General features: G+C 40.9%; 1 protein-coding gene across 1 annotated transcript; it reads right to left on the bottom strand.

Moving 5' to 3' along the window:
* Window positions 1-12,202: 12,202 nt before the first annotated feature.
* On the bottom strand, window positions 12,203-68,873 carry nmd3 (NMD3 ribosome export adaptor). The gene is made up of 16 exons (XM_034168298.1): window positions 68,784-68,873; window positions 68,419-68,496; window positions 66,387-66,521; window positions 66,141-66,237; window positions 56,510-56,590; window positions 51,645-51,773; window positions 49,990-50,080; window positions 43,330-43,408; window positions 41,595-41,691; window positions 34,216-34,333; window positions 28,787-28,932; window positions 25,432-25,544; window positions 25,251-25,323; window positions 24,942-25,048; window positions 13,799-13,869; window positions 12,203-13,590 (listed from the first exon to the last, which is right to left on the bottom strand). Exons 2-16 carry the CDS (start codon window positions 68,460-68,462, stop codon window positions 13,457-13,459), a joined length of 1,515 nt encoding a protein of 504 aa, XP_034024189.1. The 5' UTR covers window positions 68,463-68,496; window positions 68,784-68,873; the 3' UTR covers window positions 12,203-13,456.
* Between the last annotated feature and the right edge of the window lie 3,216 nt (window positions 68,874-72,089).

Raw genomic sequence — 72,089 nt, 5'->3', positions numbered from 1 at the left:
CAAGCCATAGTTAAGGCTTTAATTTCTGCCAGTTGGGCTGAACAAGGCTGATCAATTCCTTGGGACTCCAGTAATTCAAAGGTCTCGCCATCCGTGTTTAGTTTAACAATCCCCATACCCGCATGCAATCCCGCGGCATCCCGAAAGCATGAGCCATCCACGAACAGGGTTAGATCTGCATCTATGGCGTGATTATACAAATGTTCTCTGGCTCTCAAAAATTTCTCTGTCTCTGCCACACAGTTATGTGGAGTACCATCTAACGGTGTGGTCAATTTGGTGGCGGGATTCACCGTGTGACAACGTTGTATTGTTATTTCTGGAGCGGACAACACAACTTCATATCCAGTGCGTCTAGCTTGTGTTAAGACAAAACGTTGACTGGTTAGCAGGGCATGTAACTGATGCGACGTGTACAACGTTACTGCATGTCCCATGATTATGGATGATGCTTTTGAAATGCAAAGGCAGCTGCTGCTAGACCCTGATAGCATGGTGGCAATCCTGTTTCAATGTTGTCAAGCTTTGTACTATAATAGGCCAATGGTTTGTTTTCCTTCATTTGTTTCCTGCATTAGTACAGCACAAGCATATCCAGCTTTTTCAGTAACATACAAATGGAAGGTTTCCCATAATCTGGGTTACCTAACGCGGGAGCAGATTGCATGTCTGTTTTTAGGGCCTCAAAAGCTCCCGTTGCCTGATCTGTCCAGACGAGGAGAGCTGCATTGCTTGTTTGCCCCACTGCTCTAATCATGGCACGCAAAGGTGCAGTTTTTATAGCATAATCACAAATCCACGGCCGACTGTACCCTGCCATCCCAAGGAATGAAAGCATCTGTCCCACTGTTTGGGGTTTGGGAGCCTTGATTATAGCCTCCACTTGGCTTGGGGCTATACATCGCGTGGTCCCACACAACTGTCTTCCCAAGTATTCTACTTGTTGTTTGCAGAACTGCAATTTGTCCTTACTTACTTTATGACCTCCATCTGCCAATGCATGCAATACAATTAATGAATCTTTTTCACACTGTTCTTGAGTCTCTGATGCAATAAGGAGATCATCCATATATTGCATCAATGTACTGGGTATGTCAAGGTGTTGTAAATCTTCAGCCAGGACTTTGTTAAAGATGGCTGGGGACAGGTTCAGTCCCTGAGGTAGCCGTGTATACGTTAGCTGTTGTCCCAGAAATGTGAATGCAAACAAATGTTGTGAGTCTGGGTGCACAGGCACACTGAAATAGGCTGAACACAGATCGATTACTGTGTACCATTTTGCTCCAGCAGGGATGCTTGATAGTATAGTATGCGGATCAGGTACTATAGGTGCATCCATTTCTATAATTGCATTGATAGGACGCAGATCATGTACCAGCCGATACTCTTTGGTATTGTTTTTAGGGATAGGGTAGATAGGAGTATTGCATGGGCTTGCAGTTTTTATTAAAACTCCAGCTGCCATTAGTCCCTTGATTACTGGTTTTATGCCTTCAATAGCCTGAGGTTTTAATGGATACTGCCTTTGGTGAGGCAGTTTTGCTCCCGGTTTTACTTTTATTTTTACTGGTAAGGCTGTTTTTACTAGTCCTACATCCGTTTTGCTTTTGGACCACACCACTGGTGGTATTTGCTCTAACAATTTCTCTTGTTGGGCCGATAACACCATCTGTCCCTCTGGTCTAGGATTGAGCTCCACTTTTTGAGCTATAGCCTCATCATTTACTTTTAAATTAATTCGTATAAACTGCTGGTCTTTTGACAGATGTACTTGTGGACTTTCCATGTTTTGCCATTCTTCAACTTCTGAGGCTGTCTTTACCATTGGACCTAGGTCATGGGATTCGTACTTTTCTGAGACTAAAAGGGTCACATGAGACATGGCATTCGGCACTTGATACCATTGTTGTTCAGCTGAAGTTAGCTTGACAGAAGCTGCGGCCCCTTGGGGGCCTAAATAAATTTCTGTGGTGGTTATGTGAAACAGCCGTTGATTCATCAATGCATCCCAGCAGCATGCATAGTCAGTTTGTTCTTGTTTGGCATCGAACATCAGGGTGACATGTAAAGGTAAACTAGGTGTATATACTGCTTCATAGTGTTGTTCGGCCCAGGGCTTCCATTTTTCCCATTGCAGTTGAAGATTTGAATTTTCTGGTTGTAACTTCAGCCAGTATACCATGGGTTGCACAGGTCGGACCTTGTTTTCCATGTCCATAAGCACCATAATGTTGGCGAGTGCTTCGTCAGGAAAGTGTATTTGCAGTCCTTGATGGGTACACACTATCTGGGTTTGTAGCTTACATAAAATGTCTCTTCCCAGCAAATTCACAGGTGTATTTTGTGAGTATAACAGGGGTGCTTCAATTGTTTTTCCTGCAATCGTTACAGGAAGTGGGCGTGTAAAAGGTATTATTTGAGTCTTCCCAGAGAAGCCGATGGTCTTAATTACAGACCCAGAGAGGGGGAGATGAGCGCCCATTTTCCCTATGCAAGAGTATGTTGCCCCTGTATCCACCATGAAAGGGAAATCTCTGTTTTGTATATTAACAGTGACGGTTGGCTCTTCCTTAGGTATCATCGAAATAGCCAATGCCACCGTTTCCCCCTCTGTCTTCTCTAGGCCTCCCTATTGCCAATAGGCAGAGGGTCCAACCCAAGGTCGGGCCGGACAATTTCTCATTCGATGTCCAGGTTGTCCACAGCTCCAACACTCATTAGAGGGTTGATCCCCTATTGGGGGTGTTGGTCCCATAGGCGGTCCCGCTTGACTGTTCCTGGGAGCTGAGTTTTGGAATCTGCTTCCAAATGAAGGTTGGCGAGATCCTCTTCGCCACCCTCCTCTTTGACCTTGAAAGTTCCGTGACTCTCCTCTCCACCCATGACTGTAGGTGGGTCCATTTCCGGGTGTGCCAGTGCTATGGTAGTGATAGTGATGCTCCACTGGTGCCGAGACTTCTCCTGCAGCAGTGCTCCCTGCTGCTCCTTGGGGGCTCTGTGTGGCTGTTACCACAGGTGCCTGTAAGGTGGCAGCAGTGTTTGCCGTAGGGCCTGTGCTTGCCGACTCAGAAGGAACAGGGGTCATCATTGGTGCCTGGGTCTTTGTTTTTTCTTTCTTGACTTTGGTTAGCTCTCCCAACTGCATCTGCACCAATTTTTTCGTCAGGGATTTTGCTGCATCTTCTTGTTTTTGTTTTTCTTTCTTGTAGATTTCAAGATGGTGACAAATATGCTCAGAGTATAAAGCCCAATTCATTTTCGATAGTCCCACAACTCCATCTAGGGCTTTCTGAACCTCATCTGGTAGAGCCTTTTTTACAGTTATTTTAAACAGGATTTCAGTTGCTGGAGAATGGTTCCATGCATTTCCTGTTTCCTCCGCCCATCTCTTCTGGAATCGGTGCAGGAACTTCTTTGGGCACTCTTCAGGTGTCCACTCCTCATCATCCAATTTAGAGGGATCCAAGACCTCAGGGTACTTTCTTCTCAGTCCTTCCCACATGGAGTTTCTATAGCGATTAAAGGGGACTTCATCATGTTGATTAGTGCCCATCATTTGTGTTAGTCCAACCTTTCCTGCTAATTCTTCAGTGTCATGTTTTCCCATGACATGCATTAGCAAGGCTTTTATGTCACCTAAAGACAAGGTTACCCCTGCAGTGCCTTCTTCTAAGGCAGTTATCCATCTCCCAGCTCCTTGGGTGATGTCTGGCAGTCTGTTGGCCAGCCCCACCATGTCTGTCCAGCTCCATGGGGTATACACATGATGACCATTTCTAACCACCAATGGGCATATGAGGTCTTCGTCCTCCTCTTCTTCTGTGGGGGCTCCATACTGTCTTCCAGATCGAGTGCGACTGACTGGTTCCAGGCAGTCCATCCAGTCGGTTATATTCTGTTCTAAAGCCGCTATGTCTTTGGCTACACATCGTTGTCTTTGCCTGAGTCGGGCCTCTTTTGCACTCTCAATGATGATCTCACCAGAAATCTTTCGGGTGGGTGGCTGTATAATGTGATTCCCTTGATTGGGCGTCGACTGTTGTAATATTCTTCTTTCCTCGGTGTCCCTATGTCTTTGTATTCTTTCCTTCGCTAGCCGAAGTTGCTCAGCTAGTTCTTCATTATCTCTTCTGGCCAGATCCAGTGTGTCACAGAAGCTCTTGTGCCACTCTTCGGAGCCTCTATAGCCTGTGAAGGTCCAGTCGGCTGACTTATGGTGGAGGGGACGGTTTTCAGTGGACCTCGATGTGCAGGCGGAGCCTTCAGGTCTCTCTCTTTATCCTCGTCTGCCTCCGTGTCACTGTTATTTGTGGCCCCCCCTGCTGGTCGTGGTGTGCGACCACTTACTTTCGGACTTGGAGACCTTGTTATGATCCATTGACAGACTGAGGACCTGTCTCCTTGTGGCTCTCGAGCTTTTAGTGTCAGTGTGAATTTGCCCTCCACATCCTGCCTTGGTCCTCTTCACGAGTTCCTAATACAAATTGTCCAGCTGTCTTCCCCATATCATGACGTTTATATGGGGGTGGCTCTGCTTCCCAGCTCGGTGCACTGGCTTTAGTCTCTTTGGATCTTTCCTCTGTCATTTTTTCTCTTTTCTGCTGTAGCCTCTGTGCTTCTGCTTGAACAAGGCCAAAACTTCTTTTTCTTCAGTGCGTTTTTTGTTGTTTTTACGTTCTTCTGCTGATCTTTAATTTCTTTTTTCTGTATTTCTACCGCAATGCTTCACACATCACCGGATCAAATGATCCCACCAAAGGCCATTGCCTGCCCCCATGTGACCTTTTGTGCCACTTTCTCTTACATTGGTTGGCCTTAGTGCGTTTTTCCTGGATATTTTCTTAGTACTAAGTCTAGCGGGTACTTTCCCGACCTTGACCTTGAGAGTTACCCATGTAACCCTGACAAACGCTATGTGAGGTGTTTCTATGGTGTTCTGGTAGTCCCTCAGGGGCTGTCCTTATCCAGACCAATAACTTGCTGGCTGTAACACCTATTTTGTATTTTAACCCTTAAAAGGATTAAATTTCCAACTGCTATGCCTGTCTTCTTTTCTTTAACTAAATATGAAAATTTACCTGTTTCCCACCGAACCTTCCTTGGGACCACAGTCAGAGTCAACCTAGGAAACAGTTCTTCACCTGGATCGGTTGGTAGTGTTACTAAATGATTTAATGGTATGCTAAGTTCTTTATTAGGGTCAGCACAAAGCAGCTCCAGCCACGGGGTTAAACCCTGATGCCACAGACGTCTTATCAGCAGCCCCCAATTAATTAGAGGGAATTGTTCTTTCTTTTGCTTCAGATTGATTACCTTAGTAATCTGCCATAATTTCTGATTGATCTCTTGTTCGTCCTGCCAATGTTCTGCTCCTACCCTGTCAAAATAGGTCTTTCCAGCCAAAAATGTGTCCCTGATTCCCTGGGTTTCGATGTCTCCGTCAGTCAAGTAATGTTCTGGGAGTATTATTTCATCATCACTTAAGTCTCCCATCAATGACTGTCCCAAGCATTGATCAGTCTGTCAGCTTTTCACCTATAATCTAAGCTTTATCTCTTTTGATTTATAACCAATTTTATTTATTTGATCCTCTTACAACCCTAACACTTCCTAATGTCTTGCTCCCGACTTTCTATTTCCCTTCTAATTTTTTTTAACTTTCTGCTTCTAGTCTTTTCTGCTATATTGTTTATTAGTTTCTCTCTTGAAATAATATCTACCTTCTCTGTATTACATAGCACTCTTCTCCTGTCTTTTTCTTCACTGTCTCGGTTTCACACTTTCCTCTCTGCCTGTCATGCACCTCCCAAGTCCTCCTGTTGGGTCTAAATACCTCCCCCTCGTACTCTTTCACATTAATCTTGTATGTCAGCCAGCCTGCAAGTTCTCACAGCTTTACACAGATTACTCTCCACTCTCCCACACACCAATCTTCAAAAGCTTATACACAAAATTATTAAAAACAACTTTCTATATATCTCTATCTAGACTTCTGCCACTTTTCACTCTGCGGCTTTAAACAAACCTTTTTATTCACTTAACACCAATGTGTTCTGTTTAAGCATGTATCTCTTCTTCACTTAGACAGCTTCTCCGGCGCTGTCAGCAACTTCATATATTACTTTTTCAAGCCCTCTTTGAGCGTACAATATTTCATTTACTTTCTACGCCTTACCGCGCCCTCGCGTGCGTATCCTGTGCTTAATATATTATTTTCCACCAGCTCCTTTCTGAGCATACAATATTTCATTTACTTCTACGCCTTACCGCGCCTCGCGTGCCGTATTCCTGTGCCTTTCTGCACTTCTTCTACCTTTTTTCTTCACTTACTGAGCTCCTCATGAGCTTAATGTGCCTTTGCACTGAAAATATTCTTTTTCTTGTCTTATAAAAAACTCATATTACTGTGTACTTAATTACTTATTCTTCTCCCACGCCCCACAAGCGTGTATCTGGTGCCTTACTGCACTATTTTCTGCTTCATTAATTCTCATGTATTCTACACTAACTCTTCATTTATTTTTTTTTTATTTTTTTTATAGTTTTTCTCTTTTCTTAAAAAATGACGTCCTTTATTGAGCTCTTTTACTTACTGTCAGCGGTGCCACTTTGCACTTTCCTCTTTAAATCTCTTTATCATGTACGGTATTTTCTACTGCGCCCCCTCAGGCGCTTATCTTGTGCTTTCTCTGCACGTATTCTCTTTTAAACTCTTTTTTCTCACTTATTTCACTTCAGTCTCTGTTAAACTCTTATAAATAACCTTGTATTACCTTGTATCTATTTGTCAGTATACTCCCCTAAATTAACCCCTACAGCGCATGCTATCAGCCGGCACGTTAGTAACAAATTTCAACACCAATTATTCTCCAAGCATTCAGGTTAGTTCTTCACGCACTCTTTTTCCGCACCAGCGTTCATGAACATTCCTGACCTTTCACTCATACAGACATTCTTTTTCCCGGGAACACACACACCTTCTGAGCATTTTATCTACAAGGCCTGATAATTTTCAATCTTATCTTTTTTTAGTCTCTTATCAATTTTCTTAGTCCAGGTTCTTTTGGGTAAGAGGCAATTAAAAAATATCACCTGTCAACTTGGGCGGAAATCCCGACTCACTCCTCCAGATCGTGCAGAAATTATAAAAGGTTTCTGCTTACCTTTTAGTCGTGATCACTGTTATTTACGGTCTGGAGGGATGAGCTGGACTGCCCCAGGCTGCCGGAATGCCCCTGGACCCTCCTGAAGCTGGCTCGCCAAGTTCTGTCGTGGCTCGTCTTTAGTCTTCTCGGGATGTCTTCTTTTAGATAACACAAACTAATTGCAAGTGATATGCTAGAAAAAGACACAACACTTTAGAATAATTCAGCCTTAAGCAAGATAAAATGCACAGAGTTTTTAAGTTTATTTAAGCCTTCGACACAAAGCTTAGACAAACTGAGTCCTCTAGAGAGACTGAATATGACAACCGCGCTCGTCTATTTATTGGAGACCCGCGGGCATCGCTCCTCCTTCGACTTTTTTATTTATTTCATTCCCAAGACATGGTTTTCTATTGGAAGCGTCCTCTAGTGAACCCTAAGCAGGTGTTAGGCCATTATTTCAATGTGACAAACGCTCCCATTAAAACATGAAGGATTTACAACTGATTTTTTTAAAAGACCTTCAGCCACAGGTGCAGCTGGCCTGAGGCCCCCTCCGCACGTGGCCTCAGCCACACGTGCAGCTGGCCTGAGGCCCCCCCCGCACGTGGCCTGCGGGAAAGCACCTAAAAGGCCTTGGAAAGCCCCTGACAGACTAAATGACTAATAGAGCCCTTTTTTTGGGTTGAACACCTGCTAGTTCAACCAGAGGACATACAGTTCGGATCAGGACACTTGATAGTTCATCACAGTTCAAATATGGACCTAAAAATTCTTCTACAGCACCAATTCTGAAGTTTTAATATTAGCACACACAGATGCCCAAAGGGATTATGGGTAGACTGAGCCTCTGCTCACACTGATTGGTTGACTCATTCATTCTATGTAAAAACCAACACAAGTTAATGTAACGTGTGTGTTGGTGTTTACAAATAAATGTGCTTTTGTAAAATATGTCAGTTTTTCATTTGTAAAAAAAAAAAGGCATTTGTAAAACCAAAAAGTCTGATTGTTGTGATTCAGGTGGACAACCTTGTGATATAACTGGGCGCCATTGCCACTGCCATCCAGTATGGGTCAAAATGCATTAAACACTGCCATCTACTGGCACCTGGTTATATCGTGGGCAAATTCATGGTGAAATTTACAACAGAATGGGGAAGGAATTCAAGAACAGATACGTGTAGAAGCCATGGCTGTGGATGGTGCCAAAACTTTGTTGTTACTGCAAATTAGTGTGGACTAACTTGAAACAGACCTTCAAATAATTTCCAAACACCTGTGGAAAATATCATAATACAAGTAGAAATACAAAATGATCAAAATGGTAATATAAAACCAGAAATAAAGGATACACAGAACGTGTGGCTGGAGATACAAGCATGGGACACTTCAGGAATTTGCATTTATAACAAATGATGAATTTTATAATTAAAAGCTAGAGTCAGCGTATAGGTTCTGTAAATGCACGATCACATATGGTGCTTGGGACTTAATGAAGATGCATTTCTGCAGATTAGTGTGGATACATTCTTTGACCCCTTTTAGCAAACCAAACTGGCTAGTTTGATGTTTGAGAACAACAACAAAAAAAACAAACCCCACATCTATGAAATGTTTGCCTTTTTCTCACCGATGATGACACCTGGTTATTTGATTTACTGTCTCCATATGGCTGCACACTTCACCTTCACCACTTGGAATAACATTAACAGCTAAAACAAAAACACAAAGAAAATGTTAAATTTGTTGTTTTTAAAAAACAAACTGCTGTGAAAAAGCAATGAAGCTCCTACAGTGTCCTTTCTTGAAGTATTATCACCCGTCAGAACAGGGTTTGCAGACTTTGCAGTTCTTGAACACAACAACACGATCTATTATTGATGTGTAAACATGGGCAGCGCCTCCACTGCACACCACAATACACGGACACGGACACACACACACACACACACAGGCATTACAGCTCCATGGAAGAATGAAGACTGACGCTAGGCATGACTGAATTTATCGAGCAAATATTTATCAGGTCTTGTACCCCACTGGTCAATGGAAATTCCCATTTTGACCTGTATTAAACTGATTTGACTGTCCAGTACTATTATTTCACAAGCCAGATGTTTAGACTCCCCGGCCCTCAGGTGTTTTAGGTTGTCAATGCTATTTTTTTATGACACGCTACATGTTCCAATAATCAGAAAGTCATACAGTAACAATATAAACGACTGGGGAAATGCTGCTAGAGGCAAAGCATTTCGGGTCACAAGGCCTCAGTGTGTGAACATGCAAAAAGGCCGTTGGAAAAGTAGGTCAAAGAAGGGTGGGGGGGGCAGTACTACTCCATAGTGATGGTTTCTCCCCTCTACACACACCCAGAGGGATTCACTTCCCCACGTAGATCTGATTACTGCCAAGGACTGTGGAAAAAAAAAAAAGTCTAGCCCTCCTCCCCATACAAACATCTCACTTACACCCAAACAATTTTCATCAAGTAATCAGTTTAAAAAAGAAATTATTTTTGAGGTAAAACATTTTTTAAAACAGTCTGAACATAAGCCGTGATCACCTTTCCTTCACAGTGTGACCATTTAAGGCAGAACAGAATGTGGACCGTATAAAAACAGGGGTTTCTTTGTCATTGTTTTTTCACCAAAGTATAAAATGGTTGGATGTTGAGGCCCCCAGCAGCTGGAGAAGACCAAGGGGATGTGGGGACGGACTGATTGTCACCATGCAAGACCTATGGGTGTTCTGTGTTGTGAAAGCAGTGAAGCGTAGCACCAGCACGTGCTCAGAGACTTAGAAAATAGTTGAGAATAAAGTAAACCTTCAAAATGTAACGTGAACTAGCAAATGAAATAACTGACACACACCTTATGTTGATTGTTACAAGAACTGAAGGTTTTTCTTTTTGTTTTCCTTGCTTTGTGGTTTTGTTTTTTAAAGAATTGCTTTAAAGATTTGTATTTGGGCCATATTTGAAAGGTATAAAATTTAAAAAGTTATTGTTAAAACAAATTCTTGTTTTCACCGACAAATTTCATTTTGCATTATGTAAAAAACTGCCATTTATCAGCAGTTCTTCTGGTTGATTTTAGCATTAACAGGTTCCATGACAACCACCTTGCCAGTACTGCATCCATTATAGCGCAGCAACCACACTGCTTTAACTTTATAATTTTAAGAAATACACAAGTCCATGCAGAAATGTAAAATGGAAATTCTTTATGTTTCTGTTTGGATGAAAGTTTCAAAAGACATTTAGTGAGCGCAGTTGGCAAAAGTCTCAGCTGTACAATAAATCTGAGTCAAAGTGGAGGGAGCCTAGAGTGGCTCATGTGAAATACAAGTTAAATGTTGGCAACAATGTTGAGTCAGTAATATGCACCAGAAAACGGATGTTGCAATTTTTATTGACAAGTTGTCTTGTAAAATCAATTCAAACAGAGACAGACATGCACTGTCTATACTACCTTGTTATGTATGAAACATTGCAGCGGTCAATTTTGTCCAGTGGGCACCGACACCCCCCCATATAACAAGACATTTGAGATGGGCAAAACAATCTACTTTGTGAGCTGAACAATTGAGTTAAACTTCATGAAAACTTGGATTACAAATGAAAAGGTCAAAAGTCACCTCAAGTCATTTTTTCAAAGTCATCAATCACTGACTGGGCAAACTATACTTTTAACGTCTGCCAAAGATGTAATAAAATCATCAGTGGTTATTTATTTATTTGTGTCTGTTAGCAGGATTACATCTAAACTACTGTACAGATTTTAATGAAATTTTCACCAGATACATATTAAGTCGTGTAAGAATCCATTAAATTTTGTTGGTGATCTGGAGCCAGATTCTGGATCTAGTTTCATTTTATATATACTTTCAAAGATTACCTTTAGCAGGATAACATCAAAACTACTGCATGGATTTTGACATAATTTTGGAGGCATATTTTGGAGGTGAGCTGATGTCGCAGACTGAATAGAGACTGACTCTACACCCAAAGCAATCAAAGGGAATAACGGGATTATTAAACGTCAGATGACAAAGTAAAACCTCTTAAATCATTCTAAAGTCAGTTTTAAGCAGAAATTAAGCCGTTTTAAGTCGCTACTGACGGAGAAATGACGGAGGCGCAGTGAATGCATCAGCAGCAGCTCCTCTGGCTGTGGCACTCTGATCACTTCCTTCATCTTTTATTATAAAAATAATGCTGAATTTATGTGGAAATGATTGTAGTGCAAAAGCTTCAGATATCTGTTGCTGAGATAGATGATGACTGGAGTGCAGTTTTAAGCAGAAACGAGGTGATAATCAGTGAACCGCGGCTGAAGCATGTGCAGTGAAAGCAGGGCGGACCGCTTTTTAGGGGCGACTATTCGGTCGGCGACACAGGCTCTGGATCCTGGATCAAGACTGTACTTTATGCAGGCTTTGAAGGATTACGTCAAAACTACTGGACGGAGGTACCTGCAAGTAAGAAATTATTTCAACAAAAATCTTCAAGAGATGTTAGGAGGTGAGTCAGGGTTCATAGAGGGATTTTTAAAATTTTTTTTTTATCATTAACTAAGTCCAGAACATGCAACAAAATGATCTCCAAATTATATAGTGCCATACAATTATATAAACAAGAGAATACAGATTACATAAAGAAGAAATGGGAAAAGGAATCAAACGTAACACTCTCACAGGTGAGCTGGGAGGAAATATGGCAGTTACAATGGCTCTCAACCAGATCAAGCACATGGCAGGAGTTCTGTTGGAAAAATATTGCTAGATTTTTTTTGTCATACCCATACAAAAATGACATCAAGGCAGTGGGGACAGTTGTTGGAGACTTTGTGGGTCTAACGGAGCAAACCACTTCCATATTTTTTGGGACTGCCAGGTAATGATCCCTTCCTGGGAAGAGATCCACCAATATACTTGTATAACAGATGTATTTGGTGTAAACATTCCATTTAAATGTGAAGTTATGTATTTAGGTGATTTATTATTTGAAACATGGAGAGACTAATCAGAGACAAAAAAAAAACAAACAACAAAACTGCTGGCTATACTATTGGCAGCCTGTAAGAAATCCATCACAAGGAAATGGTTAAAAGTAGAACCACCCACCATCGAGGAGTGGATTGAAATTGTTTAAAAGATTTATGTCATGGAGAAGATATTTTCCCTCAAAGTTCAGAAAGAAAAATTTTATAGGATCTGGACCAAATGGACAGAGTACGTGAAACCAATCAGATCTAATTTCATTTAGTAGTACTAATGCTGGGGTGTGGGGCACTTCCCTGTTGTTTGGTTTTTATATTGTTTAGAACTGGAATAATTAATGATCCAAAAAAATCTTAGGAGAGCAATATGGACAAATCATTTGAACTCTCTGAATCCATTTATTTCTGTGTTCTTGAGTGATTAAGTCTGTAAAAATGTTTGTGATGGATATCTGCCTCTCCCAATAAAAAGATGATAATAATAATAATAATAAAACTACTTGACAGACTCGCACCAAATTTGCACCAGATAGATATTAGGGCATGGAAGACTCAAGAGGGACCCTGCAGCTTAACTGGTAAAGGTCAACAAGATAAATAAAGGCAACAAAATTTTTTCAAATATTCGGACTGAGTAGAATACATTTATAGGTTCTGCCAAACATTAACAAGTATTGCACACGAAACTGTCCTGGCTCCTCCACTATCACGACAGTTATTCAGAACAGCCTTAATACCTATTCGTATCTTCAGCAGAAGCCACACAGACATCACACTCCGGCTGAAAACATGCTGAGTATTTGATATTACCCACAGTAGCCAAATGAACACATTTTAAGGCTTTTCCAGCAACAGGTGTCATGCACAACTTTCCTCATCACAGAAGTCCAAAGCTCCCGCTTGTGTATTTCTCCACCAAAGCAACTTGCACCATATTTATTAGAAAAAGCCTACAGTACAAATTAGCTGTAAAAGAAAAAAAAAGTGCATGACGACATACTTGATTTGTGTTAAAGCTATTTCTCTAGTTTTAATTTCTGGTTGCAGAAAGAGGAGAGGAGAGCCCCTGACACACTGCTGGTCAGCTTCATAATGTCCTCCCAGTGTGTGAGGTGTGGAGTAACTGACCAGTTTAGGTGAAAACTGTAAGCAAACAATCAAATGTAAAGTAAATAGTAATTACACCACACTTAGAGGACTGTGGATACTTTGCAAAACAAAACCTCCTCTGCCTTGAACCAGTCATCACTATGTCAGATGAAAAATAGGCGTCTCAGCGCCGACTGTATGATCAGCAAAATCGGCAGGCTATTCCATCATCATGGCAGCTCCCTCCCCTCCTGTGGCATCTGTTAGGCTAAGGTCCTCAAGCATCTCCGTTAAGGAGATACGTGGTGCACCATCATCATCAGTGTCACTCTCCACCGGAATCTTTGATGCATCTGAACAGGGAGAAAATCAAGCATCATTTATTAACTACTGAATGCATCATCCATAATAAACATCTATACAAGATCTATCAGCAGGCATTGACAATAAATCAGACATACTTTGACCATTTAAGATGCAGCAATGGAAACAAAGCAAATATATCAATTGCAGAAAACAGAGTAAACTACTGCAGAAAAGTTGCAGTGTCCAGCTGCTCACCTCTGTAGATGTTTATGTTCCTCCTCAGAGCCTCATCCTCCTCCAAGTCCTCCAAGAATTCCTGGTATTGTCTGAGAACAGAGAGCAGGTCATGGGAGACGATCACAGCACAACACAGACACAGTAGCGGGAAGCCTGCATTCACCATTCAACCTACTAAGTTTGCATAAAGCAGAAGCCATAAAAATTGTCTTCAAAGAAAACCCATCACAGCTCAAGATCTGGAATATATCTGAGTGTCCAGCAGAGGATAGCCAACTGTCGTCATCCACCCACCACTAACAGGATTTAAGACTCTTTAAAGTGCATTCCTCATGGAGCTGTGAACCCCTTATCAGATCCCAAAACCAGATGGTTTTTCATCTAAAAACACAGACCCCAGAAAGGCCTACTTTCCCTAAAGTCCAACAACTGTGCCTTCATAGAACAGTTCCAATAAGACCATACAACAGAAGGATTACCCTCAACTTGGTGGTCACAACGCAGTTTGTCTGGTTAAAATCGATACCAGATTGACAGATTTCACATTTTGTGATGAAATCCAAAAACCAGTCTCTCCCAGTCTGTGGAGCAAGAGTGACCCCTTTTGGGCAAATTGGGGAAGGGTATGTGACTAATGTGTGAGTGTTATAAATTGGAATTCACATTTTAAAAGTGGTACTATTGTTGTTGTGACCAGGAAAAAAAAAACAAAAAAAAAACTAATATCTGATCATTTAACCTCACACATAATTTATATATATCGTGTATTTTACTCCGATCACAGATTGTAGAGAGTTTGTCAAATGTGAGCTTTATCCAGATGACTGTGTTGTGTGATATTGCTAAGGAAAGTGTGTACTAGAGTTTTGTAATACAGGACTTCATTGGTTTTAAGTGGGAATTTAAGAAAGCAGACACTGATTTATTATAAAACTAGACAAAGAAATGCAGAGAAAAACTACAGTACCCAAAATTCTTGGGGGTGGAGCTTTTAACCCTTTAAAAGCATGCGCGGGAACTCACTCTCTTACGCTCTTCTGCTCTTCTTCGCTCTTATGCATCTTTCTCTTGGGTCTTGAGATGCTGCCTTAGATGTCCAAAATTTTTGGACCTTTTTGACCACATGTTGTCTAACTTATTTCTTGTTGGTGCGCGCAAAGTGAGAAATGACCTTTTCCTTTTTCTACAGATAACTTTTTCTCCACTTTTGTCAAGTTAAATGCGCAGGCGTAGTTAACTTCCTTTGACAATTTTTCAAATTAAAACTTTTCTTCTTGAACTCCAAATTCACCTCGCCTCAACGAGGCGAAGCTGAGTTGAATGGTTTGTTCCAGCTTTCACCAAATTAAATATTCGTACCATTGAAAGAATGTAAAAACATTCATTATTTGTTTTATATAACGGCTAAAATACATCGTCATTTGATATTTTATTAATTTATAAACAACAGAAAAGGGACTTACATTTTGGCGTTCCACTGTGACGTAGTCCAGTGATGCTGTACACTGACTTCAAACTTCCATTAAAAAAAAAAACACTGTGTAGTTTCTCAGTCCAGCCAAAAATCACATCAGCGTTTCATGCATCTTCATGCATCCAGAAGCTTACAGTGGAGTGGATTTTGTGCGTGTGTGTGAAGTGGCATGTGGTTTGTATGGTTTTACAGAGGAACTAGAAGCACTCAGAGTGCAAACCTCCGCCAAGGCCATGGGGTCACTGACGCCATAACATCTATACAAGCCGTGGAATCACTGAACCTACAAAAGTCTAACAATGACGTTTGCTCAGTAGTAAAAAAAAAAGTTTCATCTGCTGACTGGATAGCATGTATCCTTAGCGCTTGGCATCACAGTTTATTGCAACTTGTACATTTCCCAGAAGCTACTGTCATCTGAGCACTGATATTGATATTGCATGTGCTTATAGACAAAAACAAATGAGACACAAAATTAAATTTATTATTCAACTAAACTGCAAATATATGAATTTTTTAACATTTATGAAACACTTCTCTAAACAAGGCCATAGGGTCACTGACCCTAAAGAGATTCCCTCCTTGGCACAGTGATCTATTCAACAATTCAGTGTTACAACCAAAACTATGATACATACACTTTTCTTTCCTTTATATTTGACATGCTTGACCATGAAAACATACCACTAGAACTTGGAAACACTTTTATGTCTTTATTAGTTCAAAAGTTATTGTATAAAAACGATTTTTCGGTAATGGCGGTTTTCTTCTGGATCTAGCTCCATAACATTTGAAGCTACATCAAATCTGATGACACCTTACTGAATCAGTACAGATTCAGCTACAATTTGGTGTTAGTTGTGCATCTCTAGCTTCATTTGTCACCTCACACTGACACATTTTCTATTTTCCCTATATTTTTGCATATTCTGGATCACCAGATCCGGAATCCGGATCCGATCATCACCAAACTTTGTTTGATAGAACATTTGACTATGTTACACCCTAATTTTTTTCAAGCCTTTCTGCCTTGTTTTTGTGGAGTTAGAAACTAGAATGTCAAAATTCCCCCTATCCCGCAATGGTGAAGAATCCTTTAAAAAATTCCTGGATCCGGATCGTGATCCAGATCACCACTAAAATTTAATCACTTGTTCCTCTTGTCATTTCCAACCACTCCACAAAATTTCATCAAAATCCGTTCAAAACTTTTTGAGTTATCCTGCTGACAAACAGACAAACAAACAAACGCGACCGAAAACATAACCTCCTTGGCGGAGGTAAATTAGACCCGACCTGCAGGACTTACGACTGGATGATTAAAGACTGATTTAATATTTTCTATCAACTGACCCTAAAATCACTGATATAACCTTGTTATAATATCATTCAGTCATAGGTGGTGTTATTCAAGGTAAAATTATCCACAAGTAATAATTTCAAAATATCCTAAAACACATCTTCCTGCTACACAGATACACTGACAGAGCTTCTAAACACACCACGCTGATCACTGGAATATGACACTATCATTTTAGATGTCAATACAGCCTTGTATTTCTCAAAGAGAACTCATCCCCATTTATTCAGATTTTGTATTTATTCTTTTCCAGCTGTTCATCCAGGTCACGGTGGCAGAAAAGCAAGCAGCTCGTCCCACACTTCCCAATCCTCGGCCACATCCTGGGATATATTATCTCTCCAGCATGTCTTGGGTCTTCCCCAGGGCCTCCTCTTGGATGGACATGTCTGGAAGACGTCCTTAGGGAGACAACTAGGGAGCATCTTCAACAGATGCCCGAACCACCTCAACTGGCTCCTTTCGATGTGAATAAGTAGCGGTTATACGCCGAATCCCTCCCGGATAGTCACGCTTCTCACCCTGTCCAGGAGTGTAAGCCCAGATATCCAACGAAGGAATCTCATTTCTGCCGCTTGTATCCACAATCTTATTCTTTCAGTCAATACCCAAAGCTCATGACCATAAGTGAGGATAAGAGTGTAAATTGACTGTTGAATTGAGAGCCTAGCTTTCCGGGTCTGCTCCATCTTTACCACAACAGACCGGTACAACGTCCTTAAAATTTCAGGTGCTGTCCCAACCCATCTATCAATCACCCACTCCAATTTACTCCTTCACTTGGAGCAGTAACTCTCCCCGGACCCAGAGGGCACAATCCACCTCTTTCTGACAGACAGCCATGGTCTCAGACTTGGAGGTGCTGATTCTCATCCCAGTCACTTCGCACTCTGTCTCAAACCTAATCAATGCACATCGGAGGTCAATGCCTGATGAAGCCAACAGAACCACATCATCTGCATTTCAAGGTTCTGGATGACCCCCTGCCTAAGGCACCAATGACTGCATGCTCATCTCAATAATGCACTCTGTTTTTGATGCTGCTCTGGTTTTTCTGTTTACTGTTTATTTAGCTTGGTAAAAACTTTGTAACAACCTCGTAACTGTTAGAATAGCCTAAGCAGTGGGTTACAGGGCTGTGAAATGAAAATTGTGAAATCCGAGGAAAATTTACAGGGGGTCGAGCCGGGGTTTAGTGCCCGGGGGGGGGGGGGGGGGGGGGGGGGGACTGGACTGTCAATGATAATGTTGAAATAACAGAATATGATGTGGAAATAGGACCTGGAATGATTTTCCTTTTAATTGTAAACCGAATTAACTCAGAACAATTAAACTACATGAAATTCATGAAGACTGAAAAGACTTAAAGTATTTCAAAAACCACAGCTAAAGCTTGTAGAATATTTTGAAAATCAGGGTAAAGTATCACTAACATACCTTATTGTAAAAATGTCACATATTGTGTAAATTCCTGTAAATCCAGTGTCTTTTTCCCCATGAAAAGTCTACATTAATAAAAACTCATTTATATCCTAGTGTAAATTCCTGTAAATCCAATGAAATAAAGTCTAGATTAATAATAAAAAAGTCACATAATCTTGTCTAAAATCCTGTTTGAACAGCACAATGTTTATTTTCCACAGAGAAAAATTGTTACCATATTTTTTTGATGGCATAGTTCGCTATTCCCGTTTATCTTTCAGGTGTGTTTATGAAGCCAGCAACTATTCCACGGATTCTTGTCCTTACCAAACCGTCTTTCTCGCCATCTTTGCTCTGTCTGATGTCGTTCTGTGACACAGACATGCTGCAAAATTCTTCTTTAGCTTCAGCGTCTTGCAGGAGCCACACAGCGTCACTGCAGCAACCAACCAGTCCCGCTTTATGACAACTGTCGTAACAGCTACGCTTTGAGTGGCATTTTTCCTCTGCAAAGTTCTGTGGATCAGAGGACACAGATTTGTATCTGTAACACACAGATCAGTGTCCGCGGACTTATAAAAATTGCACAATGTCGTAAAAAGGAAACACTTTGCGATAGGCATTTTAAAAACTCAGTGACGATCACAATTACAGAGTACAACACTAAAACTCTCCCCCTTCCCATGATAAAATCCACGGAATTCCTCAGATCCGCAGAGTTTTCACAGCCATGGGGTCACCTCTCTGAGTATGGTCTGCTTGAGATTTCTTCCTCAACATTATCAGAGGGAGTTTTTCCTTTCCACTGTTGTCTGTGTGTTTGCTCTAGGGGTTGGTAAGGTTAGACCTTACTCATGTGAAGCACTCTGAGGCAGCTTTGTTGCAATTTGGGGGTGAATAAATTAAATAAATTGAAATTGATATGCAAAAAGCAGAGACTCAATTCTGAGGTTACAAAACTGGACACCCTCCAATCCCTGACTTTGCCTTGAAATCCTGTCCATGAACATCACAAACAGGACTGGTGACAAGGGGCAGCCCTGGCGGAGTCCAATACCCACCGGAATCAGGTTTGATGTAATGACGAGAATTCAGACACAGCTCCTACTTTGGTCATATAGAGACACGATCGCACATTGCAACAAATCAGGTACCCCACACTCCCACCCCTTACAGGATACCCAGATAATGGACTAATTTACCACAATCCTCACAGAGTTTGAGTTGAAGGAAGAGCTGCGATCAGCTATTATGCGCGCGTGATCAGAACCAGAAAACAAGTGAACCTGGACGTTATTCTCTGGCCGAGTGGAATGTGAAAATGATCTCTGGCTGTGGATCCGAGTGAGGACGAGTGGACCGTTCCATGGCTGGCGATCACAATTGCGATCGCGTGTGTGAGGAATCATTTTTGTTGTGGACTAATTTGGAAATCTTTTAAAAAAAATTTTTTCATCTTTTGCTTTGTGTTCTTTTCAATGGAGCTTTCAATGAAAGTATGATTTTTTTTTTTTATTTTTTCTTTGAGAGAGTCTGTGGATATGGTGTGTTTGTGTATGTGTGCTGTAGGAGCTGTTTTAACCCCCAATTTAGATGGACCTCTGGCTGAATCTGAACAATATATAATCAGTATTAAGCTTTTAGACTCAATTGTCATAAAACTATCAATCTCTATAAGGAACTCCTTAAAAGAGAATTAATGTTAATAATCCCTTAAAAAAAACAGCTGACATGCGGGTTAAATGGCTGTTATGCTGTTTCAACTCGCATGTCAGCTGTTTGCCACCGCTTAACAGACGTGGAAATGTCTCTGTGCTGACACAGATATACATATTTATTAGATTTTTCATAGTTGTATACAACACTACTTAGTGTTTCTAACAGGCTGCGTTTATGACTAATTGCCGCAGGTGCATAACACAACATCACACTTGTGTAAACTTTGGAATTAATCTGTGCCTCTGTTCTTAATGTTCACAAATCCATTCCATTGAGGCGCACGCTGGGACGCTTCTAGTAACTCCGTCATCTGTTGGAAACACTCAAGTGGTGCAAACAAAGTACTCAAGTACTTTGTTTTGAGAAGTCTCCGTAACTGTTTGCTGTGAATGCCGTATATTTTGAAACCGGTCACAGAAGTGCACAAAGTAATCCTGGTGGATCATCAGATGGTCACTAACAGCCTAAATCTAAATTGTTATGATTTCAGTATGACATGTCCTTTAAACAATCTGGTTAGAAACTCCACTATCATTTCTCCTAGACATTTCCATGCCTCCACTGGAATGGTACTTGCAGACATTTCACTATGGCAAGCTAATATCAAAACAAGAGCAACCAGAGATTTCTGACATCCACCAATCCGGATCCAGATCACCTCCCGAATTTAAAGGAGCCTTACATGGCCTAATATCTATCTGTGGTGCAAATTTCCTCAAAATTCCATGCAGTAGTTTTGACGTAATCCTGCCAACAGACAGACAGAAAAACAAATTAACGCAGGTGATTTTATTAAGTCTTTGGCGGCTGTAATTATTTCAAAACTGCTCGCTGATTAACAAAAACTTTAATTTCAACACAACATTGCCCTCGCCCTCACTCGTAAACAGGATGCTGTCTGCAAGTGTACATTGTACATTTAGTCTTCATACAGCTTTACACACTATTATGTACACATGCAAAGGTTACATAAATGCGAGATCAATGAAGTACCAAGATCAAAGCCATGACTAATCTCAGAGGACTTCAAAAGTGCTTCAGTTACAACTGTGTGCTTTTTCTTTGCTTTTATGCAATACTGTACTGACGACCAGATTTGTGTGTTTTGTGTGGAGAGTTGTGGTCATTCATGGACACAAAGTTGCTACTCACTGTGTAGTGTCTTTGACAGTGGTGGGGCTGGCGGGGGGGTTACCTCCTATAATTGGAGTACCTACATCCCGAGAGTGGCAACAACTAGTGATTTGAAGCCATATAGTTTTCTGGCTTATTCCATTGCAGACTGTGTTTCTGCATGACAACTACATGGCAATACCCATCTTACTCTCACTTAAAGCTAGGGTAGGTAACTGTGTTCAAAAACACTGTTATATTGGGTGAAATGGTCTGTCTATCCGAACAGTAGTCAATACATTATGTATTCAGAAAAAGGGGGGGGGGGGGGGGATCAGACGTCTGTAGCAGCTTTAGGATCGATAAAACTCTGACCAGTATAAGCCCGGCGGTGCGCTCTCAAAAAACCAATCAGGTGCCTTCTTGTCTAGTTCTTCCTGCTAGCGTCACCAGGCTCAACGCCCCCCTCTGTCCTTCCCTCCTCCATGCCGTGCACACTCATCTCGTTTCATCAAAGAAGTTTAATTCGATACAATGGCAGAGGGAATACAGCTGAAATGACCACTTTCACCGGATTGTGCCATGTCAGATTAATCATTTTCTCTGCAAATTGGCCGTTGAAAACGGCTGTAATCACTTCCTGAATCACAGAGGACCACTCCAGCTTCAGCCGTTCGCACGCACCTAACAAGCTGCAGAAAGCATTTTGAGCCATCTAAAAAGGTAATTATTTGTCATGTTTACATTGTCATGGCTTGGTAAACCAGTTGTGTGTTCTTTTCTTCTTGTGTGCAGCTGTTAAAGTATGTTTGTAACAGATTTAACTTTTGTTATAATCCTTCAGACGAGCTGTGCTCTGATACGATCCGCTGACGTCACCACTCGCTCCGTTCTCTTCTTCTTTACTCCACTTGATGAGCTGAAATGTTCCAAAAAATCTTTCATGCATAAATGTCGTGCTAAGTGGTGCAATCTGCTCACCAACACGATGTGCAGTGCTTTCTGCAGCTTGTTAGGTGCCCACGAACGGCTGAAGGTGGAGCGGTCCTGTGTGATTCAGGAAGTGATTATAGCTGTTTTCAACTGCCAGTTTGCAGAGAAATGTTTCTTTATCTCCCCTATTGATATCACTATCGTGCATTTTTCTCCCACCCCTTTTACTCTATTGCACAGCTGTATTAGCACTTCAGAAAAATGTTTCCACAGTACAAGGAAGCCAAATCCAACATCTGCAGTGTTCGCGGGGACATCTTTAGCAGCTGTTGAAGTGTTGTCAGATGAAGAACTGGACAAGTTCTTGTAGGAAAAAAAGCAGATCACAGACATGACACAAAACTAAAGTCATTTCAAATGGCAACTTCCTGGCTTTAAGAAACACTATAAGAAATCAGGAAAAATAATTGTGGCAGTCAGTAACGGTTACTTTTTAGACCAAGCAGAGGGAAAAAAAAAAAAGAAAAAAGGACTCACTCAATTCTGAGGAATAAATTATGGAATCACCCGTAAATTTTCATCCTCAAAACTAACACCTGCATCAAATCAGATCTGCTCGTTAGTCTGCATCTAAAAAGGAGTGATCACACCTTGGAGAGCTGTTGCACCAAGTGGACTGACATGAATCATGGCTCCAACACGAGAGATGTCAATTGAAACAAAGGAGAGGATTATCAAACTCTTAAAAGAGGGTAAATCATCACGCAATGTTGCAAAAGATGTTGGTTGTTCACAGTCAGCTGTGTCTAAACTCTGGACCAAATACAAACATGGGAAGGTTGTTAGTATTTTTTTCTCTTTTTTTTTGGCTTTTTTTCTACAAAATTAAACAACTGAATGAACATCCTCTGAGGCCGGTGATTCCATAATTTTTGCCAGGGGTTGTAATACACACTGTAGCTTTAAGCACGTCCACAATGTTTGACTTGCTAATCATCATAAAAGTGATTTTAATGAATTATTTCTTGTAGGCATTTTGATTTCATCAATAGGACATTCCAAATGTTCAACAGTTCAGTATTTACAAACCTGAGAATTTTCCATTTGTCTTCAAGTTATATCTTTGTAAATTCTATTCAATGGGTTTGGGACATTTGGTCAGACAAAACATTTACAGTGAGGAAATAAGTATTTGAACACTGCGATTTTGCAAGTTCTCCCACTTAGAAATCATGGAGGGGTCTGAAATTTTAATCTTAGGTGCATGTCCACTGTGAGAGACATAATCTAAAAAAAAAACAAAAAATCCAGAAATCACAATGTATAATTTTTTAATAATTTATTTGTATGTTACTGCTGCAATTAAGTATTTGAACACCTGCCAACTAGCAAGAATTCTGGCTCACACAGACCTGTTAATTTTTCTTTAAGAAGCCCTCTTATTCTGCACTCTTTACCTGTATTAACTGCACCTGTTTGAACTTGTTACCTGTATAAAAGACACCTGTTCACACACTCAAGCAATCACACTCCAACCTGTCCACCATAGCCAAGACCAAAGAGCTGTCTAAGGACACCAGGGACAAAACTGTAGACCTGCACAAGGCTGGGATGGACTACAGGACAACAGGCAAGCAGCTTGGTAGAAGACAACAACTGTTATGATTATTTATTAGAAAGTGGAAGAAACACAAGATGACTGTCAATCTCCCTCGGCCTGGGATTCCATGCAAGATCTCACTTTGTGGGGTAAGGATGATTCTGAGAAAGCTCAGAACTACACAGGAGGCCCTGATCAATGACCTGAAGAGAGCTGGGACTACAGTCACAAAGATTACATTAGTAACACATGATGCTGTCAAGGTTTAAAATCCTGCAGGGGAGCAAGGTCCCCCTGCTCAAGCCAGAACACGTCCAGACCCGTTTGAAGTTCACCAGTGACCATCAGATGATACAGAGGAGGCATGGGAGAAGGTCATGTGGTCAGATGAGACCAGAATAGAGCTTTTTGGAATCAATTCCACTTACCATGTTTAGAGGATGAGAACAACCCCAAGAAAACCATCCCAACCGTGAAGCATGGGGGTGGAAACATCATACTCTGGGGACTCCAAAGGGGACAGGACGACTGCACCGTATTGAAGGGAGGATGGATGGGGTCATGTATTGCGAGATTTTGGCAAACAACCTCCTTCCCTCAGTAAGAGCATTGAAGATGGGTCATGGCTGGGTCTTCCAGCATGACAATGACCCCAAACACACAGCCAGGGCAACTAAGGAGGGGCTCCGTAAGAAGCATTTCAAGGTCCTGGAGTGGCCTGGCCAATCTCCAGACCTGAGCTCAAAAGAAAATCTTTGGAGAGAGCTGAAACTCCAAACCTGAAAGATCTAGAGAAGATCTGTATGGAGGAGTGGACCAAAATCCCTGCTGCAGTGTGTGCAAACCTGGTGAAAAACTACAGGAAGTGTTTGACCTCTGTAATTGCAAACAAAAACTACTGTACCAAATATTAACATTGATTTTCACAGGTGTTCAAATACTTATTTACAGCAGTAACATACAAATAAATTATTAAAAAAAAAAAAAAAATCATACATTGTGATTCCCAGATTTTTTTTTTTTAGATTATGTCTCTCACAGTGGACATGCACCTAAGATGAAAATTTCAGACCCCTCCATGATTTCTAACTGGGAGAACTTGTAAAATCGCAGGGTGTTCAAATACTTATTTTCCTCACTGTACTTATGTCAAGAATTTTCATCCAAAATAATTTCCCAGATAATTATATATGCTTGACCGAAAAAACGCATATCAAGAAAACAATCAATTATATAGGCTGCTACTTAGTTTAGCTTCATCCCTATCTGCTGTCCACCAAATCCACACAAGCTGAATGAAGAGCTGGTGAGAGCCTCGTTCTTCTGCTTATTACAGAAAAGGGCCCATCCCATCGATAATCGACTTACCATTTTTGTCTCAAGTGAAAAACATCTCAAAATAGGGCAGAGTTTGAAAAACCCTGAAGTTATAGTTTTAATTCGACAACGTTTAGGCAGCAGTGTTCCTCAACTGGTTAACCAGCATCAAGTAGTGATCACACCGCCGGAAAATGATATGTACTCTATACTGCTCTCCTACCGTTCATCATCGGTGTCCATGTCATCCCGGTTTCTGGCCAGCTCTTGCAATTTCCAGTTCCGGCGTTTTAATCTCCTGGTGCGGTCAAAGCTCTTCTTGATCAGCACCTTAGACAGTCCATAGTATAGAATAATTACAAAATAAAGACAAACAGACTGTTTTTTTGTTTTGTTTTTATGACATGATTATTTAAGGGCATTTCCAATTTTCTCCCCAAATCAAAGACACAATCTCTCAGCTGTCACTAGAGGTCAGCAGTGACACAGTTTACAGCAGCGACACAGGCTGTGCAGTGCAGGAGAGTCTTACCACATCAGGGACACGGTGAGGGTTCATCTTATTTAGGTATTCATCATTGATGTTGGCATTAGCAATATCAAATCTGTAGAAACAGAAATAAATTTGCTGTAACTGCTCAAAGACACATTTTGAGCTTCACTGCATTTGTCACCTGAACAAAATTTCAACTTCACTAGTTGCACATACTCACCCCAGCACGAGGTCTCCAATGTTGAGCAGGTGGCCTAAGAATGTTCGACAGTAGTACTGCTGACTCGTGTCCATTTCAGATGTCTTCTGAACCCACACCTCAGCCAGAGTGTGCTGTAACAAACAAGGCATTGTATAGTCTACACATCCACGTACTCCAGTTAAAATTGAATTAATTAAATAAATAAATAAATAATTCTTTCATAGTTACTGATGCCATGACAATGACTTGAAGCACTTTAGTTTCTGTCAAGGGCTCTAAAGCATTTCTCACAACTCAATACAATATGATACGCATCACTGAGTGTCTGATACGCAACACAAAATCGATACATTTATGCGCTTAATATTGCTTAAATAAATTCTTTAAATATATGCAGAAATTGTAGTGTGTGGTGTTTGTGCGTAATCCAGTTTTTAAGTTCTTTATACTACATAATGTTTATTATATTAGTATTTTCTTTTGTACATTTTCAACTTTTCTTTGCTGTTATCCTAAACCAAATTTACATCACCAAATTTACTTATTTTCTTATTGTTGGCTTCCCTAATCCTAACTAACTGACCTGATTTTAAAACTCGTTACGCCTGATCTTAGACATCACTACAACAAAAAGAGGGCGAAAAAGTCTCATGGCATTTGAAATATATTGAATATATTTATTCATATATATTGAATATAATATATATTCAATTCATTTTATTTATATAGCGCCAAATTACAACAAAGCTGCCTCAAGGCACTTCACATGAGTAAGGTTTAACATTACAACTCCCCTGACCAAGCACACAGGTGACAGTGATAAGAAAAAGCTCCCTCTGGTGATAATGAGGAAGAAATCTCAAGCAGACCAGACCCAGAGGGGTGACCCACTGCTTAGGCCATTCTAACAGTTACAAGTTTTGCAGACTGCGCAAAAGTTTGTTTACAGATGAAATTGAAGAGCAACAAAAACAGAGTCCGCAACTGAAAATACACTAGGGTTCATCTTGGGTCTCTAATATACAAGTGTCCACGTCCAGTACCGGTAAGCTACAGGCCCACACCACTGGTCAGTGGTGCAACAGGCATGGCATACCAAGATTAGTTCAGTGCCCTGGTGTCAAGGCCAGGACCCATCATTGGTGTTGTCAGTGCCTTGGACAGAGAGGAAAAAGCTGAATCAGTCGGCCAAAAATACCTGCACCCGAGGCATTAATTCACAGGCAGACACAGGAACAGTTTCTTTCCACAGGCCATCACACCGATGAACAATTTAACCTGCCATAAAACTCATCAATTCATATACCTCAACTTCAATCTGTTTGTCTGTTTCTTCTTTGCACATTTTTATTGTGAATTATTTAGTGTTAATTTATATATGCTTGTACAGAGAGAGAGTACAGTTCAAACTGGAGTCAAATTCCTTGTAATCTTATGAAATCAACAGGGAAGCAAAGAGATTGCTAAGGTGGTAGCCAGCAGCTAGCCCTGTGCCTCACTAACAGACCCAGAATTTGGATGGAGTGAGGAAGAGACCTGTTCCATTGCTAATAATATGAATTAAAAGGAGAGGAAGCATATTTCCATACTACACTGGCATGCTAGCCGTACTACAGGGAGAATAGATGCGTCTTCAGTTTGGACATGAACATTTGTACGGAATCTGACTGTTTTACCTCTGCAGGGAGATCATTCCAAAAGGTAGGTGCACAATAAGAAAAGGCTCTGTGGCCTGCTGACTTAACCTTAGGAACACAAAGTAGTCCTGTGCCTTGGGAACACAGAGCATGGGCCGGTACGTAGGATGTAATTAGGTCAGCTAAGTAGGGAGGTGCTAATACGTGAATCATTTTATAAGTTAATAGCAGAATCATAAAATCAGACCTCACAGAGACAGGAAGCCAGTGAAGGGAGGCCGAAATTGGTGTAGTGTGGTCAAATGTTCTGCTTCTAGTCAAAATTCTGGCAGCTGCATTTTGAACCAATTGGAGACCCCTAATGCTGGACTGCGGTAAACCAGAGAATAGAACATTGCAGTAGTCCAGTCTAGAAGAAACAAACATATGAATCAGAGTCTCTGCATCAGCTATAGACAGGATGGGACAGATCTTTACCGTTACAAAGGTGGAAGAAAGCAGTCCTTGTGATTTCTCTGATGTGTAGGTCAAAGGACAATGTGGGATCAAAAATCACATCAAGGTTTCTCACTTTGTCAGAGTGATGTGTAATGCACGAGTCTAAGTTAAGTGTTAGCAGGTCACACTGATCATGTCACCCAAGCAACACCTACAAAAGTAACTGCTAGTTGATGTTGGGTTTCCTTCTAGCAGTCTCACCACAAAACAAAACTGTGATGTACAGGGTCTATATGAGATCACGGGATTATGGAAGTACCAGTATAAGATGTTCGGTACATGTACCGGTAATCCATTCCCCAGTACATTTTCAGTACATCAGAGCTGGATGTGGCAAGCCCTTAGTCTGTTGTTTGTGCAACAGGTCTGAGTTGAAAAAATAGTTTGTCATTTCGCTGTGTCTCACAGACAGGTGGGGATGAAACGCATCATTTTCATTAATCTTAATTCTGCTTTCACGAGAAAATTACTTCATCAGAAATAAGAATGACAGTAATGATCAGCATGTGTATAAAAATACTTCATGTTCCACACAAAAAAGAGAAATGCGGTTCACCATTTACACTTGGAAACATATTAGCTTTCCACACCAAACAAGCATGAACTGTAAACTCATTAAATACACCTGATGTTTACAATGATTGAGTTCCTCCACCCCCTTCATCAGCCAGTGGCATCGGCAGCCTCTTTTTATAGAGGAGGCTGAAGCATGCCGAGATTAAGGCCTTTGAAAAATAATACAATTTAGAATGCATCACAAATAGGTCTTTACATAAAAGGAAAGAAATCATAGTTTTTGCCAGTAGTACTACTAGAATTTTTATTTGTTATTTTTATAATTGCCACTGTGGCGATTCGCAAGCAAACTAGACTGCACATTGTGTACTAATTCACCAACTGCGATGTAGCGAATACTAGAGATCCCTGAATAGTAGACTCCGCTGTTGCAGACCAAGGGACTGCTTGTTTAGGCCATCAACAGGACCAATCGACGGGTCTCTAGATCAGGGGTGCCCAAGTTTGGTCTCGAGATCTACCTTCCTCACGGTCTTACTTGTCTCCCTGCTTCAACACACCTGAATCCAATGAAAGGCTCGTTAAAAGCCTGCTAACAAGTCTTTCATTGGATTCAGGTGTGTTGGAACAGGGAGACAAGTAAGACCGTGAGGAAGGTAGAGCTCGAGACCAAACTTGGGCACCCCTGCTCTAGATAATACAGAGACACATAACACAGTTACCTTATTAGACCTCATTCCAGCTCCAGCGCCCAGCTTCTGGTTTCTGATGATGTCAATGTCCATTATGATAAACTCTTCCAGTAGCCGTGGGTTACAGAGGCTGTTGAACGGGTTACGCCAGTATGTGTTCCCATCTACCTCAGCAACTACAATGTAAAAGATGATCAATTTACTATTAACTTAAAATAAATAAAAAAAATTAAAATATACTGGGCCTGATTTTCTAAGATCCCATATAAGTGCTAAATTGCATGGGCAATCCAAACTTTTACATATTGGAGTCAAGACAATTTTGTGGGCCATTTACTAAGAGTAAATGACAGTGGCCTATAATGTGACGTAGAGAGCGGTATACAAATGAGGATTTTGCATATTAATGACTAATTATTATTAATTAATGACCCAAAATGAAATTCAATCAGTGATTTGCAGGTTTGAGTTTTGTGCTTCCTCATGTATGAAATCTGCCACATAACTGAGCATGTTCATGTATTGGCAATAAAAACCCTTCTATTTCAGACATTTAATTATTGTTCCATCCGTGGTATTTTAGTAAACATGAATAATTATGCTGCATTTTGCCCGAGGAATGCACAGACAGCTGTGCGTTTCACTGGCAGAACGCACTATAATTATTCACTATATATATATATATATATATATATATATATATATATATATATATATATATATATCTCATGATGGTGCTGTGTGGACTGCAGCCTGATGTAGTAGTTTCTGATTCTCTTCGTTTATTTGTGTTTTTATATTGTTTTTATTGTGTGCGTTGCCTGGACGTTATCTACACACCAGTATGCCTTTTAAGTGGTTTAGACATTTATCACTTTGTTTACTTTTTACTTTTATTTTCTTACATGCTACTCTGGAAGCCATGTTGATAATACCGCCAGCATTGTTTATACACAGGCTCAGTTGATCGTCCTGAACTGGCCGGCCTTTGTAGCCCGAGAAAGGTCTGATATCCCGGAGGAGCTAAGGAGAAGGCAAGGCTGTAAAGTCGGGGTTAAACAGAGAATGCAGAAGAGGAGGTCTGGACCCTGCATTCCTGCAGTCATCACCAGAAAAGTCCCTGGGGAATGAGACAGATGAATTGGAAGCGCTCGTCAGGATCTGGAGGGAGTACAGAGAGTGCAGTATCATGTGTTTCATCGAAACGTGGTTACACAAACAGATACCGGACTTTAACGTGACTATCCCTGGATTCCATATGGTTTGAGCGGAGAGAGATACATCCGCAACTGGTAAGAAGAAAGGAGGGGGGCTTGCTGTACTTGTTAACTATAGGTGGGGTCATTCCGGACACATCTCCATTAAAGAGTGCGCTTGCAGCCCGAATACTGAGCTTGTTGCCATCGGACTTTGTCCATATTCTCTGACAAGGGAATTCACAAGTGTTATCACTGTCACTGTTTATATCCCTCCATCTGGGAAGACGGAAGCAGCGTGTGACGTCATCCACTCTAACTACCGCTCTCCAAGCAAAACAACCCGAAGCCTTCATCACTATCGTAGGTGATTTTAACCATCTCTCTCTCTCTCCTCAACACTTACCATGTTCTATCAGTTTGCCAAATGCACCACAAGAGAAATTAAGACTATGGATCTCCTGTAGGCAAATGTTAAGTATGCACACATCTCCATGGTCCTTCCACCACTGTGGAGGTCAGATCAAAATCTAAACATCCTACAAGCCCGTGGTTCAGCAGCAACCAGTGACAGTGAGGACTGTGAGGAAATGGTCTCACGGGGCCATGGAGACACTGCGTGGTGCTTTTGAAGCCACTGCCTGGAATGCAGTGTATGAAGCACATGGTGATGACACTGATGGTATCACAGACTGTGTCTCTGAGTACACTGGGTTCTGCATAGAAAATTCCATGCCTACTAAAGAGGTCCGCTGTTACCCTAACAACAAACCTTGGGTTACCAGTGACCTGAAGGCCCTTCTTAATGAAAACAAGAGGGCTTTTAGGGTAGGGGACTGAGCGGAACTCAAGAGGGTTCACAGAGAACTCAAACAAAGACTGAAGGAGAGCAAGAACATCTATGGTAGGAAACCGGAGGAGAAATTGGAAAGGAACAAGGCCAAGGACGTGTGGAGTGGGATGAGACAGATTACCAGTCTTGGGGGGGACATACAATGAGCAAATGAGCTAAACCAGTTTTTAAATCAGGTTTCATTCTAGCTCGACTGTCCCACCACACGGCCCCGACTACCCCTCTGGGCAATGATCCCAGGACTCTCTCATATCCCTCACAGCCTTCCTCCAACTCCTGCAGCAGACACCTCTTCACATTTTTCCAGCCAGGTGATGAGAGAGCTGGAGAGGCTAGACCAGAAAAGCTTTTATATATGTGTGTGTGTGAGAAGACACACACACACACCACATCTGGAAAGTATTCACAATTCACAGGGCTTCACTTTTTCCACATTTTGTTATGTTACAGCCTCATTCCAAAATGGAGTTGTTGTCGTCCATTCGGCTGTTCCCGTTTTTTTTTGCTCAGGGTTGCCACAGCAGATACAGCCAAATCCGCATTAGTATTTACCACAAGTTTTACGCTAGATGCCCTTCCTGACGCAACTACAGTCTTATGGCTGGGTGTGTTTCTTTGAAAGCCGTTGGTGTCCCAAAGAGGTCTGCCATCCAAGTACTATTCAGATCCCGCACTGTTTATCTTCTGAGACCGCACGGGATCAGACTGACAGAGCAGACCGACTGCTTATTCTAAAATGGAGTAAATTCATCTTTCCCCCTCAAAATTCTACTCACAACACGCCTAAATGACAACATGAAAAAGGTTTTGTTTTTTTATTTTTTTTTTGCAAATTTCTTAATATTCACACATTTGATCAGCATTTTGTTGATGCACCTTTGGCAGCAATTACAGACTCAAGTCTTCTTGAATATGATGTTACAACCTTGGTGCACCCATCTTTGGGCAGTTTTGTCCATTCCTCTTTGCAGCACCTCTCAAGCTCCATCAGGTTGGATAGGGGCTGTCGGTGACAGCCATTTTCGGATCCAGAGATGTTCAGTCAGATTCAGGTCTGGGCTCTGGCTGGGCCACTCAAGGACATTCACAGAGTTGTCCTGAAGCCACTCCTTTGATATCTTGGCTGTGTGCTTAGGGTCATTGTCCTGCTGAAAGAGGAACAGCTGCCCCAGTCTGAGGTCAAGAGCGCTCTGGAGCAGGTTTTCATCCAGGATGTCTCTGTACATTGCAGCATTTTCCTCAATCCTGACTAGTCTCCCAGTTCCTGACACTGAAAAACATACCCACAGCATGATGCTGCCACCACCATGCTTCAAAGTAGGGATGGTGCCTTGTTTCCTCCAACACGATGCCTGGCATTCACACCAAAGAGGTCAATCTTTGTCTCATCAGACATATGTAGACAGGTGTGTGCCTTTCCAAATTATGACCAATCAACTGAATTTACCCCAGGTGGACTCCAATTACGCTGTAGAAACATCTCAAGGATGATCAGTGAAAACAGGATGCACCTGAGCTCAAGATTGAGCTGCATGGCAAAATACTAAATGTGTATGTGATTTCTTAATTATTTTATAAATCTGGAAAGAAAAAAAAAAAAAAAAAATCAGTTTTTTTCACCATTGTCATTATGAGTTACTAATTTCATCTATTTTGGAATAAGGCTGTAACATGACAAAATGTGGAAAAAGTGAAGCGCTGTGAATACTTTCCGGATGCACTGTAATGGTCCAAAATTCATTTGGTTACACCAGGAATTGTGTATTGGCAATGCTGGTTTTACATCAAATGGAGCAACATGGTTTACAACCCTTCACAGGCTGTGTCTGTTCTAAGTTCATGGCTCCAGTAATGTGCATCTCAGAATAATTTTTCCAGCATTTTAACAGGTAGCCCAGATGGCTATTAACTGATGAAGGCTGACCCATAGTGGAGCAGAGCTTACCTATGTATTAATGACAAAATGCATGTTCAGACATTTAATTGAACAAAATATCATCTTTTTATGTCACTATATCAGGGTATTTTATGCAGCCATTTACGAGGTCTGTTAGAAAAGTATCGGACCTTTTCATTTTTTTCAAAAACTATATGGATTTGAATCACGTGCGATTACATCAGACAAGCTTGAACCCTCGTGGGCATGTGAGAGTTTTTTCACGCCTGTGGGCTGGCTTTGAGTGAGGAGTGGTCCACCCCTCCCGTCGGAATCTCTTTGTCTGAGAACTTCCTGAGAGACTGACGCTTTGCTTGATCAAAATTTTTCCAAAACTGTGAGGCACATCGAAGTGGACATCATTCAAGAAATTCAGCTGGTTTTCTGTGAAAATTTTAACGGCTGATGAGAGATTATGGACTGTTGCTGTCGCTTTAAGGACTGCCCACGGAGCGGGACGTCGCGACGCGCCCTGAGCCGCCGCTGTCTACCTGTTTCGAGCTGAAAGCTTCCAAATTTAAGCCTCTGTTGACCCAGGACGTCGTGACAGAACAGAGAACTTTCAGAAGAGGTCGGGATCAGCAGTTTATTCGGACATTCCACTGTTAAAGGAGATTTTGTAATGAAAGAAAGTGCGGACAGGTCCGCGCGTCAGGACACAGCCGGCGCCGCGCGCCGCCACAGGAAAAACACCTCCGTTGGAAGCCTTAAGGACAAGTTGGAACATGTCAAGCTGTTAAACAATTTCTCAGATACTCACTCAACTGAAAGCCATCAAAAGCCGCCTGGTTTTTACAAATAGTTATCGACGCGCGGACCCGTCTGCACATCTTTCATTAATAAAATCTCCTTTAACAGTGGAATGTCCGGATAAACTGCTGATCCCGGCCTCTTCTGAAAGTTCTCTGTTCTCTCACGACGTCCTGGGTCAACAGAGGCTTAAATTTGGAAGCTTTCAGCTCGAAACAGGCAGACAGCGGCGGCTCAGGGCACGGCGCAACGTCCCGCTCCGTGGACAGTCCTTAAAGCGACAGCAACAGTCCATAATCTCTCATCAGCCGTTAAAATTTTCACAGAAAACCAGCTGAATTTCTCGAATGGTGTCCACTTCGATGTGTCTCACAGTTTTTGAAAAAATTTTGATCAAGCAAAGCGCCAGTCTCTCAGGAAGTTGTTAGACAAAGAGATTCCGACGGGAGGGGTGGACCACTCCTCACTCAAAGCCAGCCCACAGGCGAATGACGTAACCGACAGGCGTGAAAAAACTCACGCATGTGTACGAAGGTTCAAGGTTGTCTGATGTAATTGCACGTGATTCAAATCCATATAGTTTCTGAAAAAAATAAAAAGGTACATTAGTTTTATCACAGACCTCGTACATCCAAAAGGGAGAAGTGTAGCAAAAAAAAAAAAAGACTGTGGTATCAACAAGACTGATAAAAGACATATGTTTGCTGGCAGTAAAATTACTCACTCTGGAGAGAATTGGGGTCGATGAGGTGGATGGTACTGGTGACACGGATGCACACACACACTTGCCCCATGTTCCCCAGACTCTGTGCCAGCCGTGGTGAAAGGCACACAACATTGTCCTGGCAAAAAGACAACCAAACCGCCCACACTCAAACTCATTTCAGGGAAGCTACTGAAGTCTACAAAGTGCAATAAAAGTAATTTACATAGAAATAAAATTTCTCGTCAACCTTCAGCCAAAATAAGAAGTCTTAATAATAATGGATGCCCCTCAGAGGTGACATGAGTAAAATATAGAGTACGAGAGAAATAATGCTAAACATTTCTGGCCTGGTCCTTCCTATGTTCTCCTTGTGTCTGTGCGGGTGCTGCGGCTTCCTCCCACTTCCAAAAAAACATGCAGGTTAGGTGAATTTGGAAACTCTAAATTGACGGTAGGTGCAAGTGTGAATCAGTTTGTCTGTCTGTAAGAGTTGACCTCAGGATAGGTCGGCCTGTCTATTTTGTAAACCCCCACCCCACCCCCAACTTTGCTCAATGCACCCTCCTTCCCTTAACTAGAATAAGTGATTTTATAAAATGGATGGATTTCTTTTGATTACTTCAAAGTCCATTTCTCTTTTCAGAATGTTTTGTTCTTTTTTTGCTCGCCTTTTTTCCTGCTGTTGTTTATCTTGGCATAAAGATCAGAGAATAGTTTTCCTCATCCCGGCCGGTCTGCAACTGTCTTTTTTCCATGTGTTTAGCACACTGCAAAGCACGACAGTGTACTTGACGTGAATAAGTACAGTGACTGACTGCTCATATGGCAAGTGGGCAACCTGACATAGCCAACACAGTCTAGATCTGACAGAAATGGTTTTAGTGTCATTAACTTTAGCACACAGAACTTCACTAGTTGTGACGTAGTGGTTCCATTTGATCTGGAGAATTTATCTAAGGTCTTGTTGTTGGATGGTTCTCAGGAGTAGTTTGATGTGACTGCAGTAAGGATACAAGCCTCACATTCATGGGTTATAAAACCTTTGTCACATTTCCACAACGTCCATTAAAAATAAAAAAATATAAATATAAAGCAATGCTAAAATATCTTCAGCCGTTTGAGTATGTACCTTGTCAACCACCAAAACATGAATCAGCTGCAAATTGTGAATTAGCCACCAAACCGTTAATTGCAAAACGTGAATACTGAAAAAATATCTCCCAAAACGTAAACATAGGTCTCGCAAAACGTGAATATCATTCATTGAAGAGTTCAGATGCAAAACCCAGTAAGTCCTTTTTTTCCCAAATGGAGAAAAATGCAGTTGAAAATGGACATTTAAAGGAAACCCTATGCGGAAATGCACAGACTTTCATCAATAACATGAAAACAGTTTGTTCAAATTCTTTCATATTTTGCACACTGATGGTCCCCTTGACAGCCAAGTACATGTTGGAGTCAACTAAAAATTTATGGATTTGGAGATACTGGATTTTGCATCTGAACTCATATATATATATATATATATATATATATATATATATATATATAAACCTCAATTCCAGTCAAGTTGGGACGTTGTGTGAAATGTAAATAAAAACAGAATATAATGATTTGCAAATCCTCTTCAACCTATATTCAACTGAATACACCACAAAGACAAGATATTTAGTGTTCAAACTGATAAACTTTGTTTTGTGCAAATATTTGCTCATTTTGAAATGGATGCACAACACAGTTAACACAGTTCCTACTCTACCATGCAAAGCGAAAGCCATACATCAACAACATCCAGAAACGCCCCCGCCTTCTGGAAATGGACAGACGCAAAGTGGAAAAGTGTGCTGTGGTCTGATGTAGAGGGTGACACGGGAGTAGATTTTCACTCTTGTCCCATCCCACTCCCACAGAAAAATTCCTGTCCCATCCCAATCCCGGGCCAGAGTAAAAAAAAAAAAAAAAAAAAAAAAAAAAAAAAAAAAAAAAAAAAATAAAAATTCCTGTCCTGTCCCACTCCCGGTAAAATGACTCCCACTCCCATCCCGTTCCCATTCAGAATGACTCCCGCTCCTGTACTGCTCGTTTTTTTTCCTTCTTTTAGTTTTTAGGCAACACACTGAATTTGATTTGATCTTCTCCCCATTCTTTTTTGATTACTTTGTGTTCTGCAGTTTTATATCAGAAGAACAGGAACAGTTCATCTGTGTAATATAGGGAGGCACTTATTGCCTAAATCCAAATAAAAAAAAAAACTTCACTAAAAGATACAAAACATAAATAATGCATGGCCAGTGGTCTTATAGTTTTTCAAAATGTGGTGGTGATGGACACGTACTGATCCTGACATTTACTTTGTCTTCTATTTCTGTAGCTGCAGACTGTATGAAACTAACATATTTCATGTTTTGTGAGATCGGCTTTATTTTTATTTATTTTTGTTAATTTATATCCATTCCTACAATTGAGGCCTGCAGCATTTTCCAAGAAAAAAAGGTTGGGACAGGGCAGTTTATTGTTAATGGAAGAATTAGTTAATAATATTTACAGCCAGTTTTCTTGGGAAATGTCAGAGGATGAATACATGAACATTTCCAACTCACTGAATATTTCTTAGACTTTATTTACATCAATCATTCAGAAATACAAACAGTGTGGTACTTTATGGTAAATCTGTGTCAGGTAGGTAGTTCTCAAAAACTAAATGTCCAGAAGAAGACAAGTGAGGTAAGCCACCAAGACACAACTCTGGAAGAACTTTAGGCTTTCGTGAATGTGAGTGGAAAAACTGGGAATAGTGCAACATTTTTTTATTTTTATCTTCATTCATGCAGTCCCAACTTTTTCTGATTTGTGGTTGTTTCTGTTGCATTTCTGAAATCACAGAACTGCTATAAAGAAAATAACATTGTACTGTTTTTTCAAACATTGTAGAACAAATGCAAACACCAAACTCCTGTTCCATCCCAATCACGTGATAAATAGCAAAGTTGACTCCCATCCAATCCTGTGACCCGTGGGATTCCTGAAAAAATGTCAGCCTCTAGTCTGATGAGTCCACATTTCAAATTGTTTTTGGAAATCATGGACGTCGTGTCCTCCGGACAAAAGAGGAAAAAGACCATCCAGACTGTTACCAGCTCAAAGTTCAAAAGCCAGCATCTGTGATGGTATGGGGGTGTGTAAGTTGCCCATACATCTGTGATGGCACCATCAATGCTGAAAGGTACATCCAGGTTTTGGAGCAACACATGCTGCCATCCAAGCAATGTCTTTTTCAGGGACATCCCTGCTTATTTCAACAAGACAATGCCAACCCACATTCTGCACGTGTGACAACAGCGTGGCTTCCTAGTAAGAGTACGGGTATTAGACCGGCCTGCCTACAGTCCAGACCTGTCACCCATTGAAAATGTGTGGCGCATTATGAAGCACAAAATACGACAACGGAGACCTCGGACTGTTGAAGAACTGAAGTCGTACATCAAGCAAGAATGGGAAAGAATTCCACCTACAAAGCTTCAACAATTAGTGTCCTCAGTTCCCAAAAGCTTATTGAGTGTTGTTAGAAGGAAAGGTGATGTAACACAGTGGTAAACATACCACTGTCCCAGCTTTTTTGAAACGTGTTAGTCATCCATTTCAAAATGAACAAATATTTGCACAAAAACACTAAAGTTCATCAGTTTGAACATTAAATATCTTGTCTTTGTGGTGTATTCAAATGAATAGAAGTTAAAGAGGATTTGCAAATCATTGTATTCTGTTTTTATTTACATTTTACACAATGTCCCAACTTCACTGGAATAAGGGTTTTGTGTGTGTGTGTGTGTGTGTGTGTGTATATATATATATCAGTTTAAGTAGTTTATGGATTTCAGTTAACGCATCAATTACTGCAAGAAATCTTGATCATGAACCCTATCACAGCAAAAATGACTTTTTTTTTTTAATTGGCGGCGAGGTGGTGAGGTGAGCCCTGAGCAGCTCTCGCTACTGGTGTGACGTGCTCTGTCCCGCTGGACATGTCCCACTCCAAGGGCCATGACAGGTGGGGAGTTTGACTGGGACGGCACATCTGTCAAACAGTAACGTAGGTCTAAAACTCGGAGGACAGAAACCTCCACTGGAAACTGAAGTTAGAATGATATTCACAGATTCAAAGTGCACGGCTCAATAATCTTAACAGAAACGTTGTAGAAAAATAAACACTAGTTTCAAACCTCAGGAAGGTAGACAACGAGCTAGCACTTTATTTTTATCCACATGAGCCGTCCTCTGAGCTGAAAAAATAGCACTGATCTGAATGAACCCGTAGCTGTGAAACAAAGTGTAGGACTATCTACAAAGTGCAAAAATGAAATGAAACACCAGAAAAAAAATTCAATAATTCAGCTGTTGTCTCACCAAATTCACTGAACACATCAGTGGTCTCCTGCTGGTTATATGACAGTACTCAAGTTGTAAAAATGCCTTTGTAAAAAAATTTAAGGGAATTTTTTTCATTGTTTAAATTATCAATAGCATCACTGTTATAGTGATTTACTGCACACATCAGTGGTCTCCTGCTCATTGAACTACAGCACTCAGTTTGGAAAAATGTGCAAAAATTGAATTTTAGCAAATTAGCTAATTTTACTGCTCATTTTAAAGATAAGAAAAAAAAATCACTAAAATTCAATTTTTGCACATTTTGCCAACTGAGTGCTGTGGTATAACCAGCAGGACCCTACTGATGGTCACTGGTCACTACACATAACAGTGGTGCTATTGAAAATTTAAACAATGAAAAATTCTATAAAGTTTTTAACTAAGACAGACTAATTTCTTGGTTATATATATATATATATATATATATATATATATATATATATACACACAAGGGCTGTCAATAAAGTAACGGTCCTTTTTATTTTTTTCAAAAACTATATGGATTTCATTCATATGCTTTTACGTCAGACATGCTTGAACCCTCGTGCGCATGCGTGAGTTTTTCCACGCCTGTCGGTGACGTCATTCGCCTGTGAGCACTCCTTGTGGGAGGAGTCGTCCAGCCCCTCGTCGGAATTCCTTTGTCTGAGAAGTTGCTGAGAGACTGCCGCGTTGTTTGATCAAAATTTTTTCTAAACCTGTGAGACACATCGAAGTGGACACGGTTCGAAAAATTAAGATGGTTTTCAGTGAAAATTTTAACGGCTGATGAGAGATTTTGAGGTGATTCTGTCGCTTTAAGGACTTCCCACGGTGCGAGACGTTGCTCAGTGCTCTCAGGCGCCGTCGTCAGCCTGTTCAAGCTGAAAACCTCCACATTTCAGGCTCTATTGATCCAGGACGTCGTGAGAGAACAGAGAAGTTTCAGAAGAAGTCGGTTTCAGCATTTTATCCAGATATTCCACTGTTAAAGGAGATTTTTTTAATGAAAGACGTGCGGACGGGTCCGCGCGTCGGCTCGCAGCCGACGCGACGCTCTGCCACAGGAAAAACACCTCTGTTGAAAGCCTTAAGGACAAGTTGGAACATGTCCTGCTGTTAAACAATTTCTCATATACTCACTCCACTGAAAGCCATCAAAAGCCGCCTGGATTTTACAAATGGTTATCAACACGGAGGTGTTTTTTCCTGTGCCGCCGCACCGCGTCGGCTGCGTCCCGACGCGCGGACCCGTCCGCATGTCTTTCATTAAAAAAATCTCCTTTAACAGTGGAATATCCGGATAAAATGCTGAAACCGACTTCTTCTGAAACTTCTCTGTTCTCTCACGACGTCCTGGATCAATAGAGCCTGAAATGTGGAGGTTTTCAGCTTGAACAGGCTGACGACGGCGGCTGAGAGCGCTGAGCGACGTCTCGCACCGTGGGAAGTCCTTAAAGCGACAGAATCACCTCAAAATCTCTCATCAGCTGTTAAAATTTTCACTGAAAACCAGTTTAATTTTTCGAACCGTGTCCACTTCGATGTGTCTCACAGGTTTAGAAAAAATTTTGATCAAACAAAGCGCCAGTCTCTCAGCAACTTCTCTGACAAAGGAATGCCGACGAGGGGGTGGACGACTCCTCCCACAAGGAGTGCTCACAAGCGAATGACGTCACCGACAGGCGTGGAAAAACTCACGCATGCGCACGAGGGTTCAAGCATGTCTGACGTAAAAACATATGAATGAAATCCATATAGTTTTTGAAAAAAATAAAAAGGACCGTTGCTTTATTGACAGACCTTGTGTATATATATATATATATATATATATATATATGTATATATGTGTGTGTGTGTGTGTATGTGTGTACACACACAAAAAATGGACAAAAGGCCAAAATGTTCACACGTTATAGTATAAGTGGCTATAGAACCTTATATTGGTGAACATTCTGATAACATCTCTCCACAAAATATCCAGGGAGATAAAACTAATAAAATAAACAACAGGAGCCTCTGCAACCTCTAGGCTGCTGCAATTAGAAAGCAGCCTTCACAAGCAACTTAATAGGTCTGTCTTCATTTTACGTTATGGTTAGTCTGCATGTTAAAATGTTCCAACATTGCCTAAAATAGGAGGTTCACTGGTCCTTACTTGCATGAGTGCAAACTCAGATTAAATCTATATGTCAAAATGAATTAACCACTGAAAAAGAGAAATACACACCTGCCAAAAACTTCATCGTCTTGTTGTTCATGTTCAAGCACATTAACCTCTACACCACAGAATGAGCCTAACTTATCGTTCACTGACTACAGCAAGTAGAAGTTGAAGGGTTCTTGGCTTACTTCATGTTTCTGATTATGCAGTTGTATGCAAAAGTTTGGACACCCCTGATAATTTTCATGATTTTCTTTTATAAATCATTGGTTGTCTGGATCAGAAATTTCAGTTAAATATATCATATAGCAGACAAACGCACTGATATTTCAGAAGCATGGATGCTTAGGAGAAAAAAAAAAAAAGACAGCAATGTGATTCTTCTATAATATTCAAGACAGCAAAAGTTACCTCGAATGCTATAGGCGTTTGGAAAGCTAAGGGGGGGTCAGGGGGGTTTTGTTTAAAGAATTATTGCACACTTTCTGTAAATACCATAAACTTCATTTCACTTCTCAAATATCACTGTGTTTGTCTGCTATATGATATATTTAACTGAAATTGCTGATCCAAACAACCAATGATTTATAAAAGGAAAATCATTAGGGGTTCCAAACTTTTACATACAAATGTATATCAGCAGAACAGATGGCAGCTTTTCTTCCTAAACTAACAAAGTTGAGAATTTTGAGGTCATGGCAAAGGAAAATATGACACTGCTTGTATCAAGCATTGAACAGATCTGAATAAATCTCATCTTCAACAGTCATTTCAAAAACAAAAATATAATAATTAAAACAAATGCAGTATTGTTACTGATGTATACCTTGCAGACAGGAACAATCTCCACAGAGAAGGTGCTCTTATAGTTGTACGTGTTTGAATGAATGTCATGAGAGATGAGGCGCTGGGATGTCTTTGACCTTGAAACAGAAGAAAGTTTATTTCCACAGATGCATTCAGTGAAAAAGGGACACAGCAAAGCCTGGACCATCTCATATTGATGAACATCAAAGGACCTCATGCATATGAACCAAAAAGTGCCCCCAGAAACTGCGGACATCACTTCTAATTCTTTCAAAGTTTTGTCTCAAATTGATACAAAACCACCATTAAATCCCTGCAAAAGCAGGAAAACCAGAGTTTTAGTTTTGTGCTGTCTTTCTTTACAGTTTGAGACATATTTCAAATACATGCCAAAATCAGATCCTAGAGTTTACTATGTATAATGTAATAGCTGAGTTCCCCATTCTACACACGGACATACCTACATCCAGCAACATGTAAACAATTGTCTGGGTCAGGCCACTCCATGGTCCATGGAGAATACACCACACCATGGAACTGCAGTCCCTACACTGCTCCCCCACCCCCCACTCCTAAAGCAAGGTTTACACACAGACAGTTTTGTCGGCGAGTAGTACGTAGACCGAAGTTCGCGGTAGTTGCGGCTGTTTTTGTGGTGGAAAGGGGCGGAGCTCGCTGGCTCCAGTTGTCAGTCAAATGATGGACCTTGATCACACGGAGCGAGTTGCTGTGGAAAGCTCCCAATACAGAGAGTATCATTATTTGCTGCAGGAGCTGTGTCTGGGTGACGGCCGCTTTCAGCGGTCCTTGCGCCTCTGCAGGACCCAGTTTGAGGATCAACTGTCCCATTCACGTGCACACATGTAAACAATTTAAAAAAAAATAAATAAAAAATAAACTCAGTTGCTTGCTGCAGCTCGCTCTTTCCCCCAAAAAACTCTGTCATAATTGTGTTTAGAAACCAGTCACCATTTGTTTTATTATACATCTGTGTAGTTAATTAATAAAATATTCTCTACAGACGATTCGCTTGCGCACGCACGTAAAAAAGAAAAAGCAAGAAAAAAGAAACGCGATCCGCTCCCTGCTGCTGTTTGCTGCGGGCTGCTCCTCGTTCTTTCCCCCAAAAAACTGTCATAATTGTGTTTAGAAGCCAGTCACCATTTGCTTTATTATACAGCTGTGTAGCTAATAAGTAAAATAATCTCCAGGACGATTCGCGCGCGCACGCACGTAAAATAAAATTAAAAAGAACCTCCGCTCCAAGCTGCTGTGGTGCTGCTGGTCGCTCCAAAAACTCTGTCATGACTGTAAAATAAAGGACAAAAGAGACATAAGTCCTGCTCACAGGCTGCTACCAGATACAGGACATGTTCACATCTTCAAACTCCAGACATCTCCACGTCACTACATATTCAGTCCCTGATTGGTCATCGCGGCGTGACAAGAACTGCGGCACTACAGGAAGCGGCAGGATGAAACGGCGATTAAAAAGTATCAAACGCTGTTGTTCGTCGTCATGGGAGGTCTCTGGGAGTGCTCCCGGAATTATTCGACATGTTGAATAATTTTTTCGACGATTCCCGGTAAAGCAGGAACTAAGCCACGCCCCCTAGTGCCGGCGTTAACAACGGCGTGTGATCCTTAAGACGGCCAAAAACTCTTCCAGGACGCTTCCGGGAGCTCTTACCGTCTGTGTGTAAACGAGGCTTAAGGAAAAAGTGCCCAAAGAGGAAGAATGGGGCATTACTCACCTGCAGGGCACAGTGCACTGGAGGAAGTCCACCATCTTCTGAGCATGCTGTTTGGAGCCATAGTAGAAATCAATTCCCTCTGAAACAGAACAGTTAGTCAAACTCTCCAACAAATTAATAACAGATGGCGTTCATGGGCCACCAACATTTACAAACACATGCATGCAATTAATTAGCAGGCAAAATAAGCAAATACAATAAAAATAAAATAAAGTAGAGGAAATACAGCAGCCACATGCTATTAATTGCAAAGCTTTGAAGGCCAGCTGAAACATGGAGATAATTTATATTCCAGCTGATGCTGCTGAGCTATTGCTCGAGGCGTGCCACGATGTCTGGATGTGTCTGCGTGCTTGAGATGTGGCACTTTGCATCTATAAATAGGACATGAAGCGAACTTGCTGGACTCACACAGAATGTCTGTTCTGATTACAGCACACTGATTAGATGCCCTTCTGAGACTCAAACTAGGACAGCTGTATTAACTGACTGCATCAAGTGATATGCATGCTTGCCTTGATTACTGGTATTACATTCTGCTTCATTCAAATCATATTAGTTACATAGAAGACAAGTGGGACAAGTTTACACTTTTCAGGGTAATTCAGTTTGAGGCCCAGTGGAAAACAGAGCACTCTCAGGCTGCAAACAACCTATGGACCTGCTGTGCTGACTTAATGTGTCCATCCTTGATAAATGGTTTGTAAAGAGAAATTTCAAAATGACATGATGTTGTCCATATGCATGCAAAAATCTGAAAACATAAAATATATAGATTTCCTGCAGGTGTAGAAAGGACAAAAATATGGGAAAATAAAAAGTCAAGAGAACTGATAGAAAGCGACGACCAGCTCATGTCTATGTCAGTCAAGCTCATGTCAAGTTGACACATTGTGCGACACCACGACCCATCAGGCTTTTTATATTATAATCATGACTGTAAAAATAAGACATTATTTTAGATCAATTAATTAATTACAAAGCTGATATCATCCCAAAAACTTTAACAGTATCAGGTCAGAAATACATATGGAATAGCACCAATGAAAAACAACAAAATATCATTATTCTGGAAACCAATAATGATTTCAGCGCACTGGCAGACAGGTGAGGGACAAAGAGCGCTGTTCCTTTCTTTCTATTACTATGCAGCACAAGTAAGTCAAACACCTGATAATTTGTACTTTTAAGTAGTGAAGTTTGGAGCTGAAATGTTTGTTAAACTAACTGTTATTTAAAAACACAGCCACAGATCTCTGAAACAAGTAAACTGTCAAAAAAGTTTGGTTCTTGCCATTTTCCCATCTATATTTCAACATTCAAAAATCAGATACAGGAGCAGGCAATGCATAGATAAATATGCATGGTTGCTGCTGACATGCTTAAATAAATTAAACTAGCTAAGACACTGTGTTCTTCCAAAGTCAAATTATGCAAATACATTTTCAAGTGTGTTTTCTAGATCTAAATTAATCCTGCTGGGTGACAATTAAACAGGTATGACTGTGGACTTGAACTGGAGAAACACACTATATGCAGTGTCCAATGGTTGGAGCAACGAAATATGGCTTCAAATCGTAAGCTGTCGCCACTCTTAGTAAAAAAAAAAAAAAAAAAAAGGTAAATGGACTGCATTTATATAGCGCTTTTCCATCTGCATCGGACACTCAAAGCGCTTTACAATTATGCCTCACATTCACCCCGATGTCAGGGTGCTGCCACACAAGGCGCTCACTACACACCGGGAGCAATAGAGGATTAAAGACCTTGCCCAAGGGCCCTTAGTGATTTTCCAGTCAGGCGGGGATTTGAACCCAGGATCTTCTGGTCTCAAGCCCAACACCTTAACCACTCCCCTTAGTGTGTAGGCAGTATAGGATGGACTAGTTAAGTTGGCTGCCAGAACAATAAGCTAACATTTGCTTGAAAAAAAAAAAAAAAGCACTTGTACAATACACATTTAAAATAATGTATTATAAAGTTTAATTTATAAAACAACAGGGCACAGTGTAAAAAAACTACAACAAGGGGGCTCATTGTTTGACATGTTGACCAGCAGTACCACCAGTTAACGAATGGTCTTGTAAATGTGGTGTTCAACTCGAATGTAGCAGCATACAGAATTTTCATAAATGTATTTATTGGTTGCCCCCCCCCAACCTGCTGCTGGAAACTGAAAGGCATGCATAATTAAATGGGGAGGTATTACATCATTTATCACACCAGAAATGTCCAGGTTTTCAAATTTGCAATGCTGTTTGAACTAACCATGTGCACTGATCATCTCTCAGGAAAAATAATCGAATCAAAGCTTAAAAATAATGACATTTCATCAAAATCAATTCATTCTACTCGTACAGTAGTGTTCAGAATAATAGTAGTGCTATGTGACTAAAAAGATTAATCCAGGTTTTGAGTATATTTCTTATTGTTACATGGGAAACAAGGTACCAGTAGATTCAGTAGATTCTCACAAATCCAACAAGACCAAGCATTCATGATATGCACACTCTTAAGGCTATGAAATTGGGCTATTATTAAAAAAAAAAAAAAAAAGTAGAAAAGGGGGTGTTCACAATAATAGTAGTGTGGCATTCAGTCAGTGAGTTCGTCAATTTTGTGGAACAAACAGGTGTGAATCAGGTGTCCCCTATGTAAGGATGAAGCCAGCACCTGTTGAACATGCTTTTCTCTTTGAAAGCCTGAGGAAAATGGGACGTTCAAGACATTGTTCAGAAGAACAGCGTAGTTTGATTAAAAAGTTGTTCATCTATAATGATCTCCAATGCTTTAAAATGGACAAAAAAAAAAAAAAAACAGCGACGCGTGGAAGAAAATGGAAAACAACCATCAAAATGGATAGAAGAATAACCAGAATGGCAAAGGCTCACCCATTGATCAGCTCCAGGATGATCAAAGACAGTCTGGAGTTACCTGTAAGTGCTGTGACAGTTAGAAGACACCTGTGTGAAGCTAATTTATTAGCAAGAATCCCCCGCAAAGTCACTCTATTAAATAAAAGACGTGCAGAAGAGGTTACAATTTGCCAAAGAACACATCAACTGGCCTAAAGAGAAATGGAGGAATATTTTGTGGACTGATGAGAGCAAAATTGTTCTTTTGGGTCCAAGGGGCCACAGACAGTTTGTGAGACGACCCCCAAACTCTGAATTCAAGCCACAGCTCACAGTGAAGACAGTGAAGCATGGTGGTGCAGGCATCATGATGTGGGCATGTTTCTCCTACTATGGTGTTGGGTCTACATATCGCATACCAGGTATCATGGATCAGTTTGGATATGTCAAAATACTTGAAGAGGTCATGTTGCCTTATGCTGAAGAGGACATGCCCTTGAAATGGGTGTTTCAACAAGACAATGACCCCAAGCACACTAGTAAATCAGCAAAATCTTGGTTCTAAACCAACAAAATTAATGCCTCGCAGATGTGAAGAAATCATGAAAAACTATGGTTATACAACTAAATACTAGTTTAGTGATTCACAGGATTACTAAAAAAAAGCAGTTTGAACATAATAGTTTTGAGTTTGTAGCGTCAACAGCAGATGCTACTATTATTGTGAACACCGCCTTTTCTACTTTTACTAATAGCCCAATTTCACAGCCTTAAGAGTGTGCATATCATGAATGCTTGGTCTTGTTGGACTTGTGAGAATCTACTGAATATTATGGTACCTTGTTTCCCATGTAACAATAAGAAATATACTCAAAACCTGGATTTATCTTTTTAGTCACATAGCACTATTATTATTCTGAACACTACTGTACATCTATAAATAAATAAACAAAAAGAAATGCATTCTTCAGAGCATCTGTGAAGCCATAATTTACTATGCAGGCTCTGAGCCCTCTTGTTGAGGATGCTTACTCCCGGATTCCGTAGCATTAAGTGCACAAGAGTTCACGATTTCCCCTGGAAGGGATGCAGATCCCATTCAAGTTACTTCAACAACAAAGACTGGTACCTACCGCGGGTAAAAAAAAACAAAAAGTATTGAACATGTCACCATATTTCTAAAGGTGTTATTGACATGAAATTTTCACCAAATGTCAGTAACAACCCAAGTAATGCACATATACAAAGAAATCAAACCATAGATGCCCAGAAATTGTGTGTTATAATGTGAAATGAGACAGGAAAAAGTATTTAACAGCTGAAGATAAGGACGTGCAAAAAGGCATGAAAAGCCAAGACACCAGCTGAAATTATCAGTAATTAGAAAGCAGTCCTGCCCCCTGTCAGTACAAAATAATATCAGGTGGTTCAGTCTCACCTGATGGTCTAAAAAAGCTGTCTCATTACCAAAGTGTCACACAAGAAACATGTCATGACGATTAAAAGCAAAGAGCTCTCTCAAGATCTTCGCAACTTTATTGTTGCAAAACATACTGATGGCATTGGTTACAGAAGGATTTCTAAACTTCTGAATGTTTCAGTGAGCACTGTTGGGGCCATTATCCGGAAATGGAAACATTTCACCATAAACTGGCCATGACTACGTGGACCTTGCAAGACTGCTGACAGAGGAGTGAAAAGAATTATAAGAATGGTTGTCCAAGAACCAAGGACCACTTGTGGAGAGCTTCAGAAAGACCTGGAATTGGCAGATACAATTATTTCAAAGAAAACAATAAGTAATGCACTCAACAGCCATGGCCTGTATGCACACTCACCACACAAGACTCCACTGCTTAAGAAAAAGCATGTTGAAGCTTGTTTAACATTTGCTGCACAACCTTTAGACAATCCTGTGAAATACTGGGAGAATATAGTCTGGCCAGATGAGACCAAATCTGAACTCTTTTGGTGCCATAATGCACACCATGAAAACACCATATCAACAGCGACGTTTGGAGGTGTGAACATCATGGTGTGGGGCTGTTTTTCAACACACGGCACTGGCAAACTTCATATTACTGAAGGAAGGATGAATGGAAAAATGTACAGAGACATTCCTGACAAAAAAAAAAAAACACTACCAGGAAGATGAAGATGAAATGAGACAAGACAATGATCCCAAACACACAACCAAGGGAACTCTGTTGGTTTCAGAGAATGAAAATAAAGCTGACAGAATGGCCCAGCCAATCACCTGACTTGAATCCAATTGAAAATCTATGGAAATAACTAAAGATCAGAGTTCATAGAAGAGGCCCACAAGATTTGAAGACTGTTTACATGGACGAATGGAAATAACTAAAGATCATAGTTCACAGAAGAGGCCCACAAGATTTGAAGACTGTTTACATGGACGAATGGGCCAAAATCACACCTGAGCAACGCATGTGACTAGTTTCTCCATATAGGAGGAGTCTTGAAGCTGTCATTACCAACAAAGGCTTTTGTACAAAGAATTAAATGCATTCCAGTAACCATGTTCAATATTTTTTCCCTGTGTCATTCTATTTTATTACATATGACTTAATTTATGTACTTATTTGTTTTGGTTTATTTGTATGTGTAGATAACTTGGGTTGTTACCAACATCTGGTGAAAACTCTATGTTGGTAGCACCTTTAGAAATACATTTGCTGAGAAAAATGGTGACGTCTTCAATACTTATTTTACCCGCTGTATATACAGCTTGGTGGACTGAAATAATGCAGATGATGTGTCTTATCCAAGGACACAGACAGGCAGCATGTCCAAGAATTTAACCTAGGTCTGCATACTGGTTACACAACTCCTTATCACACTGAGGTGGTTGACGAAAAATTCAGCAAAACTTCAAATGAAACATGAAATAATCTGAAAAGATCTGCAAAATAAAAAAAAATAATCAGCCCACAATCAGTAATAAACCTGATAGAAATAAAAGGGGGGGGGGGGGGCACACCCAGAAATTGCACAGGGTTCAGATGGCTAACAAGTTAGACAGCAAAATTAGTGTGTGACACATAACATCTGAGTTAAGGTGCACTGACGCGAGCATGCCTGAGACTCACGCAATAGCACGAACACAGCCGTGACAATCCCACCCACTGTGTTCACAGCTGGACGCCGTTCTTTGTTCTACCGGCTGCCTTGCGCTCTGCGCTGGATGCTGCATATATAAAGTAATTATTTCGTGGCAGATTAATTTTTTTTTCTGCAAATCACTTCCTGAATCACACAGGAGGCTGCAACCGGAGCCGTTCGCGCATACGTGCTCCTGTCAAGCCACAGAAAGCATTTTGAGCCGTCTAAAAAGGTAATTATTTGTCTTGTTTACATTGTCATGGCTTGATAAAACAGGTCTGTGTTCTTTCCTTCTTGTCTGCAGCTGTTAAAGAATGTTTATAACAAATTTAACTTCTTATAATCCTTCAGACAAACTACACTCTGATGCGATCGGCTGACGTCACCACTTGCTCTTTTCACTTCTTGTTTACGTCACTTGATGAGCTGCATGTCATGTTGGACATGAGATCACACCACACAGTATGACATTTGTGCATGAAACATTTTTTGAACATTTCAAAATTCTCTGTGCACAATAGCACGCACCGGTGACCCTCTGGCATCCTGTCTGCACCCCTTAAAGATGAGTTTACTCTCCAGCACGACACAGGTCGTGATGTGTCGTGAAGCAAAGGCATGCTCGTGTCACTGCAACCCTTGGACTGAAAAGAAAAAAAAAAAATACATGTAATTTACCTACCGTGGATTTCCTTGATATTGAGGGCATTCTGGTGGAGTTTATGTTTCAGGATCAACTGCTCCAGATAGTAGAATGTCTTTTTATGAAGAGTCTGTTTAATAAACACATTCATCATCGTTATCAGCAATTCAGAGACCACACACACAACCCCGCAAGATCCAACTATTTAACAATCTACTCAATCAAAATGTAAACAAATTTTCCTCACATTAATCCGATTCATTTTAAAGCCTTTTTAATCAGCTTTGTGTACAGACTTGTTCCCACATACACTGTTTGGACCACGACTGTCCCCGAATACACCATGTATTAATTCACAAGACTTCAACTGGCAACAAGCCAACATCAGACACACGCACATCTACAAACCATCCATCCATCTATCCATTTTCTTCTGCTTTATCCGGAATCGGGTCGTGGGGGCAGCAGCTCAAGCAAAGCCGCCCAGACCTCCCGATCCACACACACCTCCCCCAGCTCCTCCGGGGGAACCCCAAGGCATTCCCAAGCCAGCCGAGAGATGTAGCCCCTCCAGCGTGTCCTGGGTCTTCCCCGGGGCCTCCTCCCAATGGGACGTGCCCGGAACACCTCTCCAGCGAGGCGTCCAGGGGGCATCCGAAAAAGATGCCCGAGCCACCTCAACTGACTCCTTTCGATGTGGAGGAGCAGCAGCTCGACTCCGAGCTCCTCTCGAGTGACCGAGCTCCTCACCCTTTCTCTAAGGGAGCGCCCAGCCACCCTGCGGAGGAAACTCATCTCGGCCGCTTGTACTCGCGATCTCGTTCTTTCGGTCATGAGCCAAATCTCATGACCATAGGTGAGGATCGTAAGTAGATCGATCGGTAAATCGAGAGCTTTGCCCCCCTACTCAGCTCCTCTCTTCACCACGACGGTCCGATACAGCGACCGCATCACTGCAGATGCTGCACCGATCCGTCTATCGATCTCACGCTCTTTGGGTCGGTGGAGTGTCCTTGCCTCAAGCGGAGGAGTTTAAGTATTTCGGGGTCTTGTTCACGAGTGAGGGACGGATGGAGCGTGCTGGATCTACAAACCAGTAAGTGTCAATTATACGGAGACATAGCCTACATCGATGATGACGTCAGAACGCAAGTACATTGTAGAAAGTTCTTTAGTGTGAACACAAACTTGAAATGAGAGAATAAAATAACCAATGGTATGAACCATGAATGATGGTATGGAACTTCTTCTGGATTTTCAGGTGTAAACGCACACGAGAACTGTTGTTGAACATTTACAGCAACCACGCACCATCATGACTCATCAAGAGCTTCTAACACTCATCAAGACTATCTCCAAGACCTGCCATGATGTGATAGTAATGGTGGCATTATGGTGAAAAATCATGTATGTGGGATGAGGGCTTCAGTAATTTATATTTTTAGTGTGTTCCTCTTGCTAGAGAATACTGGTTTTTCACAACTCTTCACGCACCTTTGCTAAAACAAACCCATAAAACTAAGAATTATAGTCTGCCTTCTGACAGATGTGCATTCATGCACATCACGACTGTAAAACAATGAAAATGTGAATTTAGCTAAAGAATAATAACAGCAAGAAAAGATGGATTTAAAATAAAAAAAGAACAGGATTATTTTTTTTTTTCTCATATTTCATAACATGTGGACACCTGCCTTCTGCCTAACTTGAACCATAGCCTTCCAGAAGTCCTTGGCTTCCACACGGTGACAGTCGTCACACATTTGAGAGTGGATGACAAACTCGACCACGAACACCTGCTGGAGGATGGCGCCATTCATCACCTGGTGAGTCAACACAACAAATAATACTTTGTGCTGTATGCTCGCAACTGCATGACAAACAGCTGTGAAAGTGTCAATTACAGCTTTTGGAAATTATCCCAACCACATATGGGAAGAAAAAAAAAATACCCAGAATGCACTGCATTGTCAAATCAGGATCCACCCCCTACCCCAACTCAGATGAATTCCAGATTCCATTGTTTACAGTGCTTGATGTCCATACATTTCTCGTTTTTCTTTTTTAATGTGTCTGAGAAAGTCATGCAAGTTTATCTGATTTTGCACAGGTGTGACCATGAATTCTTGGAGAGGAAGCAGGGGTCGAAATACATTTTTTAACCTACTTGCACTGGTGCTAGTAACAAAAAAAAATTGTCTTATATCAGTCAGTCTTATATCAACCTTAAAACTCCTCCTCTGATGTGTCAGACTCTTCCTCTCTGGGGAGAGTTTGAGGGGAGAGCAGCAGCAGCGATCGCAGAGTTTTTTTTACTCACGTGCGCGCGCGAGTGTACGGAACCTGGGAGAGGTCACTTAAAGTGATATTTTTTTCTGGCCATGATCATTTGTGCGCACGTTTTCCTTTAATTGAACCCACGAATGAATAAAACATGCTCTCAAATTAATAAAACGTGCGCACCTTCTCTCCACATGCAAACCAACAGCAAAATGTTTTGCATGTGGAGAGAATGTGTGCTCGTTTTATTATATTGTGTGCACATTTTATCAGAAATGGATGTGGTCAGGGTATATCATCATGGTTTGGGCGCACAAGGACATATAGAGAACTCTGGCGACCCAGCACGGCATCATTTGAAGTTTAAGCACATTAAAAAGGATGCTAAGGGCGAAGCGTCTCCTCATCGTGAGGATGACAATTTAGGTCATATCATTTTGAACGAAAGGAGAATGTGCGCACGTTTTATTATAATTCGTGGGCTCAATTAAAGGAAAATGTGCGCATGAATTATCACGGCCATTAAAACGTGCGCACAAATTATCACAGCCAGGAAAATGTGTGCACGTTTTATTAATATGAGAGCACGTTTTATTAATTCGTGGGCTCAATTAAAGGAAAACATGCGCACAAATTATCATGGCCAGAAAAAAAAAAAATATCACTTAAGTGACCTCTCCCGGGTTCCGTAGAACCACAGTGGCGGCCAGTTTTTTTGTTGTTGTTTACGTGCGCATGTGAACTAATTGTCCGTGAAGATAATTTTATTAACCCCTTAACGCCTGAATTTACATAGCTGTATATAAAAAAATGTTTTGTGTGTGTTTTTGCCGTTAAGTAGATGGTAAATAATGTTGAGATTATTAATTACACTTTTGCACAAAAAATAAATAGTAATTTTGGCATTTTGGCAATAATTTATGTTATAATGTTATAATAATAATAATGGTATGTTGCAAATTTGCGACAACAGGCATACTGGTCAATTTGGTATGTTGCATATTTGACTCAAATATTGTAGCATATATGCGACAATAGGCGTTAAGGGGTTAACTACACAGAAGTATAATAAAACATATGGTGACAGGTTTATAACAATGATGACAGAGTTTGAGGGGAGAGAGAGTGAGGAACTGCAGTGGCAGCCAGTTTTTTTTTGTCCTTTCTTTGTTTACATGTGCGCACACCAACAGGACAGAAGGTCCTCAAACTAAAGCTCCTGCAGCTGCAGTTATTTGCTGCAGCTCCTGCAGCAAATAATAAAACTCCCCGAATCTGGAACGTCTCATGAGGATGTTGTGAACCCAGGGACGGCGCCACTGGCGACGTTTGTCAGCTTTCCACAACAAATAGAGCACAGCAACTCCGTGTGTGAGAGTCATAAAACGCAGGGAAGACGAAGACAACACACTGGAAATTGTTTTTTCCTTATTTATTCCTTTATTGGTTCATTCTACTGATGCTTATAGTTGATAAAACTTGGATAAAGTTACTTGCACCAGTGCTAGTGCAGTATAAAATTACGTGCACCGCTCGAATAATACATGCACAAACTAGCACATGCACATACTATTTGGACCCCCGGGAAGTGACTAGAGCCCAACCGATATGGATTTTTTGAGGCCGATAACGATATTTGGATGAAAAAAATGCAGATAATCGATAAATCGGCTGAGTTGCCGATAGCCGATAAATCAGCCGATATATATATATATATATTTTTTTTTTAAATTAATAAAATGTTATTTTTTTGACCCTTAACAAAAAAGGTATGAGCTAAAAGCTGAAGCTTTGTCCTCATATTGATTAACTTTATAACAGAGAAGAATTTTCAAGTTCAAAAAATGCAATCAACAATTAAACCTTTTTGAAATAGTGAATACATATCCTTAAAAAGAGTTGTGAAATACATCTGATCTTACTACATAAACTGAGTTAATCAAACTGAGTTGAACTGAAACGGGAGAAATGTGGGGTGAATGTAATCGCAAAGTTATTACAAACAACATCCTTATAAACTTACTTTTATGCTTTTGTCAGCCGATCAGTGCAGTGTGACAGCGAACTACGGGGGCCGGTGATGAACACATTTAAGCAGGGGTGTAAGCAGCTCTCAGTTGAATGGAGTCAGAGCTCCATCTACTGGACAAACGGTGCAAGGACATTTTACATTGCTGACACAAAAATTATTTCAGTAACTGTTCTGTTTATGAGAAATTATCGGCGTTCTATCGGCAAAATTTCGGCCGATAGTGAGTACTTTGAAAAGAGCGTATATCGGTCGGGCTCTAGAAGTGACACTGCATTAGGACTCAACACAGAACAGCTGCGGTGCGGACACAGACGTTAAAGTAGTTAGCATTGCTAGCTGTTAGCGACATCCATGCTTGTCAGCTGATTGACTGTGGATGGACAAACTAAAGAATCAAAACACGCAAAAGCGATGATGGCAATTGCATGTTTACCGATCATCATGTAGAACTTTGAAATATGTAAGGTTATGAAGCCCTATAAAGCAGGAAGCAGCAACAGAGAGCAGGACGATATTCTCTGTGATTACTGTGTGCTGCTTATGAAGTAAAATCAGGGGATGCAGATGCGCTGCAAGGTATGTACCGTGCATCCAGAAAGTATTCATGGCATTTCACTTTTTCCACATTTTGTTATGTTAGTCTTATTCCAGAATGGAGTAAATTCATTTTTTCCCCTCTACTCACAACATCCCATAATGACAACATGAAAAAAATTGTTTTGAAATGTTTACAAATTTGTTAAAAATTTAAAACTAAGAAATCGCATGTACGTAAGTATTCAAACCCTTTGCTCAATACTTCGTTGATGCACCTTTGGCAGCAATTACAGCCTCAAGTCTTCTTGAATATGATGCCACAATCTTGGCACACCTATAAAAGGGCAGTTTAACCCCATTTCTCTTTGTAGCACCTCTTGGTGCACAACCATTTTCAGATCTCTCCAGAGATGTTCAACTGGATTCAGGTCTGGGCTCTGGCTGGGCCACTCAAGGACATTCACAGAGTTCTCCTGAAGCTACTCCTTTGATATCTTGGCTGTGTGCTTAGGGTCACTGTCCTGCTGAAAGATGAGCAGTTGTCCATCTGCAAAAGCAACTGCAGAAGTGGCTGATTACAGACCCGCTGCAGGGTCTGCAATCAACGTAGAGAAATTATCATTTTCCCAACAAACACCCTAAAAAAATAACGGCCACTCTGAAGGACCGATAAGGGAATCGTTAAGCAAAAAGGCTATTGATGTCGGCGCATCGAACAATTTCTTAAAGATTCTTGAAAAGAATCAGTTCTCGATACCCAAGACTACTTCGGTTGGCCACTGGTCTGGATGTGACTGTATGGGGTAGGGTGCCAGATACGTTTCTGTACATCCTGTCCCAAATTAATCCTGTAACCTCATACTACAGCCTTCTTTGGATACAGTGTGTCTTCCTGATAACTAGGAATGATTAGCGATGTTATTTTAGCCTCATTCTTGTTCTTATGAAACTCGGAAAACATTAACTGCGGTGCCACCGTCCAGCTGAAGAGATATAGATAAGGGGTGTTACAGTTCATTGTCCTTGTGTGTGATTGTATAAAATGTTTCCCTTACCAAAATACAAATGTTCTTTTCTATGCAGCCTGTGTGGTGTGTGTACTGAACCTTTCTCTGCAGGGAAATAAAACTTCATGACTATTACCTGTTTCAGACTTTGTGAATACATTTTTTTCCCACCAAAAGGGAGAATTAAAACATTTGGTTTTCATTTTGTCACACTTTTGGATAACATATTTACACAGTATTTACACAGACCCTCGAACAGCACAAAGCCTTGGCCCTGAGGAGTACAGGGCTCATGTTCTCTCTAAAGGTCAAAGTGATGAGATGACAAGTGAAACACTCTGATGCCTCAAACAAACATAACACATCTGAGAACAGAACAGTGTTTATAACAGCATTATATTCAACACTGTTTATATAAGTATTTCAGTGTCACAAACTACTTGTGATATTGATGTACTGATAAAGTGCATGCCATAAAATCTAAGTTTGAAACATTTGTTAAAAAAAGAAAAAGGAAAAAAAAAAGGTAAACAGTTCAGACAAAAAGTGAACTGGCAAATCCCAGTTGAAAAAAAAAAACAACAACAAAAAAAACACATTTGAATAAAATCAGTGTGCGTATCTCCGGTTCCTAATCATCTTTAATCTGTCAGTGTGAATGTCACTCTCCCACAGTTCATCGCTTTCCCTCTGTTGCATTTACCTCTTTCTGGATGGTGAGTTTCATCTTGATCCTTTTTGAGTGTGGCTCTGTCCACAAGAAGCCAGCATCGATAAGACGAACCTGTCAGCAGAGAAGTCTTATTGAATCCATCAAGAAGCAAAACCTTTAATTAAATATCCATAAGTACTCCTCCATGGCTTGAAATAACTTGTACTGATGAAAGAGTGGCGAACACTTGTCTTACTAGATGACAAGTAGGGCTGTAACTCATGATTGATTTCCCAATGCTGATTAATTACTTGAACATTTCTACAATCTTTACCAACGATGAAGCAATGTTTTCAGAGTGGTCACTGGCTCATTTCTATTCCACAGTTATTCAATTTGCAATGACATTAAAGAGGGCAGACAAATTTTGTTTAATAAATCACACAAAACAACTGCGGAGAGAACTGGGTTTTTGTTTTTTGTCATTCATTAATCTCATTAAGCCTTAAAAGAGATGTCTCCTGCTTTTTAGCATCCCAGTTAGCAACAACATCAAAACATTCAGAATTGTAAGACTCTCCGTGCACATGCGCTCATAATCAGTGGTCTCTGATGTTTTTGTTGCTCTCTCTGAGCGAGTTAACAGGTGCATTTCTGGAAAACGTTTCACTCATTAATTCTTGGCATTTCTCGGTGTGTAACATACATTTTAGAATGAGCAGAAACATCCCGATGCAATCACACAGACGTGATCAGATCTGTGACATTCCATGTCCATGTCCAAAGCAGCAATTAAACAGCTGACATACGGGTTAAAACAGTGCAGCAGCTGTTTTAACCCATATGTCAGCTGTTTTATTGCTGCTTTGTACATGGACATGGAATGTCTCTGTGACACTGTTTTTCACAGGCAACATGACGACGCCGATATATATTTCAATTTTTTCACAGTAATATACAACACTTAGAAGCATTTTGATTTTAACAGGCTGCGTTTATGACTAATGCCCGTGCAGCTGCACTAAACCTTCTCACAGCTGCTGATTTTACCGTGACTGCATCAAAATGAACAGTTATACTTAAAAATGTCATCATAACATGACATCACATTTGTGGAAACTTTTAAATTAATCTGTGCCTCAGTTCTTAAAGTTAGCAGCTACATTCTATTCAAGTGTGTCCCGGGATGTTTCTAATAGCTACGTCACCGCTGTTGGAAACGCACAAGTACTTTGTTTTTGGAAGTCTCCGTAGCTGTGTGCTGCGAACACCGTATACTTTGAAACCGGTCACGGAGTGCACAAAGTAATCCCGGTGGTTCATTTGATGGTCACTAACAGCCTAAATCTTAGTCATTATTTCGGTGCAAAGTGTCCTTTAATCACAAGCAAACATGAACGGCCTACTCCAAATGATGGAATCCTCAACACTGAGGCACCTGCATACTGGATCACACCTAGAGAAATATAACATATGGCCAAAATGCTTCCTTCACAATGAAAGCGATACTCCTCATCTGAGTCTCTCCAAGTAACTGCTCGTTTGACACAAAGTAATTCCATCAGTACCCGACAATCCTTGAAGGATCGCTGGCATGTCCTGCAGGAATAACGAGTAGTATAACGACTCAGTTGATTTGTGTGGACACCCCCCCCCCATACAGTTTCAGCCCATATGAGAACCATGGATTAATTGCAAAATTTACATAACAGCATGAAATACAGATTTACTGCCATGAAAACTTGCTTTAAAAGTAATAGCTCCTCAAATAACAATGAAGAGTTTACATAGAATCAGTGAGCAGAGAACAGGCACCTGCACATTCACATGAATGAAGCTCATTAAAAGCAGTCTCTGCTGCCCTGGACTCAACGGGGTGGACTTCTGCAGGCTCGGCACATATCGGGGTCATAGCGACATTTCACTGTTCAAGCGTTCTGTTTATTGATCTGCCTGCTCCTCTCTGTCTGTCTCTTTCTCACTTGTGATTTATACACACAACTGTTCAGGTTGCTTTGACCGCCACTGCGTTGCTCAGTACCCATGTGCACGATTAAACCGCTCTTCCTGTACCTCCACAAGCGTGACGCAGCACACATGTTCACCAATTTCTGCAAGATTATCATTTCTGGTGCATTCCTGATATGACGATGTGTTGCTTTGATCATAAAATCACATGAACAATTTCAGCTGCAAGAGCAACGGGGCAGCGTCTGCAGAAAGTAAAGGTGAAGTCAGGCTTCAGAAGTTTGTCCACTTTGAAATTTGTCCCTCTTCAAACATCCAACCACCAATGTCTGATATTTCTTTAATCTGCACAACAACTTTTATGGCACCACCACACAGACACAGATACATTGCATCATATACAGTGTGATTAGTTTGAAGTTTTCTTCAAAATTTTCCCAAGTACTTTTTAACAGAGCAAGTAATTTTCAACACAGAATTTCCAAACTTCCTAGTTTTATTTTAGATGCCTACATTATTTTACTTTGCATACAGAAACAAATTATTTCACAAAAGCCAAAAACTACCAGGGCCAATGCTGTTAGCCCCCCTGATGCTAACAGCCAATTGTGTATCATTTTACTGGTTAACAGCCAGCAATTAGTTCTTGTCATCCCCCTTAAGAAGTGAACTTTTCCACGAACCATAGCACTGTTGTGCTATGATGTGCTTTAATTTTGTAATGCTCAGCACTTGTAAAATCAAGTTAAAACTGAGAGTTATCTTCCAATGTACACAGTATAAAAAACTTCAGTAAGGGTTTCAGCTGTCACTTGAGAAAGCATCGTGCCAAAAAACAAAAATCAGTTTTGACTTAAGATAAATAATTGTTGCTGCTCCCAAAGCAGGAGAAGACATTATCACGGTATTTCAACTGCCAAGAACCGGACAAGTACCGGAGAAGTATCATTAAGAAATTCATAGGAAGCTGCACAGTACAGAACAAGCCTGGCAGAGATAGGAAGTGAAAGATTTCAAATACTCTGGAAAGAAAACTAGAGAAAGATGCGTCTAAAGACCCCAGAACAACTGCCAAGACACTTAGCCAAGTCAGGAATTGTCATCTCAAAGAAGACAATCACTGGAGCCCTGCACAGGAATGGACTGTGGGGTTGCAGACCAAGGAAAAACTCAAATTCTGCAGAAGAGACGCCTTCAAGCCAGACTGAAGTATGCATGGACAACCTGGAGAAAGAATACGCAAACTGGGAGTGTGTCGTCTGGTTAAATGAGACAAAATTAGAGGTCTTTGACCAGAGAGAAGTTGCTTATGTTTGGAGAAAGAAGAAAGAGGTGTATCACAGTGCAAATGAACCAGAGCACAGGTCAGTTTGACCCAGACCGAGACCACCTCTTGGTTGGACCAAAATTTTGGTTTGCTCCAAACTGAAAAATTAGGAGGTCCAGACCAAACAAGGTAGGTGTAAAAGCACCTAAGCCACTTCCTGTCATCCTGCAGTCTTGCCGACATCTTGAAAGTAATTAGAGCGGCCACAAACGACTATATTGATAGTTGATTAGTCAACAATTATTTTTGCGATTAGTTGACTAGTCAGATCATACGTAAATTGCAGCTTATCACATTTTATTGATATCGATTCCATTATCGATTCCGCTTATCAATCTGATTCCTTATCAATTCCCTTATCGATACCTCTTGTGAATTTTCTGTGTGCTACAAGTAGGCTTTACAGGTTTTCTATGTCAACAACATTTTACGTTTAAGTTATTAATTCCGAATGGACACTATCTTTCTAACTTGACTAGGCAGCGCAGCGTTTGGAGCAACGGAACGGAGGACGATTCTCGTTTCTTTCGCACAACAAGACAGGATTCCCAGTTAGTCACTTTAATCCGCACAAAAATGACTCACGACTGACATATTTTAACGGCTTTGAGAGGGGATAAGAAGCAGAGTTACCACTTCTGAAGAGGAGCGAAGCAAAGATCCAACGAAGCAGCGGGTCGAAGCACTGCTTCATTGGTTCAAGGTTCAAAGGAAATGATTCGTCGACAACTAAATTAGTTGTTGATGGTTTCAATAGACGCCGTAGTTGTGACTAGTCGAGTAATCGTGGCAGGCCTAAAAGTAATCCTGAGCATTTTTGAATATTTGTGTCAAATGGGGACAACATATCTCAAATGTAGCAAGACTATCCAGGACTGTGCTTTAGCAGTTTTGATGGTGTCATACTGTCACAGTGGTTCTTGGTGCAGTTGTGAAGAATAATGGTGTATTCGGGGATAGTCGTGGTCCAAACAGTATTACACAAAGCTGATTAAAAAGGCAGACATTGCTGCTGCATTGATTAGCGCAAAATGAGATGTTGCTTTGACAGTGAGAGATTAATTTGCACTGACAAAGGGCAGGATTGCCTTGTAATTACTGATACATTTCAGCTGGTGTCTTGGCTTTCCATGTCGTTTTGCACCTCCCTATCATCAGATGTTCAATGCTTTTTCCCTGTGTTATTGCACATTATTACACATAATTTATGAACATCTGTGGTTTGATTTCTTTGTATGCGTGGATTACTTTGGATGTTACTGACATTTGGTGAAAATTTTATGTCAACAGCACCTTTAGAAATATACGTCTTTACTGAGAAAAATTGTGACGTGTTCAATAGTCATTTTGCCCACTGTATACATTTCCTCCCAGGTCTGTAACAAACAAGCCATTTCATTACCTGAAAATTCCTCCACAAATGGTTAACAGCACACACTCGGTACACAATTGCCGAAGAAAAAAAGCAACAAAAAATATTTTGAGACTGTGTGTGGTACACTGTGATGGACGGAGCTGTGTCAACAATCATACATTTAAATAATTAATGAATCATAATCATATCATGAGGTAAATGCTCAAACTCTAAGAATCAATAACATCAGTATCAAAAAAGACATTTTTTCTTCTTTCAGTTGCTTGTTTGTTTGCTCAAGATCACCACAGCAGATCTGGTATGGATCTGCATATTTGTTTCACATGTTTTTTTTCTCTCTCCTGTGGGTTATATTATTTAAACACTCCAAATGATCGTTTCCTCATGGTCAAGAGCTGGCGTGCCCAACCGGTCATCGCATGACACTGGTGCTGTAACGGACAGTGCTACTATAACAGATTGATGCAGAAGGTGGCAGCACTGCACCAATAAGTTAAGTCAGCTGCCGTTAAACACCATAAAAGAAGATGAGGGCTCTTCTATGGTGCAGGACGCAGAGGAGAAAAAAATTAAAATGAGAAAAAAAAAACATTTTTAAAGCAACAGCTTAAAGAGACAAAATAACTTACACTGTGGACAAAATCGCTATGTAAACAGTTCAAAAATCAGTATTTTTATTAATTTATTTTTCATGCATTTGTTGCGTTTGTGAATGCAAATAGCGAGCCGTTAGCTCAATTAAACTGACTTAATTCTGTGATTTACTGCTTTTGTTAAAGATGACTGTTTGAGATTTTGTTTTTTGCGTTCATTTTGTGTAATTACAAAAGTGACACGAATGAGCCGTTTGTGTAACAGTTTATAATAAATATAATACAGAGATAAACTGACTTAATACTGCGATTTCCTGCTTTTGATAAAGATGACAGTGTTTGTGGTTTTATTTTATTTTATTTATGTTTTGTATGTGTAGCTGGAGGACTGCTGCACACAGTTGTCGGGTGGCTCAGCAGAGGTAAATTTATGGAACGGTTTAATGAATTGCTGCCCAGAATTAAAACGATTCTGAAACGTTCAAACCATGCTGAATATGCACGGCTTTTGGATTTAGTCTTTATTTCTTACCTCCTCTCAGTGCCAGAAGTCCCACTAAGGTAGGGAACAACTTTTCCAACTTTAATTAGGCGTTGGGTAATTTGAGTTGTTCGTTGTTGTGTTGTTACAAGCCAGTCCTAAGCCTACTTGTGCTTATTCTTTGCACATTTACTTCAATAATACATTATTATTGTTAAAACTTTATCTTTGTGCCAGGAAATTGTGTTATTATATTAAATTGCAACTATGCTATGGCGTTCGATATGGCTTAATAGATCTCGATACACTGTCAACTTTAAAAGGAGATCTCGGTTCAAAAAAGGTTGGGCACCCCTGGTCAAGAGTGTTGACACTATCAAATGAGCAAATTATTAGTTTCTGTTCATTGTCTGACTTCTTAAATCCAAACCATGTCCACACAACAGATATTCCACTGGTCTTATTTGTGCACACCGTGTTCGGCTGTTTTTAAAAAATCAAAATCCATGCCATAGCACGAATGTACACAGATGACGACACCATCCACACCTATTGGAATCTCACTGCATATATACTCTAGCATATAGGATATACACTATGTAAAGAGAAACAGCCAAGTGTCACATATAGTGAGGAAAATAAGTATTTGAACACCCTGCGATTTTTCAAATTCTCCCACTCAGAAATCATGGAGGGGTCTGAAATTTTCATCTTAGGTGCATGTCCACTGTGAGAGACATATTCTAAAAAAATTCCGGAAACCACAATGTATGATTTTTTAATAATTTATTTGTATGTTACTGCTGCAAATAAGTATTTGAACACCTACCAACCAGCAAGAATTCTGGCTCACACAGACCTGTTAATTTTTCTTTAAGAAGCCCTCTTATTCTGCACTCTTTACCTGTATTAATTGCACCTGTTTGAACTTGTTACCTGTATAAAAGACACCTGTTCACACACTCAATCAATCACACTCCAACCTGTCCACCATAGCCAAGACCAAAAGAGCTGTCTAAGGACACCAGGGACAAAACTGTAGACCTGCACAAGGCTGGGATGGGCTACAGGACAACAGGCAAGCAGCTTGGTAGAAGACAACAACTGTTATGATTATTTATTAGAAAGTGGAAGAAACACAAAATGACTGTCAATCTCCCTCAGTCTGGGATTCCATGCAAGATCTCACTTTGTGGGGTAAGGATGATTCTGAGAAAGCTCAGAACTACACAGGAGGACCTGGTCAATGACCAGAAGAGAGCTGGGACCACAGTCACAAAGATTACATTAGTAACACATGATGCTATCATGGTTTAAAATCCTGCAGGGCAGCAAGGTCCCCCTGCTCAAACCAGCACATGTCCAGGCCCGTTTGAAGTTCACCAGTGACCATCTGGATGATCCAGAGGAGGCATGGGAGAAGGTCATGTGGTCAGATGAGACCAGAATAGAGCTTTTTGGAATCAACTCCACTTACCATGTTTAGAGGATGAGAACAACCCCAAGAAAACCATCCCAACCGTGAAGCATGGGTGTGGAAACATCATACTCTGGGGGTGCTCTTCTGCAAAGTGGACAGGACAACTGCACGTTATGCCCAGGTTCTCCTCCTTTTAATGAACAGGCCGTGGTCACTTGTTTCAGAAGAACCAAGGCCAAAAAAAAGTCCAGGGCCAGACAATATCTGCGGCCGTTTATTATCCTCTTGTGCAGGACAACTAAGCCCTGTCTTTTTTGATACATTTCAAAAGTCAGTCAACGAACAGAGGGTTCCTAACGTTTTAAAGTCTTTTGAAAAATTGATGAAGAATGAACTTCTTTCCCAGGTAGAGCATTTACTCGATCCTCTTCAGTTTGCTTATAGGGCTGGTCGAGGCGTGGAGGATGCTACTGCCACCCTCTTAAATTTGGTCCTGAAGCATTTAGAAAATCCTAAGGCACATGCACGTCTTCTTTTTTTAGACTTTTCTTCTGCTTTTAACACTATCCAACCACATATTTTAATAAATAAGCTTGTTAAAGATTTTAAACTGGATTTTACTATGGCAGGTTGGATTTTGAATTTTTTTTAACAGGGAGATCTCAGCAAGTGAGGGTAAATGGTTGCCTTTCTGATGTTTTGTATTCCTCAACTGGCTCACCACAGGGTTGTGTGCTGTCCCCTTTCTTGTATATTTTGTATACAAATGACTGCCGCAGCCACTATAAGAATCACCATATATTAAAATTTGCAGATGATTCTGTTATAATCAGTCTCCTGCATGGTGATGAAAGGGAACATGGCCCTGTCGTGGCAGATATGGTTCAGTGGTGTGACGACTCCTTCTTGCAGCTGAATGTTGTCAAGACAAAAGATATGGTTACTGACTTTCGGAAACGGATGATCTCACCCAAAACCACTACAATCAAAGGCCAACAGGTGGAGCAGGTGGACAACTATAAATACTTGGGAACGCTGATAGATAGCAAGCTGAACTTTAATGACAATGCAGACCCGCTGTATAAGAAGGGTTAGCAGCATCTGTTTTGTCTTCGTAAGTTGTCATGTTTTCAAGTGGACAGACAATAATGACCCTATTTTATAAATCTTGTGTTGAATCGGTTTTAACTTTTTCGATGATGTGCTGGTACGGAAACCTCAGCATTAAGGCAAGGAAGCCACTTCACAACATTGTAAAAATGTGCAGCAAGATCTTGGGGGACCAGCAGACCTCAATGTCGGACTTGTTTTCCAGACAGGTGAGGAGGAAGGCTCAGAGGATCTTACCTGATCTGGCCCACCTTCTCCATGGTGAATTTTGTTATTTGCCATCTGGAGCGAGGCTTAGGTTTCCTACAGTGAGGAGCAACAGATATAAGCACTCCTTTGTACCTGTGGCTAACTCTGTCCTGAATGCTGACCAGAGGAGAGAAGCAGGTACTTGGTAATGGTAAATCGCGTTAGGTAACTCGGTTCCATTTCCATCGGTTCAGGTCTGTACTGTGTCTCCCTTGTGTACTGAATGTCTGGTGTGTTTTTCTTTTCTTTTCTTTTTATTTTGTACTTTTCTGTACAGCCTGTTGTTCCTTTGGAGACACTGAATAAATAAAGTGAAAGTGAAGTGAAAGTGCGCCGTATTAAAGGGAGGATGGATGAGGTCATGCATTGTGAGATTTTGGAAACAACCTCCTTCCCTCAGTAAGAGCATTGAAGATGGGTCATGGCTGGGTCTTCCAGCATGACAATGACCCCAAATACACAGCCAGGGCAACTAAGGAGGGGCTCCAAAAGAAGCATTTCAAGGTCCTGGAATGGCCTGGCCAGTCTCCAGACCTGAACTCAATAGAAAATCTTTGGAGGGAGCTAAAACTCCAAACGTGAAAGATTTGGAGATCCGTCTGGAGGAGTGGACCAAAATCCCTGCTGCACTGTGTGCAAACCTGGTGAAAAACTACAGGAAACGTTTGACCTCTGTAATTGCAAACAAAGGCTACTGTACCAAATATTAACATTGATTTTCACAGGTGTTCAAATACTTATTTGCAGCAGTAACATACAAATAAATTATTAAAAAATCATACATTGTGATTTCCGGATTTTTTTTTATTTTTAGATTATGTCTCTCACAGTGGACATGCACCTAAGATGAAAATTTCAGACACCTCCATGATTTCTAAGTGGGAGAACTTGCAAAATCGCAGGGTGTTCAAATAGTTATTTTCGTCACTGTACATAGCAGATATGTCAAATGAGTTTTGGTTTTAAAGCGTAGAAGACATGCAGAATTCAGGACCATTAGTGAATTCATTAGACCATGAATTCACTGTTTGCTAGCAAATAATTGGTGGGATTGAAAAACCACCCGGGAATTTTTGCCTCCTTTGTATTGTTGTGTATGTGTACATTTTCTGTCCTTTCCCTGAGTGCAAACATATAGTTTCACAAGAATTACGCTTACTTTGGTCATAGAACCCTTAAGTTTTTTCAGGCAGAGGGCCAGCAGTTCCCTTGACTCCAGAGCACAGTGTACCCATGTGGCTGGTGGTTGTAAATACCTGCACAACAGAGGAAGATTCATTTCAGTTGCAAATTTCCCAGCATCTTTTACTGTGTTATGGTAACTGTTTTCTACAGTAAAACACAAACATAATCACTGTTTAATATAGTATACATGCATGAATGACATATGAAACATGAAACGAACCGTTCACACTGCTTGCAGAAGTGCACAGACACTTGCTTGGGGATTCCCTCAGAGATGTCCACCTGGGTACGCAGGCAGGCAACACACATGTTGGCAGGGTTGGGAGGGATTAGGACACCACATGTACAACACAAGCTGTAAAAGAAATAGCAAAAATATCAGCAAGAGGAGTAAAATATGGAACTGGTGCAGCATTTTGCTTCTCCACTTTGCAAGACACTGTAAATGTTTGTCACAGTTTTCCATTTCAACCACAATACACCTCCACCAAGGCCCAATGGGTCTGCATTAAATCCTGACCTCATCTTCAAAGGTAATTCTTAACCCAAACATGCACTTGATATATATTTATGAGTTAGATATATAACTTGCTGCCAACATATACTCGAGATCAATGCTATTCCATAAATGACTGAGATAGCATAGGTTTTCACTGCAATCAGGTTGCCCTGATGTACCCCTGATGTAACATCTCATAATCGTTCAGAATCCCTGCGCACAATGAAATGCAATGACATTGAGTGTTTTCAATAGGTTGCGCAGTGTTCACGGCTCGTTAATGTAAGTGGCATGAAATTAATGTGTGCCAGAAATTTTGAACATTTCAAAATTTTCTTTACCCCCTGGCACGCAGCCGCGCAGAGTTCATGGACAGTTTACAACACTTTTACTCATTGTCACGCAAGATTGCGTGCCAGTGTGGAGATCAAATTTGTGCAACAGTCAAAGTGCCTATTTCCTACCAGAGAAGAAAGCTCAAACACACTAGCGATTTCCATTCTCATGCAACCAGACATGCAGGGTCATAGTCTTTTTGTACCTTGAGTAAATCCTCCTTGACACTCGCACAAATTTGACTTGCACCCACTTTGCCGTGCAGGACAGTAAACTTGTTGCAAACCGTTGTCAACTACTGTAAACTGTGCGTGGCTTCGTGCAAGTGCGCAAAGAAAATTTTTAAACGTTCAAAATCTCTGTCGCGTATTAATTATGCAAACGTCATGTGAACATTGCGCAATTAAAAAACACTGCATGAGTGTGAGTGATTGCATCAGTGCACCGCATCAGAGTGCAGCTCATCTGAACCATTATAACGAGATGTTAAATCTATCATAAACATATTTTTACAGCTACTCATAAGAAGGAATGAACATGCAATTGTTTTACCAAGCTATTACAATATAAACATTACAAATAATTACCTTTTAGACTATTCCAAATGTGTTCTCCACATCATGAAGCTCAGGAAAGAGAGAGAACTGGAAAGGTCCTCTGTAATTCCGGAAGCGATTAGAGGTGTTTTCAACAGCCAAACTCAGAGCAAATGATTAATCCGCTACAAAATAACTGTTTTATATACGCAGCGTCAGTGTACAAAGCATGGCGTCCAGTTGGGAACGCAGTGGGTGGTGTTGTCACAACGAACTGCGCGTGAGTGTGGAGCCTAAATGCGTGCAAGCATCAAGGCACCTTTACAAGCACCTCATTAAACAAAGAAACTGTCTGTTTGCTATGACAGAGCAGTGATGTTCAATTCTCTTCCGAAATTCAATCCAGTACTACTTTTAAAAATGTAAAGTTCAATGTGTAAAACACTGGGAATTGCTACTGACTAGTGACGATTTCTGGCACCCATTGTAATCTGACCCAAGTCACAGCTGTAACATCTTAAAGTTGATTTTAAACCTGTATTATTTCAGTATACCACTTGTACAGTTTTTAACGCTTGAACAGTATTAATATTCGAAACTGTATGAATGGCCGTGTGAGAACGTCACTGAAAAAAAATGGACTGTAGATGTTATACTGCACAACTATATTTATGTGGACCATCCTGAATATACATATGATTACTGTTATTAGTTACACAAGTTTGACACGTGTCACCGTATCAGTTTGACACAATCTACTGACTGGGATGGCACATTTTCAGCCCACCACTCGTAGGTGGTCCTTAGGCCTCCAAAGACTCTACAGCCATGACTCTGAAGGGGATTAAAAAAGAAAAAGACAGTTATTGTGTATAACTCACATGTTCCCCGGACTGCTCGTGGCAGGACCCTGCATGTACTCCATCCCTGTCCAGCTGGCGGTTCAGTCTGACTGCGATCTGAGCACAGATAGGACATAAAGACAAAGAAAAACTGTGACAGAGGAAACTATAAGAACAAGAATAAAACACTGCATGCCAGCTGCTAACGTTTGATCAGCAAGTAATTAATATCACGTCCCGGTGTCCACGTGCACAGTACCTGCTGATGCGGCTCTCAGTTCGCAAAGCTAAGCTAACTTTGAACGGAGTTCTGTTATTTCGAAAGCATCTATGACAAAAAAGGTAAATCTAAAAACCTCGATAACTGTTGCGGCTGCAATGAATTGGCGACAAAACGTGCTTACGTTATTTTAACTTGAGATCCAAAACACACCATGAAAACTCCACGTTTTCCGCAGCAAGGAATCCTAATGACGTCATACAAACGCCCAGGACCTCAAAGCTGCCTGTGTCCGCCTGAATAAAATTATATATATGTGTATGTGTCCGTCCACATTCTTCCAGACATAATAATTCCACAACTAAGAATGCCAACATCTTGTTATTTACAGTGCCACATGTAGTTATGAAAGAGATAATACGATTAAATTTTTTATCAATATTCTCATTGAGTAACATGTTCAAATATTGACTGACTGATTTGGAAAGAACCAATTATGAATGCTGCTGTTTATGTGTAGCGGGATGAAAGTCCCGGGTCCCAATTGAAAAGACGTTCCCGCTAGCTTGGCTAACCTGGTCGAGGAACGGTCTTTTGGTGCGAGCCGCGTGGGTTCGAACCCCCACCGTCGTCCCGGCCACGAAGGTCCTGCTGCTTCAGTCTGGCGTCACGAACAGGATGTGGGTCACAGTATGCTAACATGCACCTGTGACTTCGGGACGAAGTCAAAAATGGTGGGGAGATGTGTAGCGGGATGAAAGTCACGGGTCCCAATTGAAAAGACGTTCCCGCTAGCTTGGCTAACGGGGAGTTCCCCTTTGGCTAACCTGGTCGAGGAATGGTCTTTTGGTGCGAGCCGCGTGGGTTCGATCCCCCACCGTCGTCCCGGCCACGAAGGTCCTGCTGCTTCATATGGAAGTACAAGTTGCTGCCTGACAGTCTTGACCTACAATTAAAAACACTGGCTAGTTGATCATGATACCTAGTTATGACAGGTGCAACAGGTCAATTTATCAGTACAAAATGTTATAAGATAATCATACTCAGTCAATGGTAATACTGGTCAATACCAATAAAACCATAACAAAGAGAACAAAGACAATGGTCTTTACAGCCAGCAGACATATATGTTTATGATGATGATGTTATTATAATAATAACTAGGACTGCAAGCAGTCATGGACAGGCCCTCGTGTCCCCGCACCACCACCTCCCCGGGCCAGCGCGATTTCTGTTCAGGGGCTGACCCTCATCACACATGTGAAGTTTCAAGTCAATCGGACAAAGCATGAAAGAGTTATCATGACTTGATGTTCCATGGCGAAGGGTCAAAATGGCAGCATCATAGTCACCTCACCCTTCGAATAGAAAAAAGCTTTTAATAACTTTTGATCAGTATAGTCTCTGGATTATCTGAAAGAAATCTGAAGTGCATTGGACAAAATCCCTAGGAGGCGTTTGTTCAAATACAATGTGTGGAAATCACGCCAAAATGACATGAAAATTCAAAATGGCTGACTTCCTGTTTGGAGTAGACCAACGGCGCAAGAGACTTTTTGTGCAAGTCACACGTGTAGCAATTTTCATCTCCCTCCTCCAAAAAACCCCTATGGGGAGAGGTTTTTGAAAGTTGCAAGGGGGTGCTATAGAGGCATTTTGCCCTGCCCATGGGCGACGCCCCATCACATGTAAGCGGTTGTCATTCTTGACCTGTGTATCAATTTTCATGATGATATGACAAAATTAAAGTCATCAAAAGGCAGAACGCAATTTCACGGTGAAGGATAAATATTCGGCATGCCGCCACACGGACACCATTATTTGTAGCTTCACAGTGATCATCACATACATATGTACATTCACCATCTTGTTCTGCATGTTTTAGAAATGAATGAAGTTGATGGGATTAATTATGTGACATCAGCGCCTGTTAAAGTATAAATAGGACATTTCCTGTTACCACCGGGGGGCGCAATGAGTTAGGTGGGAAGTTAATATATGTGGATGTTCAGGGCACAGCCCTCATCATGTCCAGCAAGTTTGAAGGATCTACAATGAAGTATATGGGTGTGACAGTTGTTTGAAGTGAAGCGGTGTGCTCTGAAACGCTCTCCAAAGTTTGACGAACCCTAGCAGCCACGCCTTTTGAACTACAGAAATTCTTTTGATAACTTTTTATCAGCATGGAGTCATGATGATGAAGACGATTGAATGAAATCCCTAGGATGAGTTTGTTCAAAAGTAAGTAGTAGAAATGACCAAAAATGGCAAAAATTACCTCAAAATCGAAACTTAAAATAAAAATGGCCGACTTCCTGTCGACATTTCACCATGACATTAATAGACTTTTTGTACGTCCCAGCATGGTAAATATGTGTACCAAATTTTGTGAGACTACGAAAAAAAAAAAAAACCCAATGGGGAGGATCTGTTGAAAATTTGTAGGGGGCGCTATTTCACCATTTCGCTGTGAGCATGTGCATAACCCCAAAATATCAAATTTCGGATCCGGCCAGATGACTTTGCAAAGTTTGGTGAGTTTTTAGCATGGGTATGGGGTGCAATTGGGGCTTGAAAAGTGTCAATAATAATAATAATAAACAGAGCAATTACAGTGGAGTCCTCTTAGGACGATCTTGTCGTTACTCTGGCCCTAATTATTATAATTAAGGAAGGGCAGCAGTACAGGATTACTGAGGTGGGAAAACACAATTCACTGGTGCATTTTTACCTGAAAACTTTCTCCTGGTAATTGACTTATTTACACCAGTGTAAATATGGTTTGTGTACCAGCTATTTTTAACTCTCCTCAGAGTCTGTCAGGCTGCTGGATGAAGGATTACGGTGGATTCCAGAATATCTGTACACAAAGTTTAATTTTCCCCACGTTGTTATACTTAATCACGCTGCAAGGACCCTACCCAGGCAGCAAATAGATCCGGGCCGGATGTAGTCCAACATCTGGTACCAATCCTGAAAACAGATCTGGTCCAGACAGTTTTTGCACCCTGGCCCAGATCCGGCACGGCTCCACTTTATAGTTCTGGAACAGATCCAGACCAGATCTGAACTGGATCCGAAAAAGACCAACCGTGTACACACCATATCTGGCACGGATCTGGGGCAGATTTGGACCGCATCACAGCACCGTGGCAGGAACAAGTTTTACAGGAGTAAGTTCCGTGGATCCGAGGAAACCAATTTGTATCTATAACACACAGATCAGTGTCCCTGGACTTATAAAACTTAATTGTCGTAAAGAAACAAACCGCTTTGCAATAAGCATTTAAAAAAGCCTCAGTGATGATCACGATTACAGAGTACAGAGTTTATAACCGCTAATGGATAGTTTCTGCCGAGTGCAGATAAAATTGCTTATCGTTATGCCCCATGTTCCTGCCACGGTGCTGTGATGCAGACCACATCTGTCCCAGATCCGTGCCAGATATGGTCTGTAAACGGTTGGTGTTTTGCGGATCCAGTTCAGATG

This window comes from Thalassophryne amazonica, chromosome 4, assembly GCF_902500255.1.
Source record: "Thalassophryne amazonica chromosome 4, fThaAma1.1, whole genome shotgun sequence".
Lineage (NCBI taxonomy): Eukaryota > Metazoa > Chordata > Actinopteri > Batrachoidiformes > Batrachoididae > Thalassophryne > Thalassophryne amazonica.
Note: the sequence above shows the minus strand (reverse complement) of the source record. Positions and strands in the feature narration are given on the sequence as shown.

What these genes read in the sequence shown, in the direction of transcription:
- nmd3 (XM_034168298.1), bottom strand. Translation starts at nt 68,462, where the DNA reads ATGGAGTACATGCAGGGTCCTGCCACGAGCAGTCCGGGGAACAT. An exon ending in TTAAGGGTTCTATGACCAAA is followed by an intron (nt 56,591 to 66,140) that starts GTAAGCGTAATT and finishes CTCTGCTGACAG; the next exon opens with GTTCGTCTTATCGATGCTGG. An exon ending in CTGGAATGAGGTCTAATAAG is followed by an intron (nt 25,545 to 28,786) that starts GTAACTGTGTTA and finishes TGTTTGTTACAG; the next exon opens with CACACTCTGGCTGAGGTGTG.